We start from the raw sequence: 60,948 nt of genomic DNA, 5'->3' as shown, positions 1-60,948 counted from the left end.
TGTGACAATCTGGAAAATTTTAACATTCTGGCACTGTAGCAGTACTGTTTATGGTACTGTTCATAAATACGTTTTGCCTCAAAATTTTATAACAAATACAATTGAACAATATATGATCGTATTTTCTTAATATAAGTTCAAATGTTTTGTTATTTTGCAAGAGTAAAGGTTTTGAAATGTCAATATAACATCTCTGACTCGTATCCGGGTCGGATATGATTTGAGGTGTTACAGAACCAAGTCCACAACTAGGTAAAGACAGTTTTCAGAGAAGTGAATGGTCCAATGCTCTGTAAAATGTTAGTGTTGAGAGTAGATCCACCAAAAAATATCTTCTCCACATTGGTTGACATGTTTAATCCTAATCAATTCAGAACACCAACAACACACTCATCCCTACTATCCTAAGAAACCACACCCAAATGCTAGTTTGATTTGCTTATTACCAATAAATAAATTATGAAAAATGTTATTCACTCTCTTGTACTGATTAAAGTTGAAACAGCGTGAGCATCATCATCCTTTATCATCAACCTTGATCAAATGAGGTCCCTCAGTTAACATTTGTGTGGCTTCGTTTAGTCAGATAGGGACAGAAGGCTAAAATTGGTGGCTCTGACTAATTTAGTAATTTATGCTTGCATTCACCGGTGTGTGGTGCATGTGTCTCCCTAAAAATTTCCTTTATATCAGAATTAATTCAAGCTCAACTCAAGATAAGGGAAGGAAGAAAGGAGTGCATGGTTTATTAGTAACCAAAGGAGAGTCATGGGCAAACACGTGAAAACTAACTATAATTGATTGTGCGAATATATATAGCGACAAACACGTGAAAGCATACACTGTCGAACCAAAATTTGGTGTTCTGGGCATTCTGAATATCAACACTTTACTGGTCTTTTCCTTCTAGACTTTGCAATTATAATGTTTACAGAAGACAGTCATGGGTCATCCACCACATATCTCTCACCTTGTACCACAAAATCTAATCCAAATGTGTAAAATTTAACCCAATTATTTGTTGGGGACGTTTTATTCGCATAGAAAATTATTACCAAGAAAAATATTCTTTTTACAGAATCATATATTCACTAGCATTTTTTTGTTTTCCCGATAACGCCGTTCCTTTTTATTTGTTTTGAACAAGAATATCCCTAAAATAAGAGAGTTATTTCAAAAAAATTATTCTTTTTGTACATAATTACCGGGGAACGGAACTATTATATTTATGGGAGGGGCTGTGGCCCCCAACCAGACAAAAAAAATACATTAAATTTATATATAAAATTTAAATATTTATGAGATAATTATGAGTTGTCCCTTAGTTTTAAAAAAGTTATAACTTGCCTTTCCCGAGTTGGAATCTTGATTCTATCCCTGATAATTATATTTTTATAAATATATATATTTTAAAATTCCTTAGTACTTATAAATAGCCACATACTTATACCGATATAAATACATACATTTTATATTTTTTTTATACCTATAAGCAAACACATACTCACATCGGTTCACGGAACTGTGAACCATTACTTCATCATCTTTGATCAAATGGGTCACTTTTTTATACTTGTGTTCTTATGGTGCATGTCTTACTTATTTTCATCGTGGTGGGAGTGCATACTGATAATGTAAAGTAATCTAAATCTTATAAAATTCTAAATGAACTAAAATATTATATCAATATAGATATAAGGAGAATATTTAAAATACATGCTAATTTAAAATTTTTGTAGAAGCGTTGATCAGCCTCCGCCGGTTCCATGGCCTGCACCTGCCCCTACTTACAATACACCTACTTGCACCGTTTAATTTGGGGTTTGGAAATCTTGACCATGACATTGAACTTTGAAATTTGATAGACAGCTAGCATACTTGTATGATGTTCAAAGCTGCAGAAAAAAGTGGGTTCCTGGAAAATTATATGGGTCGAAATTTCTTAAGAAAGGACCATTCTATAAATAAAAGGCTTAAATATACAATATGTGCTCAATCTATGTTCGTTTTTCTAGTTTAGTGCCTAACGTTTATTTTGTTTCAATTTGGTGCCTAACGTTTCATTCCGTTACTCAAAATGGGTCAAGCCGTGACGTAATGTTAATTTCCTCTATTAAGTGACATGTGTCACAATATGATAATTTTAAAATTTTTATATAAAATTAAAAAATATAATTATATATTTTTTAAAAATAAAACACATAAATTTCAAAATAACCCAAAACTTTGAAACCCTTCATTTCAACCCCTAAACCCACGCCGAACGCCGCCCTTTGCCGTCGACGAAGCTACACCCTACCTCACCTCCCCCAACGACCAAAACCCCTATGAAATCGTGACTGATCAATGGTCGATCGACGACGAATCGACGTTTTATACCCTGTGAACCCTAGGATGAAAATCGCAATCCCAAGCGATTTCGACGGCCAATTGGCGACAATTACGACGACTTATAACTATGATGATGACAAGGACTACGTTGGCGGTGATGTTTGTGGCCAGAAAGGGCAGCAACAATGGGTTAGTGTTAGGATTTTGGGATTTTAAGGATTTTGAGGTTTTTTTGTAATTTAAAAGAAATAAGGGTTTCTTTTATCAATATAAATATTTTTAATATTTTAAAAAATTAAAATTTACGAGATTATGACATGTGTCACTTAAGGGAGAAAATTAACAGTCCGTCACGGCTTGATCCATTTTGAGTAATGGAATGAAACGTTAGGCACTAAAATATAACAAAATAAACGTTAGGTACTATACTAGAAAAACGAGCATAGCTTGGACACCTTTTATATACTTAAACCTAAATAAAATGGTCAAATTACTCTATTAGTACTTATATTATTACGTAAATTGTGGATATATTCTATATACTCTAGTTTGATTGTTTTTAGTTCCATTATTTTTTAAATTTTGAAAATCTGATACGGACTCAAACAATAGTCGTAAAATACGTTAAGTCGAATTTTATTATAAATCCATTTTTAATGCATAAATTATAGGTTTAATTTTCATTTTTCAAATTAAATCATTTTATATTTTTATAATTCAATTATGTTTTCCTTATATTATTTGAGTTAGGACTAAAACTTCAAAATTTTAAAAAAAGTATAAGAATTATAACGTGTCTCATCTTTGATAATTTTATGTTGAAAGTAAGATAATTATTTGTTTTGTACTTTACTTTCCAATTAAATAAAAAATATTTGAAATATATTATGAAAATGAGTTTCTACCTTACAGTTAACTTATAGAAAATGTTAGGTTTGTAGGGGGAAATAAGGTCTTCTTTTTTACTTGATTTTATACGCAAGATTCATACTTAGCTTTATAATATTTTTCTAGTTGCTGTTGAGATTAGATAATTGTGTGAAACGAGATCTTGTTTCTATATAATTTTTTAACAATGACAAATGTATTTCATCAATAAAATTTATGAAAGTAATCAAAATTACAATGCACTAAACAATAGAAAGGAAATGAGGACGATAATCACAAAAAAAGAAAAGAAAAGCATCGTATATAAAACAAAAATATTAAACTTAAAGATACAAAAACATAAAACATTCTCTTGAAAAAGACATCCAACATCAAAATAACCCAATAAAATTCATAAAACTCTTTGTATTTGTCGAACGAGATGCTTTACGAAGTGATAAAGGAGTAGTGAACGAATTAATCAGTTTGGCAGGTTGCTTCGCTACACAATTCTGATTATATCAGCAAAATATCTTTTACCAAAGAGGAGATCTAACAATCCGTGACCATCAACAAATCAATCGGAAAATAAATATCATAAGGGTCTTCGTTTGAGCACCAACATGATCGCAGAGGTATGCAAAAGATGTGCAAAAAACAATAAGACATGTGCCACAAGAGCAAAAAAAAAAGTGTCACAAGAGCAAATAAAAGTGTGTCACAAGAACAGATAAAAGTGTGTCACAAGAACAAATATTCTTATTTAAATTTGAAAAAAAACTCAAGAAAAAAAAGAAAATAAAGGACATAATATAAAAAACAAAAAAAATAATAATAATAGATGATTAACAATTAATATTAAGATTTACGTAACTGTCAATTAAATAAAAATTAAAAAAAGAAAGGAATGCGACACAAAAATATTAAGAGAAATTTTAGGTTAGAAAAAAGAAAAAAGTTTCTATATAATTTATATGTACTTTTTGTGATCTTTATATTTATGATAAATTATTGTATTTTTTCTTCATGAAGGTGAACAAGGTTGAACCATATTAAATATCAACTTTTGTACATGTCTTTTATCATGTCGATCTTAATCAATTATATTTATTTTTACTTATAAATTCCTAATAACCTTATATAAAATCTTAAAAAAATATATTTATAATTTTTTAATAATTTTTTAATTTTATGTTTTAACGATTTTATGGAATTTACAAATTTTAAAATAAATTTAGAATGATTATTAATTATAATCTTAGGAAAAACATAAATTCTAAATAAAATGTAGACACTAATTTTAGTCTGGCCCAAGATATTTTTCCAAACTTGAGCCTGAGCCAAACCCAGCCCAAAATAGCCTGAATTAGACCCAACGTCTAAAACCCAAAACTCTACATGATATTATATTTAGTTCCCTTTCTCTTATTCGCTGATCGGTGGGAGGAAAATGGCGGTAGCTTTGCAAGAACCAGGTTAGTCTCACGTCCTTTTCTTCTATTGTTTCTTTGTTTTCTTCTTTCTTAGTTTGAAGATTGATTTCCCCCCATAAAAACTCTTGCGTTATTAACTAAAAGAACGAATCTTGTAGTGAATGGATCAGTAGTTCATTGTGAAAGCATCCAGTTTTCACTTATGGGAATTTCATTTTTTTCCCATTATATCCGACACCCATGTTCAATTCACGTTCAAATTTGGGATCCTTTCAAATATATGAAAAAGCTTTTAAACTCATGTCCCTACCGAACATTTGCATCGAAATTTGACTAATATAGGTTGCCTGATAATTGGTTGGGACTATGTACACTGGTTCTTGATTTCAGCTTGTTAGTGCCTTAGAGATGCCTCAATTCAGTTCTTTCGAGCACCGTTTGCAGTCATGCAACCCCAGTCAAATATAGGTGTAATCGAATTGAGGTTGAGTTTAAGCTGTAAGAAGCTCGAGCTTGATTCAAAATTAGAGGCTCTAAGCTTGGCCTGAGCTTGATTGGGTTTCACTTTTAAAGTTTGAGCTAGATTCGAGTTGCTTGAGCTCAGTTGTTTAAGCTCTGTTTACCTAGTAAAAGATGAAATCTATTATCATGCTTGGCTTGGAACTTAGTTATTTACACTCAAGCTTAAGTTCAAATTCCGATCTTTCACAACTAACTAAAAAGAACACTTGGTTAGGCTCGTGAGCTACTTAAGTATTAGGATGTTCTATTCCAGCTCACTTGATGTGCTTGAACTTCTTTATTTTTGAAGAGTCTAATATAAGTATATTCATATTCTAGAATAATTTTCATCTATGTTTGAATATGCTTCGAATGTAAATATTTTAAGAGAATTGAAATATCCGAGCAATATACAGCCTTTCGATTATAACTCAGTACTAAATCATTTATTTATTTATTTTGTTGAACTGTATGGTTCAGGCATCAATTCTTGGAAGCTAAATTTCACTTTCAAGTAGGTTTTAGTGTTCATTTCCTTTACACCAAGCCTTTACATCTCGGGTGAGTTTCAACATAAAACATCAACTGGATTCAGATGCCTTGATAGAAATGAACCATAACGAAAAGTACTAGTTAAGTGTAGGCAAGAAAAACAAAAAATGGCGAGCTATCTTTGGAGAAAATATGCAGATTATGTTTACAGCAAATGGGAAAGAACACTTCTCTGGGACATGTTAGAGCCTTATCGAAGACCCAAATCTTTTACGCCTCTTGTTACCATTTATATTGCAGCTTTTTACACCGGCGTCGTTGGTGCTGCCGTTACTGAGCAACTCTACAAGGTTTTTCCTTTCCACTATTTCCCTGGATTTGCTTGCATTATTATGGTGAAGGGCTTACTTCTCTTTTTCTTTAGTGTCAGGATTATACGTTTTGTTAAATGAGTTTATTATGGCATCTAAAAAGCTCGGGATTTGTATTCATACACGTAAAATGGAAATCACAGTTTGAAACTGTGAACTGCTTATGAATTGTTGATCAGACAAGTAGAACTGAGAACTGACAGGCTGCATAGTCCATAATGATATTTCAACCAGGGAGGCTTTGGACAGGCTTTAAACCAGTTCCATTTCAATTTTCTGAACATGCAACATGATCTATATTATTCATCCAATTCATGAATGAAGTGCGGAACATATGACACAAGCGAATATCAGTTCATTTGTTTTTAAACTTGTTTTACCAGGCATATTGTAGAAGCTCATTGAATCCATGGTGTTTTTGATCAGGAAAAGTACTGGGAAGATCATCCTGGGGAAGCGGTTCCACTCGTGAAGCCTAAGTTCTATGGTGGACCTTGGAAGGTGCTCAAAGGTGATGTCCTCCCACCCAATGAGTGAAAGAGAGAAGATCTAGTCGAGGAAAACGTTGCTCGGACTCTTCATTTTTCTTTAGGTATTCAACTATATGGGTATAGAGATATGATTGTCCATTTCATATCCATCGATCACACTCGATTCGAGTAACTAGGCTTAGGATCCATATGGAAAACAGTTGTTTCTGGCATCAGATTTACATGGGAAAAGCCCTATTGTTTCCATGTGAAGACGATACCAATTCATGTAAAAAAAAATCATCATTTTACTCGTGTTTCATCAGATTTGAAATTCGAGATTCTCGAATTTGGTTCGAGAAAGTTTGGATATTCAAATCTAATATAATTCGAGTGAGCTTTAATCCAATTCAAAATTTGGTTCACATGTCTTAAATGGCTTGATTCAACTTGATATTTATGGAGTCCAGTTTTAATTATTTCTTAATCAAAATTAAATGTAAACACAATTCCCGTTTAATTCTCCTTCTTGAGGTATCACATTTTTAAATAAAATAATTATAATTTATTTTACAATATATTTTAAATTTTCTTTTTATTCCGTCAATAAAATATAGGGTAAATTACGCTGAAATTACTAAGGTATTGTTTTGATTCTATTTTGATTTTGAGCATTAAGTTAAAAAATTTCAATTAAGTCATTAAACTTTTAATTTTGTTCAATGAAGCCACCAATTATTAATCTTTTTTTTTTGCAACCAACTATTAATCTTTAATTGAATGATTGATGTGACAAATAAATTTATATATTAACACATTTGATCTTTTTTATTTATATATCATATCAATTTGGTCATAATTAGAATAATAACATATTTGGTCCTCGTTGTTTACACATTTTATCAATTTATCTTAATATATTAAATTATTTTTAATTAAAATTAAAATCAAATCGATAAAATATGTAAATAATGAAGATGAAAAGTGTTAATATATATATTTTCCTAACTATCAAGTAAATAATTTCATTAATAATTAATGGTCGGTGGTTCGGTTGAAATCAAATTAACGTTTACTTGAGCAGAATAGAAGACTGGAAATAAACCCGGTCCGGTCTTTCCACCAAGAACGCTCAAAAGTAATGAATCCCGGGCCCTCCTCTTTTCCCTTCTTTTTTGCTTCCTTTCAATCCCTACAATGATTCAGAGCATATATTTCCAGTCTTATCTTCTGCTCAAGTAAACCCGCTATAATCATAACCCATGTTTTGTTTTGCATGAAACCTTACTTTCTTTTCACAGCTTTCACGAGTTTGCTTAATCGTCAGTGAGCTAAACCACAAACTCAGAATTTGATAAAAAAACCCGAAGAGAGAAGATGAGCACGGTGGATAAAATGCTGATAAAAGGAATCCGGAGCTTCGACCCGAAAAAAAAACGTCATCACTTTCTTTAAACCCCTAACCCTAATCGTTGGACACAATGGCGCTGGCAAAACTGTAATCATTCCTCACTCCGTTTTTCTTTTTAATCTATTGCTTCTCTGTACACGTATATTTAATGGTTTTTTTTGGGTGGGTGGGGGTTGCAGACAATTATAGAGTGTTTGAAGCTTTCTTGCACTGGAGAGTTGCCTCCAAATGCAAGGTCCGGCCATAGTTTCATTCATGATCCCAAGGTACCTTTCTTCACCTGGATTAAAAGCAAATAATTGTAGGTAGAGAAATGCACGGTTTGGCTTTCAGGTTGAGAAATATGTTCCATTATGTTGAGCATCAGAGATTTGCTCATCTACAGTGAAGTTTGATTTTGCTTTGTTCATCTTTTAGGAAATGAAATGTAAATAGTGAAAGAACATGTAGCAATCAATTTGAGTATGAGGAAACTATGTTCAGCATTTTAAACTTGTAATTTAAATACTTGGATGGGATCATTTATTATAGGGGTGTGTATACTTTGTATGTAGGTTGCAGGGGAGACGGAGACAAAAGGTCAAATTAAGCTCCGGTTTAAGACAGCAGCGGGAAAAGATGTGGTCTGTATAAGGTCATTCCAATTGACGCTAAAGGCTTCTAAGATGGAGTATAAAGCAATCGAGAGTGTTCTTCAGACGCTAAATTCTCACACTGGAGAGGTTATACATATACAAAACATTCTTTTAACTCGTTTCTAATAAATTATACTTTGGTTTTACTTTGTTTCTTTAATTTTTTTTTTGATAGGAATAGGAGGCCTCATTAAAAACCTCCCTCTTAGTTGGCTCTTGTGAAAGAGGCAACTAGCGGAAGGAGGAAAAGAGTACCTCATTTTATTAATAACCCATAATTACATAAGATACAACTTACATAATAAACTTCCCTAGATAAAATACATAACACTACAACAACAGAACACAACACCTCAACCAATCCCCTCTTTTGCTAACTTGTCTGCTTCCCAATTACAACTCCTTGGAATCCAATTAATAATAAAACCCCTAGCAGATACATAGGCCCCAATTTCCTCAACCAAAGAGCTACAAAACGTTGGGGCAGAAATAGGTATTAAGATCCAATCCACTGCTTTCCTGCAATCACTCTCGAGGATAAGTCTTTCCTTCGTTGCCCACTCTGATGAAAGAAATACATCATTTCCCTGCTTAATAGCTTTTAACTCAGCTAACATAGGAGGGCCTGGTCCCACAGCCATAGAGAAAGAGGCTAAAATAAAGCAATTGGAATCTTTCAAAACTCCTCCAATTCCTCCCTGCAGCCCATCCCCTCTCACCGCCCCATCAACATTGAATTTAAAGAAATCATGAGGGGCCGGAGACCAACAAATAACCTTCTTCTTCTTAGATATCTGAGAATGGATTCTGTCCGCAAGCGATGGATCCCCTATTAATAAGTCGGCCTGAATGTTAACAAGAGGAAATTAGCTAAGAACCATTTAGCCAGCCTAAATCTAGTTATAAAGAACAGAGATGAGCTATCAAAATTCCAGTTTTCAAATACCACCGAATTCCTCGCTTTCCATAGTGACCATAAAACTACTCCAGGAATAAACTTCCAGATGGTAGAGTACTCCCAAATATAGGACCAAGAACAAAGTAGTGAAACCGGATCTTGGGGCAAAACTGTAGAAATATCCCAAAAATTAATGAATCTATTCCACAGCTCCATTGCAACCGAACAAGATACAAAAAGATGTTGAATTGACTCCTCAAAGTTATGACATAATGGACACTGGACATTTTCCAGATTAACTCCTCTCTTCTTAAGTTCCACTCTAACATCCACTTTCCTATGAGAAATCTGCCATAGGAAAGTTTCCACTCTAGGAGGTACCAAACCAGACCAAACCCACTTCTTCCACTGAAAAGTATCTCCATTTCTGCTTGAAAGAGCAATTCTGCATGACTTAACCGAGAACAAACCATCACCATTCCCCGACCACCCAAGGAAATCATCTATTGATTCAGTCAGGCGAATATTATCAATCAAAAGCATTAATGACATCCACTGATCCAATTCCCAGTCACATAAGTTTCTCCTTAACTGAATATTCCAAATCCAACCATTATTTTCAAAGCACCCAAAATCTGCCACTTTTCCTTTTTTATTGTTCGATAGAGCGAATATCCTAGGGAACTGACTCTTTAAGGAAGAGCCATTGACCCAATCATCATTCCAAAATTCAATTGATCTACCATTCCCCACGTGAATCTTCGAATTGGACCTCAAGCACTCCCCTATCCGATCCTCTTTCTCATAATTATTCAAAATACCTCTCCAAATCCAAAAGTCTACAGGAGAAACGGCATTGCATATTGGCAAGGATAAATTACTGACATTAAGCTTACAACATAGTAATTTTTTCCACTGAGCCTCCTTCTCGTTTGATACTTCCAAGCCCATTTCCCTAGCAATACTCTATTCACCAATCTCATGTCCAAGATTCCCAAGTCACCCTCGTCATAAGGTTGACACACCTTATTCCAATTTATCCAATGGATCCGTTTCTTGGCTTGTCCTTCACCCCAAAGAAAACTAGCCATTATAGAGTTTAGTTTCTGATTAACCTTCAACGGTAATTTAAAGATAGAAAGGTAGAAAATAGGTAAAGAAGACAACACCGATTTCACCAACACCACCCTCCCAGCCATCGATAAAGAGGAAACTTTCCAACTTGCTAGCCTGCTGTACACTTTCTGCAGAACTGGCTCCCACAATACTTCTGAATTTCTAATTGCACCTATTGGTAAACCAAGATAAGTCATAGGAAAATAACCCATCCCACAACCTGCTTCAGATGCCCAATCTTTGACAATGTCCTCTTCCAAATTAACTCCAAACAGTTTACTCTTAGACAAATTGAGGTGAAGCCCTGAAATTAGACTAAACACCCTCAAAACTCTCCTTCAATTGAGAATTTGAGTTGAAGAATCTCTGCAGAATAAAATAAGATCGTCTGCAAACTGTAAATGAGTCAAATTAAATGTATTATCCTCCTTACACAACATTAAATTCAAGAGTTCCCCAACTATGTTAAACAACAAAGGGGACAAACTACAACCTTGCCTCAACCCCTTGCCCATCTGAAATTCTGCTGTTGGAGAACCATTAACGAGAACTGAAATTGAAGCAGAAGAAATACAGTACCAAATCCAAGAAATCCATTTCCCCCCAAACCCCATGATCTTCAATAATCTCAAAATAATTGGCCATTCGACTGAGTCATAGGCTCTACGAAAATCAATCTTGAAGACGACTCCTTTCCTTCCTTTTTTCCTCCAAAAGTCTATGGATTCATTGGCCATAAAAGCACAATCAAGCAGTTGCCTTCCAGGAATAAATGCAAACTGAGAGGGGCTAATAAGATCTTTAATAACTGAAACCAGCCTTTTCGATAAGATTCTGGAAATAATTTTGTATAAGGTACCAACTAGGCTAATTAGTCTATAATCTTCAATACCTTATGGATTAAGTCTCTTAGGAATCAATGTAATAAAAGCATGATTGACCCCATGCTCCCAACTCCTCCCTCTATGAAAATCATTCACAAACTTCATAAGATGATCCTTCAAGAAAGGCCAGAATTTCTTAAAGAAGCCCATCGTGAAACCATCTGGACCCGGGGATTTGGCACTGTCCGAATGAAAAACTGCTTCCCACACTTCTTGTTCTGAAAATATGACCTCCAGACTATTCTTCTGCTCCTCTGTTAATTTCATGAAATTGAAATTGATTTCTTCCACCTCTAATGTATCTTTAGAATTGTAATTCTTCTTAAAATAATCATAAACAAAGGCCTTCAACTTATTCGGGTCTGAACACTCTTCATCAGCAACTTTCAATGACGAAATAGAATTTATTATGTTTCTATTCAATGCTGTTAAGTGAAAAAACCTCGTGTTCCTATCCCCATCCTTGCTCCATTTCAATCTTGATCTCTGTAGCCAAATACTCTCTTCTCTTCTGTGCAGCTTCAACAATTCGTGTATAGCCATTCTCAGCATGTCCCTTTCTTGCATTGAAATTCCACCGTTTTGTAGCTTCAGTTCCCAACCATTAATCTTACCTTCTAATTCTGAAATCCCTTCAGATATCCCACTTAAATTCCTATTAGGCCACTTCTTGATCTGTTGTTTTGTTCCTCGAAGTAAAGAAAACAACCCCATTCTACCATTACCCATCATAGGGTTAGACAAAGACTTTTCAACCAATCCAGCAAACCCGTCTTCCTCTAACATGTAATTATAAAATCTAAAAGGCTTCGGTCCCCAATTGTTGCATTCTTCTGCTAACACTACCGGATTATGATCCGAGAGGGACTTGGGTAGCATTTTCTGTATCACTTTTGGAAATTTGTTAAGGAAAGAGCTGCTAATTATAAATCTGTCAAGCCTTACCCAAGTGGGATAATCTCTATTGTTGCACCAAGTAAATCTTCCACCAACTAACTGAAGATCCATAAGATTAGTGTGTTGTACAAAGGATCTAAACAAATCCATGCAATGCCAATTTTGAGATACTCCACATTTCTCCTCGGTATCTAAATATGCATTAAAATCTCCCCCTATACAAACTGGCTGATTTAGACCTTGAACAAAGCACAACAATTCCCTGAAAAACTCCTCTTTATCCGCCTCTACTGATGGACCATATACATTTATGATAACACACTCAAAGTTAAGCAACTTGAACTTCCCTGACAACGCCATGAATCTGTTCTGGATATGTTGTGCTGTGACCTCAAAAATGTTTTCATCCCACATAAATAACTGTCCACCAGCCGAGCCCTCGACAGGATTGAAGGTACCACCTTTCAAAATATTACCCCCTAACTTCCTCCATAGACCTGAATGGAAAACATTCAGCTTTGTCTCCTGTAGTAAAAGAATAATCGGCTTCTCTCTATTAACAAGTCTGGCCACTGCTCTGGTTTTTTCTCTTCTTCCTAGACCCCTAACGTTCCATGTTATTATTTTGAACTTTGACATTAGAAATAACTGTCATACAAACCAACACAAACCAAAAACATTCATACTCCCCGAGAAGACCCCTTAATCTCCATCTTAAATATCTCTTCCTCTAATAGATGCTGACCCCCTTTAAAAGTAATTCCCAACAAATCACAGATCTCTCTAGTTGCAGCAGCCTCGTTCCTAGCTTTAACTGAAAGTTGAGAAGACTGAGATGACTCCCTATCTTGATCCACCGAATCCCTGACCATCCTCCTAACAACCCTTCTATAGACTCTGTTATAAAAACTGATAGCCACTTCACTGTCTGAGCACACACTCCCTGAGCGATGTGGTGCTATTCTCAATGTCCTCTGATTCATCTTCTTTTTGACAGGGAGTATCCTCTGATTTTTAAGACTGTTAGATCGAGAACTATACTTCACATGATTGATAACTGGAACTGGGTGATCCTCCTTTGCTAAAAATTGACCCACCCTCATCAGTTTTGAAGAACTTCCCACGTGGTTCTCATTATTCCTGGTCCTTATACTTGGAATTGATACGCTTCCCTCATTTTGACTGCATTGCTTATCCTCCATGACCTTCTTCATCTTCCTTGGTCCATCCACTTGATCATCTGACCTTATATCCCTTTCTGCATACTTATGGGTCTGAAAGCTGCATACATGATCTTCATCCAGACTCCTCTGGCCAGCAGACTGAACTATCTCCACGTTAACACCCTGTTCACTTGGAACCACCATCTCCCCCTGCATATTCTCCTTAATCACCCCAGCCTCACCCTCATCAGCAGCATTCAAGGAGTTTTCATAACAGGGGTTGGGCTGTAGAATAAACCTTTTCCCAACCCATTTAATATTGTAAGCAGGCCCATTAGGAATCAGTTTTTTAATTGGAGAACCAACTACCTCATTTTCCTCTGACTGACCAAAGTTAACTTGATCTTTTGAACCCCTCAATCCCAGGCCTGCATGACTTCCCATCTGGTTAGTCCTATTTTCCAAGAAATCTGACAGCCCACAATTTGAATTTTCTGCTGTTGACTTTCCCGATGAGACTTGTCCCCCACAAACTCCATTCACACCACTGTTCTGCCCATTATTCAGCCAAGATATGACTTTGAATGTACCATCGTCTGAGAACTCATCCCCATCTGCTTCCAAAGAAGGACATCTCCCAACCCCCTCCCTAGACAAGACATAACCACTGTTACATTTTTTTGAAATTTTCTCCACCATCTTCCTCCCCGCTTCTTCTGGTTTTTTCAGAACAGAACCCATCGAAATCTTAACTTTGAAGGATCTGCCATAAGAACCAATCGTAACCATCTCAGGTACATCATAAGGACTTTCCACCCTTAGCAAAACTTTCGCCACCGACAGGTCCGATCTGGTCACTGATTCCTCCTTAAAACAAATAAAATCACCCCACTTCCCAGAAAGTTTCTTCACGAATGACTCATTCCAACATAACAAAGGCAATCCATACAACTCTATTTGACAAGGAGCCATCGGAACTCCATCCTTGTTCAATACTGGTGCCAACCAGTCTAAGCACAAGAGCAACTCTTTCTTCTTATTCATCCATACGTGAGAGAACTCCTCAACTGAATTGAATGTAATGATGCACGCATTCCATACGTACCCCCATCTCGCAATCTGAACTTCCACCCCCTCCATCTCCAAAGCTTCCTTTAACGAAACGAGATCAAAAGAAGGTTTCATTATCCCTGTTAATGTTCTCTTCACCCATTCTGAGTTGTCTGATGGAATATGCATCTCCCAAAGCATTCTTCTTAACACCCTCCAAGTTACTTTCAGAAATTACTACATCCTTATATGATCTGCCGTCTCTCATACCTCTACCCGACTCAAATTTCCTTCCAGTATTTGAAATATCCCTTCCCCCTGACTTGATTACATTAATTTGCATGATTGCTCTGGCTGTCCTTTTAATTTTTCTCGTTTGTTTGTGAACCGCAGAAAGAATGCCTCAGCTACAGATGTGCTGACATGGACCGAGAAATCCCAGCTTTGATGAGTGTCTCAAAAGCTATTCTGGAGAATGTGATTTTTGTTCACCAAGATGAGGCCAATTGGGCTTTACAAGATCCTTCGACTTTGAAAAAGAAGTTTGATGATATATTTTCAGCTACTAGGTATGCTGTTTTTTCCCCCTCTAACAAAACCATTCCCTCACAATATTGAAATTGGTTGTGCACTACTTGTTACCCGTTGTTTGTGAAACTATGGGTGCTGTCATGTTTTTGAATTTTTTTATATATCAGGTCTAGTGTACAGAAACACCCTTCTTTGTATTCACAATTTTTGTCTCCAAGTTATGAGCCAAGAATTGAAGATTTGCTTTCTCTCATCCCTTGAACTCTCTTTATATATTCCTGGCCCTAGAAAGAAATATACGTTCTGTACATGGTCTGTAAATTGCTTATATACTTATTTCAAAAGCCTTCTTGTATTAGTTGGTTGAAAGTTTCAATGTCTATTAATAGCAGTCGCCATACCAGAGAAAGGTTAGGCTTCAATCATATGAATTTTGGCTCATTTTATGATTCATTCAAGTTCAAAAATGATTCTCGGAAAGTTTGCTCAGGAAGACTGTCAGAACCATTCTGAAGCAAGAACTCTTACGAACATAGTACTTTTCTACGTTAATTCTTGGCTGCAAGTTGAGAATTTTCATCTAATAATCTAAGTAAAATGCCCAATCTTTGTAGGACTGAATCGTAATCTCCACATTTATTTTTACTTTTCTTTTGTGTTGTAGGATAGAGTGTTTATATACTTGAAGTGGCAAATCTGGATATTGTTTAATGTCTCTTACACCTACCAGCTTTTAATAAAGCATGGTGGATTTCTTGCATGGTTTTGGTTTAATTTCGTGAAGCATGTGAAAAATTTCTCACTATGATATTTAATTTGCTGATTTATTTCCACAAAAAAGGTTTAATTTTCTCATCTTGATTGTTTTAGGACATTCTTTTTCTAATGGCTGCCTATAAACAGATATACAAAAGCCTTGGAGGTCATAAAAAGCTTCACAAAGATCAGGCTCAAGAGATAAAGGCATACAAGCTGAAACTGGAACACTTACAGACCTTGAAAGATGCTGCATATAAGGTGGATATATTATTCTTTTGGTTATTTTCTTTTTCGTTTTTTTAATCCTGATTCTACTTCCTCAAACTTAATATTTGTTTAGGATTTCTGCTGAATTAGTGTTGTTCCTCTCTTATTGTAAGTAGGATTATAAAGATCTTGTGGTCTACATAGCATAAGCCACATAAAAGACTTGTACTGTTCTATCATCCAACAAGTAATTGTGTTTTACAGGTTTCTAATGATACTGTTCAATTTTGTTAACAAAAACTGTTGGAGTGTCAAGGGTTTGATTTTGTTTGTGAAAACACAAAGGATCTTTGTACTGAAGTGATATAATCCGCTAGAAATTCTGGAAGAGGGACAAATAAAAAAGGAATCTGATTGAAGACGATCTCAGTGCATGTTAGGTTCTGGTTTACTGAAACGGTTCTCTGTTTTTAATGTTTAGATTTGGGCTTTTGGCTGGCATTCTTGATTTTATAACCCTGCATCTTCATGCATGTTTGCCTATTGTTTTAGCATTCTAGTTCTCTCTCTCTCTCTCTCTCTCTTTCTCTCTGTCTTAACTGTGGTGAAGCTAAAGTTGTCCCGGTGGGACTGCAAATAAATACATTGACATTACACTTTCCTCTTGTGTTTCTGAAACCTAGATTGCCCTTCTTGAATGTGTCTCATGAATGTGAAGAAGAGTACTCTATGTAGAAGTGGGTGAACCTTTCTGATGTCGGAAAGGCCAGTAAAGTTGAGGGAAAATGTAGTTATTTCAGATTTTGGAGCTATTCTAATAGCTGTATGTTTATGGGATGCCAATCCATACAATTAACAGTATGGTTTAGGGTTTATTATTACCCTAATATTCAACAACTTATGAACATCAACTTGAAAACAATTTTTTTTGATATGGTTCTTCATAAAGCTTCGAGAAAGCATTTCTCAGAACCAAGAAAAAACAGAATCATTGAAAAGCCAAAATGCAAGTCTTGGAGAAAATCATTGATGACCTGGATGCTAAGATTCATAATGCCGAGTTAACCCTGAAGGATCTACGAAAGCTAGAGGACCAGAAATCAACAAAGACTGCTGAAAGGAGCACTTTGTTCAAGGAACAGCAGAGACAATATGCAGCTCTTGCTGAGGAAAATGAAGGTTTGTCAATTCAATAATTGAAGTGGGATTCTTATTTTTTCCTTTTGTCTCTTTCAAAGGGAGCCATGTAAATCCTGCATTTAAGGAATCACTGATTTGTTATGTATATTTTCTTGTATTTCGTTGTTAGATACTGATGAAGAGTTGATGGAATGGAAAACCAAGTTTGACGAGAGGATTATGTTATTGGATAATAAAATTCAGAAAATGGGGCGTAACCAGCAGGACTTGGATGAAGAGAGCTCTGCTTATCGGCGTAAATTAAATAAGTGTACTGAGGAGATTGGCAAACTTCAAAGGGATGCTGAGGTGTTAGAAAAAGATGGGATCTTTTAAAAAGTAAATCATAACCATCTTATTGTGCGAATTTTGTTATGGTTAACTCTTTTTCTTTTGCAGACCCTTGTGATGTCAAAAAAAGACAGATTCTGCCATTGAACGATTGTTTGCACGATTCAATTTAGGATCTACTCCGAATAGTCCTTTTAGCGATGAAGTTGCTTTGAACCTCATGAGCCAAATAGAAGTGAGGTTAATGGATCTCAATAAAGATTTGGATGAGAAAAAGGTGATTTTTGTGTTTTTATGAACTAATTCATCTTCTTTCTTCCTATATGTGTGCAGTTATTATTTATCTGTTACAGAGATCAAATTTTGTATAGTGCACAACATACAGAGATCAATTTCTGTATAATGCACACCGTATTATTTATTGATGCATTATAGCATTTGAGATTATCCTTTCACAAATGCCAATATGGCTTTGATATCAGTTGTTCTTATTCTGAACATCACTTCCCGTAATTTCAGCAATCAAATGACCAGAAGCTAAAGACTGCTTGGGATTGCTACCTGGGTGCCAGTGAGCGTTGCAACATTGCTGAGGCTCAGAAGAAGGCAAAATCAGAAATCAATGTCTGTCTTTGAGAAATCTTATGCAACTTAATTACCAGCTACCTTTATTCTCATTTGTTTTGAGCATTTACCTGTGATACATTTCAGTGTTCTGTTTTGAAACGTTTGGAAGAGACAAAAAGTAATTGTGATTCTCTTGAAATTCAAATTTCTGACGTCAATATTTCTCTCCTTGATGAAAGAGAAAAGAATATGGTGAGTATAGTCTTGCTCAATGGCCTTGCTTTGGATCCAAAATCCTCTTCCTAATGAATCTTGATTAACAAAGTGGAAAGTAATGGTCCTTTCTTTTGCTGTTGGCATCAAGTTGAGATGGACAGAAAGAAAAACAACTGGATGAACGAAACCACGACGAAATCATACAACAAAAGCAGCAGGAGGTGTTTGCCATAGATCAGAAGATTAAGGTACTTGGTCATGAGAGAAACCTTGCTGCTAATGATGCCAAAGAGAGAATGGAGCTATCTATAAAAAAGAGAGAATTGGAGGATAAGAAGAAACAACAAAATAGATGTAAATCTGCTTTACCTTTCAATTTTCATCAGCCTCCTTATAATTTGTTTCGGAGCCTATTCCTTTTATCTCGTGATGAAGCTGATGGCTTTATTATTGTTTTCAAGAATTGAAGAGTACAAAGACAGGATTAGAGTAGTGCTAAAAGGGAGGGTTCCTCCTGACAAAGATCTGAAAAGGGAAGTTACCCAAGCTTTAAGGTTGGTTGACAAAAAATACTTGACTCATTCTTCAATATGCTATGCTATTATAAAGGATTTTTATTTTTGGAAAAGGGGTGTGGGTAGAGGGTGCTGTTGGTATTCATGATGATCAAGAGTGATAACCAGGGTAACAGAGTTCTCCCCCATGATCAGTTGTTATTACCTTGGTAACACTAGCTGGTGGTGATCTTACTTCAACGAGATCAATAGTATCACACTTCATGACTTCAATGGAATGACCATCTCCACTTCCATTATTTCAATGGGTCATTCGTTTGATTCTGATTTTTAGACAGAACTTCCCTGATACACTAATATATATGTTGTATATTGCTTCTTATAAATTAATGAGTATATAGTTATTCTTTGGGTAAGATTTTGACATGAAAATATATTGAAATAAGGAAAAACATTATTTAGGTAAAAAAAGTTATTACAATTTCATGCAAAGTCAAACATGGGCATAATATTGAACAAATGCGTGCATGATAAGTTCATCATAAAGTCGTTAATATATGTAATATATAATTATTTGCACTTATGCTATATTTGGGTATATTTATATGGTATTACAATTGGATTGTTTTTTCTTTTTAATTAGAAAAAGTGGAGTAAATAAGGAGGGATGACATGATGCGTAGGTATTGGCTCAGGAGGACAACAATCAATGAGTTGAAAGATATGCCTTTATAATATCATCATATAGTTTCTTCTGCTAACTTCTGCTAACTTCTGCTAATATATATAAGTGATATTTGTAATCATCGGTTTTCTTTGGGGAATTTGGCTTCAATATGTTCTGAAATATTCTTATTTTTTTTATAGGAATAGGAGGTCTCATTAAAAACCTCCCTCATAGTTGCCTCTTGAGAAGAGGCGACTAGCGGAAGGAGGAAAAGAGTACCTTAGTAGATTAATAACTGAAAATTACATAAGACTATAGTTTACAGAAAATACCCGAAATAAAAGACCAAACAACCATTATAACACTAAGGACATTCAATCTATCCCCTCCTTAGCTAACTTGTCAGCCTCCCAATTACAAGCCCTAGGAACCAGCCTAACCATAATGTCCTTAGCGGAAATTAAATCCCCAATTTCCCCAACCAAAGAACAAAAAAATGAAGGGGCAGCAAAGGGCCTCAAAATCCAATCCACTACTGTTTTACAGTCACTCTCCACAATAAGTATTCCCTTCAACACCCAATCCAAATTAAGAAACAAATCAATGCCTTCTCTAATAGATTTCAACTCAGCAAACAAAGGAGGACCAGGTCCCACGACCTTAGAAAAAGTGATCAAGATAGAACCATTCGAATCTTTCAGCAAACCTCTAATTCCACCCTTCAAACCATCACGTCTAACTGCCCCGTCCACATTGAATTTATAAAAATCAGTTGGAGGTGGGAACCAACACTGATCCTTCTTCTTAATATAATTGACAGCTATACTGTCTACAAGCTGTGGATCCCCTATTAATAAATCTACTTGGAAATTAGCCTTAGGAAATTTAGCTAAAAACCATTTGGCCAGCCTGAATCTGCAAATGAAGAACATTGTAGAGCTCTCAAAATTCCAATTTTCGAACACCACTAAATTCCTAGCCTTCCAAAGCGACCACAGTACAACTCCCGGTATAAACTTCTAGATAGAAGAAGAAGCCTTTAAAACAGACCAAGAACACAGTAAAGACAGGGGATCTTTGGGCAAAACTGTAGAAACCTCCCATAACATAATGAATCTATTCCACAACTCCCAAGCAACAAGACATAATATAAAAAGGTGTTGAATTGTTTCTTCCTCCTTTTGGCATAAAGGACATAATAAATTGTCCAGGGGAACACCTCTTTTTTCCAACTCCACTTTAACAAGTTTTTGGTGAGATAGTTGCCATAGAAAAGTTTCAACTTTTGGAGGAGCCAACCCAGACCATACCCATTTATTCCACTGGAAATTCCCTCCAGAACTGCGTGTAAGTGTGGATCTACAAGCCTTAACTGAGAACAAACCATTTCCATTCCCTGACCAAGTTAGAAAATCATCAACTGAATCGATCAAAACAATATTCTCAATCAATGTCATTAGAGAAATCCATTGATCCAATTCCCAGTCGCATAAATTCCTCCTTAATCGAATATTCCAAACCCAACCATTGTTTTCATAACAACCAAAGTCTGCAACTGTTCCCAATTTATTAATCGATAAGGTGTAAATCCTAGGAAATTGTTCTTTTAGAGTAATATTATTAACCCAAACGTCATTCCAAAATTCAATTGATCTACCATTCCCCACTTTGATCTTTGAATTTGACCTGAAACAGTTCCCAATATCATCCTTTTCCTCATAATATTTCAAAATTCCTCTCCATATCCATGAATCATTAGGATTAACAGCCTTATCAATTGAAAGAGCTAAATTACTGATATTGTGCTTGCAACAAATCATCTTCTTCCACTGAGAATCTTTCTCATTTGCAAATTTCCAAACCCACTTCCCAAGTAACACTCTATTGGCCATAGACAAATTAAGGACACCCAAGCCACCCTCCTCGTAAGGTTGACACAACGTTTTCCAATTAACCCAATGAATCTGTTTCTTCATCGGACCATCCCCCAAAGGAATTTAGCCATCAAAGAGTTCAGCTTAAGACTTATCTTTGAAGGGATTTTGAAAATAGATAGGAAAAAAATAGGTAAGGACGACAAAACAAACTTCACCAACACTAATCTCCCTGCCATCGATAATGAGGTAGCTTTCCAGCCTGCTAATTTGCTGTTGAACTTCTGCACTACTGGTTCCCACAACATTTCTGAATTTCTACTCGTACCAACATTGCTGTTGAAATATTCTTATTTGGTTTCTTGATTTTTGGTTTCTGTTGAAACTGATTAACTGTTTTCAGTACTTTAAGTTTCTGTAATATGAACTATTCTTTGGCATCGTATGTGTAGGTGCTTGTAACTTTAATATTTCTTTCTCATACTTGTATACAATTTTGTGTCCAATTTGAGCAATTCTCACTGCAGGGCTGTTCAAATGGAGTATGATGACTTGAGCACAAAATCCAGTGAAGCTGAGAAGGAAGTAAACATGTTGCAGATGAAAATAGATGATATTAATAATAATCTAAATTTGATGAATAGAGCACTTCTAGAAAAATGGACTTGGAGGTTTGCAAATGAAATGGGGTCTGTCTGGAGGGATCTTATTTGTTCTAAATATAATTTGGACCCTTCTTTGTTATTGTTTGATAGTAAGACTCCAAACAGAGTATCTTGGATTTGGAGATCAGTGGTTAATAACCACTTTAAAGATGACCCTATCGGCTCAAAGTTAAGAAGTTTGTATTCTTTTTTAGTTGGGGATGGTAAATTTATTCGATTATGGCTGGACATTTGGGCTTTGGATTATCCACTTCTATTAATTTTCCCTAGATTGTTTTCCATTCGATTAACAAAACAGGCAAATTATTTGAGTTTGGGGAGTATAGCTCTTTCGGCTGGATTTGGGATGTGCAGTTTCGCAGGAATTTAAATGACTGGGAGATAGAGCAGTGGGCTAATTTGATGACTATCATCTCGGCTTTTGCTCTAAATTTGGATAATTCGAATGGGATGATTTGGAAAGGGTCTGGGGATGGGGTGTTCACTGTGAAATCTGCTGTCAATCTATGCTCATCAGGTTCTTTATGTTCGGATGAGGCCTACTTCTGGAGTAAGATTGTTTGGAGGGGTCAGCTGCCACCAAAAGTGGAGTCCTTTTTGTGGCAGGTTGTTCTAGGGAGGTTGGCTGTTAAAACAGAACTGGTGAAAAGAGGAATAGAGGAATTCAGAATCTGTTATGCCCTCTTTGCATGATGCAGGAAGAGTCTCCTTCACATTTGTTATTCTCATGTTCGGTGGTGTGGGCTGTTTGGAATAAATTTCTCAACTTCTGGAAGATTCAAACTGTTTTTCATTATAATGCTAAAAGTTTTCTCTTGAATTGGGATGCGTTGAAGACTAATTCTCCGATTTGGTCTCTCATTCCAGGGGTAGTTATTTAGACTACTTGGAAATTGAGGAACTCAATTGTTTTTGAAGGAGGAAAGTTGGATGAGGTTGAATTCTTCTTCTTAGCAAGGTTTAGGCTTGCTTCATGGTTCCTAGCGAAGAATAAAGGGGTGTATATTCTTAAAGACTCTCTCATTTCAGACCCCTCCTTAGGGGACGTTTGTTCAACCCATTCTAATATGATTGTGTCTACTATTCCGTGGCATCCTCCTCCTATGGGTTTTGTGAAAATTAATGTTGATGCAACTACGACTAAGGATTGGAAGAAGAGTGGTTTAGGAGGAGTTTTAAAAGATTTCTCTGGAACTACATTAGGGTCTTTCAAGGAGCCTGCAGGTCCGGGGCCTCCAACATTTATGGAGTTAAAAGCTATTCAAAATGGGCTAATGTTCTATGCTGATTTTCGAGCGAGGATCAAAGACAGGTTGATTATTGAAAGTGACAGCAAAATGGCAGTGGACTGGGTTAAGGGGGATGAATTATGTCCTCATGTTTATGCTTATTTGGTTACAGACATTGTTTACTGGCTTAATATGTTCGATGGTGTGGTTAGATGGGTAAGCAGGACAGCTAACTTAGAGGCTGATGCCTTAGCTAAAGAAGGAATTGGTTGATTAAATGTTGATGTTTATGGGTCACAAGGTTGCCTTGTGTTGACTTGTATGTTTACTTTACTTTTAGGGTTGTATCTTGTATATTATTGTTTTGTTCAATAATATCCTAAGGCACTCTTTTCCTCCTTCGCTGATTAAGGAGCTTATCAACAAGCACCTTCTATCAAGGAGGGTTTTAACGAGGCCTGAAATTCTTATCAAAAAAAAAATAATAATAACCTATCCAAATATAAGAAAGAAATGGACTGTAAGTAGCTCTGATGCCTTTCATATTCATAGTGCTTAATGGTACTTATGTTCTTGTAATTTTTTATATAGTGTTGAAGATTCTAATATGTAGGTTAACTAAGTGGAGATTTAACATTCATGGTAAATCTGGTAGTTAACTTAGGGTTTAAATGAATTGTGATTTTATCTCAAAGCATAGCTGGAATTGAAGGAAAAAAGTAGCTGCAAAATATGATGTGGCAAGTATACGAGTATCACTCTGATAGTATCATCAGTTTAACATACATTGTAGCAGTTGGGAGAGAATGAGGAAATAGTCGATAGTAAATTTTGCAGTTACGAAAAATAGTATAAGATCCTTGGAGTAATATCAAGTGAATTCAAACTTGTTATGCTTGGTTTGGATTCTTAAAATTGTTATGGTTAGAAGCATCACCAATGTTTTATAAGCTATACACTATTCAAGTGGGCAAATTCACTATAGAATGATAAGCCTTAGGGAAGCGACTGAGGTTCATTCCTGGAAAATTGGAAACTGAAAATGTACCAAAACTTAAGTAATTTGATAAATATTCCTATGATGCCATCCTTCCTATACCAGAAGGACCTGATTACTGATAAAAGAGTCCATGTTCATAGCCTGTGGCTTCGAAAGAGCTTAAGATCAATTTACTCATTAGTTTTTCTTGTGTTTTCTTTTGTCATCTAAATTCAGCTAGGAAGAGATTTCTTGAAGCCAGATTAAATTCTTTGGAGAAACAAGCTTCTACCATTGATTCCTACCCAAAAGTACTGGAGACTGCACAGGAGAAAAAAGATATCCATAAAAGGTTCTTGCTCTTGATTTTTAGAGGCAATGTTCTATTATGTGCGGATATATTCATTTTCAGTTTTCCATTTTTTTAGCCATGCTTGTAATATAACTGGATCATTTCCTCCAGCAAATACAACATTGCAGATGGCATGAGGCAAATGTTTGATCCATTTGAAAGAGTTGCCCGTGCTCATCATGTTTGCCCCTGCTGTGAGCGTCCTTTTTCTGCTGAAGAAGAAGATGAGTTTGTTAAGAAGGTTGTGAATTGTGATATATAGGTTCTCTTGAAGCTTATAGTTAGTTAATCTTCTCTTTCTTGTGTATTTATTGGTAAACTTGTGTGCATTGGGGATAAGGAGATCTGCACTTGGGACTTCCAGAGCCTTACCGCTCTCTGACCTCTTATTTTTTTTCTGTAAACTTTCAGGGGCACTACCTGATATCAAAATCTATTGGTTCGGTTAGCATAAAGGTCTAAATTCTGTTTTATTTTCTTTTAAACTACAGCAAAGAGTCAAGGCAGCTAGTTCAGCTGAACATATGAAAGTGTTGGCAGTGGAATCATCAAATGCCGAGTCTTACTTTCAGCAGTTGGACAAGCTTCGAATGGTTTATGAGGAATATAATAAAACTGTAAAGGAGACAATTCCTCTTGCTGAGAAAACTTTGCACGAACTAACTGAAGAGCTGGATCAAAAGTCTCAAGCCCATTATGATGTATGTATCTGTTTCAGTAGATATGATTTTATATGAGTACTGCTACGATTTATTGTTAAAGATAAAAATAAAAGAATGGCTATATATCAGCATTGTCTGTTCAGCCTACATTTTATGGGGAGGGTGAAGTAGTGTTATACATATTATTGTGGATTGTCATACTGGTCATCCACATTTTTATTCCTGGCATGTTGCAAAGAGAAATATGTCCCAAGCAGGAAAAAAGAACACAATAAAATTCCTTGGAGATTAATTTCCCATTTTAGATGCTGTATTGATGTGATTTGTAATTGTTTATTTGTAAGCATATGATATGTAGTCCTACTAGTGCAACCAGGCTTGATTCCAAGTCTTTCTGAGGTCAGTAATATATTGTTGAAAATAGCTTATCGAAAACATTTTCCTCAGTGTACTATATTTCTGCGTCATAAAAAATAACTTAGTGGGAAACGATTCTTTTAGGATTAGATAATCTAGTTTCCCTAGTTAAAATAATTTGCATCTTTATCTGAAGACCATTCTTCATTATTTGTTTGTCCTTATCATTAGAAGTTGCTATATTCACTTTGGGATAGAACAAGAAGGGATGAGATGATGTAAGTCTAAACTATGAAAGTCGTTATAATTGCCTGTGAAGGTCTGATAGTTTTCATACCAGCGAAAATGTAGTTTAGATGAAGCATTTAGAATTGACCTTTCAATCTTAAAGAGTATTCTTCTTTCATCACACCTTGATTTCTTTCTCTTTCCTATGTTCCCTAAGTTTCAGTATGTATATGCCAGCCTCTAAAGAAGCAATTATTGAATTTGCATTTTAAAATAATTACCGATAACTATATTTGTTATGGTATAAATTTAAAACTATCAAAGAAACTTTTATGATGATTATTTAGTTTTAGCAATGCATTATTTTTCAACTATTGTTGTTATTCTTATAGGTGTTAAGTGTTTTAGCCCAAGTAAAGACAGACAAGGATGCTATTGAGACTTTGATGGGACCTGTTGAAACGGCTGACAGGCTTTTTCAAGAAATTCGGGGTTTAAAGCAGAAGTTGAACATTTGGAATGTAAGTTTGACATCGGAGGGCAAGGTGGTGCTAGAACTGTGGAAGAGATCCAATTGGAGCTAAACAATTTGCAAAGCAGAAGGTAACAGCCATTTTTTACCCAACCCAAATATAGGGCGTTGATAAGCTTGTAATCATCTGTTTTAAGCATAAAAATTTTGTAGAGATAATATTTTGATTTGTCATCGGTATTTAGCAACTTTCCTTCTCTTTGCAATCAGGGATGCTTTATATAATGCTGTGGAGGACTTAAGGGCAGAACAGAGGTACATGGAGAAGGATTTGCAAAGCATTCAGGTGCATTGGCACGATGCAAGGGAGAAAAAGGTGGAGGTGGCTAACACATTGCGTGATTTTAAAAAGGCAGAAGAAGAGATAGAGCTCTTGTCTGAGGAGAGACGTCAACTTGATCTTGAGGAGAAGGTTGGTAATCTGATAAGATACTGGTCTAATTGTTTACTTTAACTTGCAATTATATTCTGTGCTAGTATCTGTATGCTTGCTCTCTTAAGATATTAACAGATTTTCTCTTTGATTGGCTGCTATTCTACTATCATGTTGTGTGTACTCGGTATCTTCAATCAAGTTAAAATAATTTATACCTTGACTGATGCCATCCTAATGTATCTCAAATTATTAGTCATGATACTTCTTAATGTGATAATTGGTTCTCTTTTAAGCCCTTTACATATTAGTTGCTAATGTGATTTACATTAAAACTTTCATCTCTTTTTATCTTTTTTCAATGCATTGTTCTTGGACCTTTCAGCATTTAGCAGAGGCTCTCAACTCGGTAGTCAAGGAGAAGGAATCATTATTGAATGACTATGATTGCTTGAAAGTAAAACTCGATGAGGAATATGAGCAACAGCAGGAACTTAGACGCTCACATCGGCATGAAGCTGAAGAACTCTATGAAATTAACAGAAAGATTAAAGCGTAGATTTCTGAACCATGGAATTTAAGCTTGCTCTTAAGTGCCATTGAATTCTAGTTGAAGTTTTTGGCTACAGGTATTATGATTTAAAGAAGGGGGAGAAGCTGAAGGAACTGCAAGAACAGAAGTCTCTGATGGAATCTCAACTTCTCAGCTATGATGCTAGGAAACAGGAAATATTGGCTGAGCTAAACAAAAGCAAAGACTTGATGCGCAATCAAGATCAACTAAGACGTAACATTGAGGATAATATGAATTACAGGAAAATAAAAGCTGATGTAGATGTGCTTACTCGTGAAATTGAGTTACTGCAAGAGAGAATAATGGAGATTGGAGGTATTTCCAAATTTGAAGGCGAACTCCGAAAAGTTTCTGAAGAAAGGGAGCGACTTCTATCAGAGGTATGTATGATTCTTACTGGCATCTCTGTATGTTTAACTTTTCAATTATGTTCATTCACAGATAGCCTCTTGTCTATCACTAGCGTGCCATCATTTTTTCCTTGTTGGGTTGATATGGACCTACAGTTCTTTTACCCATACCCATATTGATTCAATGTGTGGAAGAGGGGTAGTGTTTTTTGTTGTTGTGTGTCTCTTTCCTCATGCGTTATTGCCTTTCAGGTGTTGAGCCTTTTTAATGTTAAGTTTTGTATGTATGTGTTCGCTTCACCATTCTTTACCTATTATTATTAAGCTCTTTTTAAAAGGTGTTCAATGTATACGTCTAAGAGTTGTAAGATGCTTCTCTTTCACTACAGCTCAACAGATGCCGAGGAACAATGTCCGTTTACCAGAATAATATCTCGAAGGACAAGGCTGATCTTAAACAAGCGCAATACAAGGACATTGACAAGCGGTACTTTGATCAGCTAATCCAGCTTAAGGTAGAAACTATTTTAATTTAATGCAGGATTTTACTGTTATTCCTTGTTTTTTTGTGTTATTAACTTGCGTGCTTTGTGGCTGTGGCAGACAACTGAGATGGCAAACAAGGACCTGGACAGATACCACAACGCACTTGACAAGTATGTGATTTGCCCATTTTTCGGGCTGTCTTTTAAATTACATGCTCAATTATCAATTTAGATTATGAATTCTTTCCGAAACTGTTCAAGAATGGTCCTTCAATTGCTAACAGGCTAGAGAACTGTGAATCATCCGATAAGTATAAATACAAAATCTGTTCATGTTTTAAATAAACATATTTTCTTTTCGAAACCTTTGTAGAGCACTCATGCGCTTCCATTCTATGAAAATGGAGGAAATAAACAAAATTATAAGAGAATTGTGGCAGCAGACATACAGAGGGCAAGATATAGATTGTATTAGCATTCATTCAGATTCTCAAGGTGCTGGAACTCGTTCTTACAGCTATAAAGTAAGGCCTTTTATCTATTTTTTGCTTTTTTACTTTTCCCCCCTCTAAATTTCATTTGTCATTACTTATTCCCCCCCTCAAAACAGGTTCTTATGCAAACTGGTGATGCTGAGCTTGAAATGAGAGGACGATGTAGTGCGGGTCAAAAGGTGAGTAATCATCGAATGTGGTATGGGAAAATGAATATTAATGTGTTGATTACTTTATCTAGCACGACGAGGAAATGAATCTGCATGGAACATACTGTTTGTTTCAGGTCCTTGCTTCTCTAATCATACGGTTGGCTTTAGCTGAGACGTTTTGCCTCAACTGTGGAATCTTAGCACTAGACGAACCAACCACAAATTTGGATGGCCCGAATGCTGAGAGTCTGGCAGCAGCTCTCCTTAGGTACGAGCACTTCATTTATCCTTCTCGTATTTATTTGAGGTTGCGGCTTTTAATCAATCATTCCTTCCTCTTTGCCCAGAATCATGGAGGACAGAAAGGGCCAGGAGAATTTTCAGCTCATAGTAATCACTCACAACGAACGTTTTGCTCAACTGATCGGTCAACGGCAACATGCAGAGAGATACTATCGGGTCACCAAAGATGATCTGTAAGGCTTATCATTTATTTACTTTTTTTTAAAGTTTCTTTACTAGTTTTTTTCTGTGGCATCTGATTACGACCATCTTTTCCGTCTCTCATTTTCTCAGTCAGCATAGTATAATTGAAGCCCAGGAAATCTTTGATTGAATTTTTTCAAAGGGTTTTTCCGATACATCACTGAGTGCCGAGATTGAGGCAGCATGCGACGGATGCGACTCCAGAAATCGAAGTGAGAGATTTGTTTGTTATGCAGTAAATTCATTGAAGAATATAGAGAATTGTCGCCAAAATTGTGAATGTGAAATGTCGTGTTTGTTTGTTCTATCCAAAAGCTCTTACCTAAACTTGAATCAACTGGGTCCAAACAGGCCCGTTAACCCGTTTTATAATTCGAAAAATAATAAAAATATTTTTAGGGTTAAACAGATTACTTGAGCATTAAGGCAAACAATGGCTAAGCTTGAAATGCATATTAAAGATAATCACCCATAACTGAGTTCTCATTTGACCTGACTCATTCCATCCCCTCATCCGATTGAGATAAACTTATCATTTAAATTAATGATAAAGTAAAAAAATAGTCTTCTAACTATATGATGTTTTGTTGAGTCCCATTATTATTAAAAGTTACAAAATAATCTTTCGACTATAGGATGTTATTTTGTTGAGTCTCCTGATTATTCATGTGTTTAAAATTTGTATTTTTTTTGTTAAAAAATTGATGATTGTCTGAGTTAGATGTTAAAATATTCACTGAAATATGATAAAATATGATATCATAGAATTGTTTGAACTATATTTTGTGCGTTGACTTCCTATTTATATTATACCGTCGAGTCAATACTTGAAATATTATGTCGTTGAGTCAGTGTTTGAAAGCAACGACGGTGTCAATAGACATCATTAAAATATAATTTTATCATATCTCAATCAGTAAGTTAATGTCCAGTTAAGATAACGATAATTTTTTAACGGAAAAAAGATAAGTTTGAAACATATGAATAATCGAATTATCATTTTATAACTTTTAATAGTCAGATTCAACGAAGCATCTTTTTGTAGTCGAAAGACCATTTGTGTATTTAATCCTTAAATTAATAACAATATCTTATAATGTAAAATTCTAATTCGTAAATTTGCTTTTAAAATTCTTTTCCAACTAGTATATGAATCAAATTAGATATTCAGATTAATTAAGTCATCAGCATAATATTTATATTTAGTGAGAACAAAGAATTTATATTTTATTTTTTTATAAAATAAACAATTGATTAGATTTCTACGTAAAAGTTAATAGATTCAAATAATGAATATTCGAATCTAAATTTATTTATTTTTTAAAAATATCAAATCATGACTATCTAAAAAAATTAAATGTTTAATAATAAAAAAAAAAAAGTTAAATGAAGGAGAGGAGCAAGTAAAAGTAAAAATGAGAAGATGGTGAAAATCTCATTTATTAATGCGAATCACCGTCCAGTCCTTGTCCCAACTACAACAACAACCGCTTCACGTTGCGTGCCTTCCGCTTCACCATAACCTCTAATTTTTCATTACTCTCTTCTCTTTCTCACTCAGATCCACCAACTCCGCACCGATGGGAATATAACATGAATAATTGACTCCGCTTCCCTATTTATTGCATTGCATGCCTTGCTCCTAAGCACATCCCTCGCCATTTCCCATCCTTCCTTTTATTTTCTATCATTTTGCTACGTTGATTGTTTCATTACCACAGGTGGAAGTGCTTTTTTTTTTCACTTTCAACAATGGCTCTTTCAGTCGAGAAAACCTCCAGCGGACGTGAGTATAAGGTGAAGGACATGTCTCAGGCCGATTTCGGTCGACTCGAGATCGAGTTGGCCGAAGTCGAAATGCCTGGTCTCATGGCATGTCGAACTGAGTTCGGCCCTGCCCAACCTTTCAAAGGAGCCAAAATCACAGGTTCCCTTCACATGACAATCCAAACCGCTGTCCTCATCGAGACCCTCACAGCCCTCGGAGCCGAAGTCCGGTGGTGCTCGTGCAACATTTTCTCCACCCAAGACCATGCCGCCGCAGCCATCGCTCGTGACTCCGCTGCCGTGTTCGCCTGGAAAGGTGAGACTCTCCAGGAATACTGGTGGTGCACTGAGAGATCGCTCGATTGGGGTCCCGGTGGCGGACCTGACTTGATCGTCGATGATGGTGGGGATGCTACGTTGTTGATCCATGAAGGTGTTAAAGCCGAGGAAGCTTTCGAGAAAACCGGGAAAGTTCCGGAACCTGCTTCGACTGATAATCCGGAGTTTCAGATTGTTTTTTCGATCATTAGAGATGGTTTGAAGGCTAATCCCAAGAGATTTACGAAGATGAAGGAGAGATTGGTTGGTGTTTCTGAAGAGACGACGACTGGTGTCAAGAGGCTTTATCAAATGGAGGCTAATGGAACCTTGTTGTTCCCTGCTATCAATGTCAATGACTCTGTCACCAAGAGCAAGGTATATAAAACACGTCAGATCTAAATGATCGATTCACGTTTACGTACATATATGTTTACAATTTGATTTTGATATTATTCGATCTAATTTATGAGTTATGATCTAATTGTTGTTATGATTTGATTTTATGGAACAGTTTGATAACTTATATGGATGCCGTCACTCACTTCCTGATGGCTTAATGAGAGCCACCGATGTCATGATTGCCGGCAAGGTCGTCGTTGTCTGCGGTTATGGTGATGTCGGAAAGGGTTGTGCTTCTGCCATGAAGCAAGCCGGAGCTCGTGTCATCGTGACTGAGATCGATCCGATCTGTGCCCTTCAGGCTCTAATGGAAGGGCTCCAGGTTCTAACTCTTGAAGATGTTCTTTCGGAGGCTGATATATTCGTCACCACGACTGGTAACAAGGACATCATAATGGTTGATCACATGAAGAAGATGAAAAACAACGCCATTGTTTGCAACATCGGTCATTTCGATAATGAAATCGACATGTTGGGCCTCGAAAAGTATCCTGGCATCAAGCGAGTCACCATTAAGCCTCAAACTGATAGGTGGATATTCCCTGAAACCAAGACAGGGATCATTCTGTTGGCCGAAGGCCGTCTCATGAACTTGGGATGTGCCACAGGTCACCCTAGCTTCGTGATGTCGTGTTCGTTCACGAACCAAGTGATCGCGCAGCTCGAGCTGTGGAAGGAGAAGGCGACCGGAAAATATGAGAAGAAGGTCTACGTTTTGCCAAAGCACCTCGACGAGAAAGTCGCGGCACTTCACCTAGGGAAGCTTGGAGCTAAACTCACCAAGCTCACCAAGGATCAAGCTGACTACATTAGTGTCCCAATTGAGGGTCCTTACAAGCCTCCTCATTATAGGTACTGAGGAGTGAACACGAGAGAGCGTTTGACTGAGGAACGGCGCATTCGGATGGTTTAATCGTTTCTTTTTACTGCAATTTATCTCATGATTTGTGGTAGGAGTTTTGTTTGGGTGGTGGGAAAGTTCTGGGGGAAAATGTGAATGGTATGGCCTATCATTCAAGAAAAACAAGAGCGGATGGGTTAAGAATAAGGTATCGGGGCTGTGTGGGAGATAAAATCATAATAGTTGCCATTGATGCAGCTCCAGTTTTATTGCATCTTGTTTATCAATTAATTATCCAAAACGAAGCAATTTGCTTTAACTGTTTCTGTTTCTTGGTTTACCCTCGAAGATGATGGAATCATACACATATTTAATCTTTTTAACTTACACGATGATTGATGCATGGCTTACATGAAGCGATTTATTTTTTCTATGATTTTTTAAAATATAATTATAAAATTTATTAATACAGTTCTATGACGTCGATCTAAAATATTATCTTTGCTAATATTAAATTTTATCATACAAAGAAGGGAAATTATATTTATCAAAATTTATTCAACAAATAGGTAGAGTGATTATTAATGATTTGTATTTAAATCTATTTGTCAAGTGTATAATATTTAAGTAGTGAATTTTAATTTATTTTCTTTACGTATTATATAAAAGAATGCAAAGATAAATCCCTTCAACTTTAATCGTTATTATTTTAATTTTTTTTCACTTCATAAAGAGTACAACCCCATTTTTTTTTATCAATCATGCATGGTTGTTTTCTTCCGGCTTCACGTGAGTGCTTAGAAATTGTAAAAATTGTTATATTATAATTTTAGATTTTTTAAAATTACATTATTAAAAAGATATTAAAAATACATTATTGATAATTATAAAATTTTAAAAATATATTTTTAAATGTAATATAAGATTTTTTGTAGGTTCAAATTCGAGTTTGAGTTTGAGCTTGAATCGAGATTCAATCGAGCTCCTGAAATTTTTTCAAGTTAAAGTCTTTTCGAGTTCGAGTTGAGTTTCAATATTATATTTCAAGTTCGAGCTGAGCTTGATAATTTTTAGCTTGCGAGTTTTCGAGTCGAGTCGAGCCTAATTTTAAACTTTCCAAATTCGAGTTAAACTCAACAATACTTGAACTCAACTCGACTCTTTTACAACCCTAATTACAACAAATAAATGTGAACAAATACCATGAGTGCACTACTTTTCTTCCATATAATCTTTTGATATATCATAATGATTAAATTCCAATTAAATAAGTTGATTGAAACTATCTTTTTCAGCTTTTCCTTTGACGTTGCTTTCATACTGTTTTGATTCTCTATTAGACGTTACTTTATTAAGTTTATTGACTATTAAAAATTATAAAATAATTCATTTATTATAGGATGTTGTTTTGTTGAGTCACCTGACTAAAACTCACAAAATGATCACCCGACTATTCATATATTATAAACTCGTCATTTTCATTAAAAAATTGGCGACCATCTAAGCCGGACATTAACTTGTTGACTGTGATATGATAAAATATGATCTCATAATCGTTTGAGAAGTATTGTATGGATCGATACTTCGTTTATATTACACTATTGAGCCAGTCTTGAAAGATTATACGTTGAGCCAGTCTTGAAAGTAATGTTGGTACCAGTAGACATTATTAAAATATAATTTTATTATATCTTAGTCAATAGGTTATTGTCTAGCTCAGATGACTACCATTTTTAACGAAAAAGACGAGTTTAGAACAAATGAATAGTTAAGCGATCATTTTGAAACTTTTAATAGTTAGTGGACTCAACAAAGTAACATCTTATAGTCAAATGACTATTTTATAATTTTTAATAATTAATGATCAACAAAACATTACCTATAATCTGGGGACCATTTATGCACTTTACCCTTAAAATTTATGTTCCTTTCCCTATAGACTCTACTAAATATATATATAAAAAGAAAAAAAGATATTTAAAATACTCCCTCCGTCCTATTAACTGTGTATCTTATTAACAAAACACGTAGTTTTAACAGATAAATTTGATCATGTGTAAAATAAGATAAATGATAAAAGTATTTATCAAAAAGTGATTGATAGATTTGTTTTGATATGTGTAAAAGGAAAAATGTAAAAAAATGTGTTATTTATTGATTTTTCTAATAAGATATTTTGAGTGAGAGAATTTTATAACTTAAAAATGACACATTTAATGAAATAGAAGGAGTACTTAACAGACAAGAAAGGAGATAAATATATCCCCATGAATCCACCTTCATATAGCATCGCTCAGCCATTCACATGGGAAAGTTTATAGTCCATAGTCTCCTATTACGTTGTTCTTTCTTTCCCTTTTCCATTCTTCTATTGGTTTGTCTTTCTTTTCTCTTTATCCAACTCCTTTGTGTCAACCGGCTGACAGCTCGGTCTTAATCCGATTCAAAAACACTTTGTCCATTGATGGGAATGTATCATGTCATGGCGCATCTTATCCCAAACAAAGTCGTGGAATGAAAGCACAGTTTGTTGCACATGGGAGGGTGTGACATGTAATAAGGTAACTGGTCAGGTGATTAGCCTGGACCTTAGTTGCTCTAACCTTGTTGGCTCTCTTTCTCTAAACACCTCCCTTTTCCGTATTCAAGGACTCCAACGACTCAACCTCGCCCACAACAATCTCAATGGCTCTTTGGTTCCGTCTGGGTTGAGTCAGTTAGTGAGTCTAACACATCTTAATCTTTCTGGCAATGAATTCTTCGGTTTAGTTCCATCGGATATTTCTTCGCATTTCACTTGATCTTTCCAGGAATCACTTGAGAATTAATAGCCACAATTTCCGTATGCTTACAGGTAACTTGTCTAAATTAGAGAATCTTGCCCTTGGGAGTTTATACATGTCTGATGTCGTGCCTACATCCATTTTAAACATGTCTTCATCTCTAAAGCAATTGAATCTCCATCATTGTATCTTTCGCCAAACATTTTGGGCTTCTTTTCTGCTGTGCTCTCTGACGCCAATTGCTAAGTGTTGCTTCCTGCTCGGTTCGCATGTTTACAAATAAGAAAGTAAATGTTGGTTTGGACGAGACTAATTTCCTTCTCTGGAAGCAGCAGGTCCTTTTCACGGTTCGTAGTCATTGGCTCGAACGGCTTCTCAATGGTACGATGATAGTACCGCCTGAATTTGTTGTTGATGAGAATGGAGTAGCTGTTGTCAATGAAGCGTTTGAAGACTTCATTGCACAAGATAGTGCTCTTGCCTCGTGGCTCTTGTCCACGATCAGTGCTTCGCTTCTACCTCAGTTTGTAGGAGCTGATTCCGCAGCGGTTGTTTGGCGTACTGTGGTGCAGTTTTTTGCCAACCGCTTGACAACAACGGTCATGAATTTACACTACAAGCTGCAGTCGTTGAGGAAAGGTGATGACTCCATACGTGTATATCTCACACGCATCAAGGAGATTTGTGATGCCCTCGAGTCGTGTGGCAGCCCTGTGTCACAAGTTGAGCATGTTGTGAGCGTCTTGAAAGGCTTGCCAAGAGAGTATCAATCCTTTATGGCGGTAATTACCACGAGTCCAAATTCACTTACTTTGGACCGGATCTATTCCATGCTTATTGATGCCGAGACTCAATTGGCTGGATTTGATTCTCATCCTGAGAATTTTCTGATGAGTGCCAACGTTGCGCAAGACCAAACTCTTGCAACTGCTACTGCTTCGGATAGTACTCACGATTACAAACCACATCAGTTTGCCTCGATGCGTGGAGGACGGTCTGGTGGCAGAAGTCGAGCCCGCCTGTAGTGTCAATTATGTGGCAAGAATGGCCACTCGGTTGACAGATGCTGGTACTGGTTTGATCGTGATTTTGTTGGTGTCCTAGCAAATAATGATCAGTCAAAATCTAAGGGTGAATCCAGCAGTGTCAACTATGTGAGCCTCGACAATGTTGGTTGTGCATGTTGTGCCAGTAAACATGGTGTTGCTTCGGTGCAAGCTGGTGGTGCCTCTCAGGCTAATTTTGCTGCACCTCATCGTGCTCAGTGGGTGGTTGATTCGGGTGCCAAACATCACGTGACCCCGGATGCATCCAACATAGCTCACATCACTGACCTTGATTGTCCAGGTAACCTATTAGTTGGAAATGGAGTTTCCCTTAGTGTAAATACGGTTGGTAAATCCTTGTTACATTCAGCGTCATCCTCACGAGCTTTGTTGCTCACAGAATTATTACATGTGCCCCAGATTACTAAACATCTTCTTTTGGTGTCAAAGCTTACTAGGGATAATCACGTATTCTTCGAGTTTCATGCGGATGGATGTTGCATTCGTGATGAGGCATCTGGCGAGGTTATACTACGATGCAATCAGCAAGGTGGCCTTTATACCTTTGCATTGGATAATAATAGTTCAAGTGCTTGTAATAAACCAAAGGCTTTTTCGGTGAATGTCTCTTGTAATGCTCTTGATCTGTGGCATAGGAGATTAGGACACCCAGTCTTTCCCATTTTAAAGTCTGTTTGTAAGACAATTGTTATTGATATTTCGAATAATGCAAATCACACGTGTGTTACTTGTTGCTTGGGTAAAAGTCACAAGTTACCCTTTACTTAGTCCAATACCTTATATGATGTTCCATTTCAGCTTGTTTTCTTTGATCTTTGGGGGCCTTCACCTGAGCCCTCGGCTGGAAATAGATATTACATTTCGTTTGTGGATGCGTGTATAAGATACACATGGGTGTATTTTTTGAAGGATAAGTCACAGGCAATTGTAGCGTTTCGAATGTTCCAAAGTATGGTTAAGACACAATTCTCTCTACCTATAAAAGCTGTGCAAAGCGACTGGGGAGGAGAATACAGAAACTGGGCGAATGAATTAACCCGAGAAGGTGTTTTACACAGGGTCACGTGTCCTCACACATCTGAACAAAATGGGGTAATGGAACGTAAGCATCGACACTTAATAGAGTTGGCGCTTGTATTGTTAGCTCAAGCCTCTCTTCCAGTTATTTTTTGGTCATATGCAGCAGCTACTGCAGCTCACCTTGTGAACAGATTGCCTACCAACGTGCTCGACAACATTTCACCGTTCGAGAAGCTATTTGATAAGAAACCAGACTATAAAGTGCTACGTGTGTTTGGTTGTAGGTGCTTCCCACACCTACGGGCATTTCAACTACACAAATTGATGCCCCAATCCAGAGTATGCACGTTCTTGGGTTATAGCACTCAACATCGAGGGTTTCAGTGCATTGACTCCAATGGTCGAGTGTTTATTAGAAAGCATGTTAAATTTGATGAGTTTGTTTTCCCTTTTGCAGAAACAAAGACTACTGCATGTTGTCATGCTCAACCTTCGTCGAAATCAGCAGCTCTTGAGGTTGTTGCTAAGCGTCACAAGCCGTGTCTTCAAGAAGTACTGCCACAACATGTATCCACTAGTGACACTTCACTTGTAGGTGCTGTATTGAGTGAAGATAGTCACGATTCCTTGGTGGACGGGGCCGATCTGACCAATAGTGATAATGTTCTCTTGTTGCTTTTGTTTTCCCTTTTGCAGAAACAAAGACTACTGCATGTTGTCATGCTCAACCTTCGTCGAAATCAGCAGCTCTTGAGGTTGTTGCTAAGCGTCACAAGCCGTGTCTTCAAGAAGTACTGCCACAACATGTATCCACTAGTGACACTTCACTTGTAGGTGCTGTATTGAGTGAAGATAGTCACGATTCCTTGGTGGACGGGGCCGATCTGACCAATAGTGATAATGTTCTCTTGTTGCTTGCTGAAGGTTCTTCCTCAAGTGCTGGTTCGAGTAGTAATGGTGAGGACAATGCCAATGTGCAGCCTGTCAATGAAGCCTCAATTGAGTCTGCTGGTGAAGCTTCAGTTGATGTTGTCCCTGTTACCAACAACCACCCCATGCTTACACGCAGTAAGTGTGGTATATTCAAACCGAAAGTGTTTGTTAGTGAGGTTGGTGGGACAATTCCTACTGATGTTCATCAGGCTATGAAATCGAGCAACTGGGCAGCTTCTGTGCAGAATGAACTAGCAGCCTTACAACGGAATGGTACGTGGTCGTTGGTGACATTGTCAGCTGGACGAACAGCTGTTGGGTGCAAATGGTTGTTCAAGTTAAAACAGAATCCGGATGGCATCGTCAATCGTTACAAGGCACGCCTTGTTGCAAAGGGTTTTTCACAAGTGCCAGGGCAAGATTTTAAAGAGACTTTCAGTCCAGTGGTCAAGTTTCCAACGCTAAATGTTGTGCTGTCTCTTGCTGTCATAAACAGATGGTCCCTAAGGCATGTAGATGTGAACAACGCCTTCTTAAATGGTGATTTGAGTGAGGATGTCTTTATGCAACAGCCGCTTGGCTTTGAACAAACTGCTGCAGATGACACTAAACTTGTGTACAAACTTCATAAGGCCCTTTATGGGTTGCGCCAAGCACCAAGAAATTGGTATTCTAAGTTGAAGGACAGCCTGCTGCAAATGGGGTTTTGGCCATCGAAAGCTGATGTTTCATTGTTCATCACTCGTGCCCGTGGTGTATCAACATATGTGCTCGTTTATGTCGATGACATCCTTGTTACTGGTGAGACTGTTGATGAAGTTGAACGAGTGGTACAAATGCTTCATGATAATTTTTCCTTAAAAGACCTTGGAGACCTAAAGTACTTTCTAGGTATTGAAGTTCAAAGATGTGATGATTCCCTAGTGCTCAGTCAAAAAAAGTTTGTTTTAGAGTTACTGGAGAAAACGAATATGTTAAAGGCCACACCAACTGCCACACCTATGACTGTCAACAACAAGCTCTGCAGTGATGGAGGTAAATTATTAGAGAATGCACGAGAATTTCGAAGTATAGTAGGAGCATTATTGTATGTTTGCCATACGAGGCCGGATGTAGCCTACAGTGTGAGCAAGGTGGCTCAATTTATGCATGCACCACGAGAGTGTCATATGCTGGCTGCAAAACACATATTACGTTATCTAGCTGGGACTGTCGAGTTTGGACTTGTGTTTTCACCTTCCAAAGAAGCAATGCATGTAAAGGCTTTTGCAGATGCTGACTGGGGTGGATGTGTTGATGATCAACGATCCATGACAGGTTATTGTGTCTACGTTGGCAGCAACATGGTGTCGTGGACTGCTAAGAAGCAGAAGGTAGTTTCTAGATCAACCATGGAAGCTGAATATCGAAGCTTAGCTGATGCAGCAGCAGAGGTTACTTGGGTGGATGCACTCCTAATTGATCTAGAAGTAAAACGACATGAATGCCCTATTATATGGTGTGACAACACCAGTGCGATTGCGTTGAGCGCCAATCCGATCCATCATGCACAGTCAAAACATGTGGATTTGGATGTTCACTTTGTAAGGGAAAAGATTGCAGCCAACCAGTTATGCGTTAGCTATGTTCCTGCTGCACATCAAACCACTGATGGCCTAACAAAACCATTGACTAAGACAGCGTTCACCACATTTCGAGCGAGAGTTAATGTGATGCTGCTGAAAGGTGAAGAAGAAGGAAAAGTAGGGAGAATGTTGAGAGATCACGTGTAAAGTGTGCACATAATTAGTGTGTCCTCGAGCGTATGCAAGCAAAGCCTCAGACTGTTAGTCAGGTAGGCGTGCTGTTATGCAAACGGTTTCTTACTTTTGTAGCTATAAAAGCAGTCTTGCTCAGCTTTGTAAAATGTGAAATACAAACTACAATTTTTCAACTTGTCTTGAGTTTCTAATAATCTTGGTGATAACTCTTTAACAGGTTATCTCCCCAAGTCCAATTGGAGTAGTCCTCTGGTTCTTGGACCTTTTGATCAATAATTTTCGAGGCTCAATTCCTGCATCCCTTGGAAACCTCACAAAAACCACCTCTTTAAGTTTTGGAGCCAACAATTTCGGAAGCCAAATTCCAGATGTTTTTGGAAACCTCAACAAACTTACTATTCCGGATTTCCATTACTGTAATATTAGCGGTGAACTTCCCTCATCTTTGTTCAACCTCACACACCTTACTTCTTTACATTTATCATCGAATAGGATACAAGGTCCCCTCCCAACTCATGTCAGCGGCCTTCTGAGTCTAGAAGTTTCGGAATTATTTGATAACTTGCTCAGTGCTGCAATTCCATCATAGCTTTTCACTCTGCCATTTGTAGAAACTTTAGACCTCAGTCGTAAAAGGTTCACCGCTCTTCCCAATCAGATTCAAGAGCCTATTTCAGTCCAACATGTTTCTTTGGCTCATAATGACATACATGGTGAAATACCAAGTTTCTTCTTTGGTCTTGTAAATCTTGTGGAGCTTGATCTGTCATCAAATAATTTTAGTGGTGTTATCAAGTTAGATGAGCTATCCAAGCTGAAGAATCTCACAGAGCTTGATCTTTCATCAAATAATTTCAGTGGTGTCATCAAGTTAGATGAGCTACCAAGCTGAAGAATCTCACAGAGCTTGATCTTTTAAATAACAAGTTGCTATCTTGGAGTAGTGACAATGGTGTTAACTCTTCTTTTCCAAAGTTCCAAACTTTATCCATGTCTTCTTGCAACGTTAAGCGGTTCTCGCATGTTTTACAGTCAGCAAAAAGCTTGAAACAACTTGATCTTTCCAATAACAAAATTCAAGGTTCAATTTTAAAGTGGGAAACAGAGGGTTGGGAACAATTGTTGACTTTAAATGTTTCTCACAACTTGTTGATTGGTTTAGAGCAATTTCCAGGGAAGAATCTTATAATCCTTGATCTTCATTCCAACCTACTCCAAGGCCATCTTCCAGTTGATCTGCCATTATTGTTGCAAGAATTCTATATTTCAGAAAACAAACTGACAGGAGAAATCCCTCCTTCAATTTGTAATTTGACTTTACTTAAAATTATTGACTTGTCTAGATATTACTTGACTGGAAACATTCCGCCTTGTGTTGGAAATTCAAGCTCTTTCATCTCAACCATAAACCTACAAGTTCATTGACGCCAGACAGAATAGTGATTATCTTGTAGGCTAGCTCCGACAGACGATTCACAAGAGAAAATTCGCCCAAAAACCAGAGAAAAAAAGTCTCTAGGGTTTAATAAAATATTATAAAATCAATAACTATCAAAAGCAGTCCACAAGCCGGACTGTTATAGCAAAAAAAAATCGTCTTTATTCGAATTTTGCCAAAAATAGCAAAAATCATATTTATTCGAATTTTGCCAAAAATAGCAAAATCCCGAAAATCACTCTAAATTGAAATTCGAAATAAAATAAGCAATCTCCCAAAAATCCGGTCTAAATCGGATTTAAATTGACTTCCTAATTAACAATCGAAATATTACCATAAATAGTAAAAAATAACTAAATCTAGTGATTCGGAGAGGAAAACGGCAGAATTTGAGGTTGAAAAAAAGGCCACATGGAGCGTAGCTCGATGTGGAGAGCGTGCGCGTCGAAAAGAGCTTTCCGGATTGGGGTCTTATGCGCGATTCTGACACCTGTAGCCAAAGTTATGGCCAAAAGACTGAAACATACTCAAATCGACCCCAATAAGGAACATGTCACAATCAATTCCCGCCTTTGCGCTGATCTGCCAACTCATGGTATCTCAGCGCCATCAACGTGCAATCTGACAGCTCAGCATCATCTGTCTCGGATCCCCCTGCATCAGTCACCCCGGGTTGGAAAGAACTCGTCCTCGAGTTCAGAGTAGTGTCATCAGGATCCACAAAACAATGACTCAGGTGCTTCACATTAAAGACATCAGAAGTCTTCAAGTGACTGGGAAGTCGCAACCTGTAAGAATTATCATTGATCTTTTGCACGACCTCACAAGGTCCAATCTTCCGATCCTTAAGCTTATTATACTCACCAACAGGAAAACGATCACGAGTTAATACAGCCCAAACAAAATCACCAACATCAAAAAGTACCTGACGACGATGATTGTCGACCCGAGTCTTGTACTTGGTATTGCTCTCATGAATGATCTGTTTCACCTGCTCATGGATACCCCGAAGATACTTTGCCATCTCATCTGCTTTAGGACTGAAACGTCCTATACGTGGAATAGGGGCTAAGTCCAACACCCCGGATGGGTTCTGACCATAGACAATCTCAAATGGGCTTAAACCTGTGGTTCTGTTTTTTGATCTGTTGTAGGCAAATTCTGCCTGAGGCAATGCCAAATCCCACTGCTTCGGCTTCGTTCCTGCCAAACACCTTAAAAGGTTTCCCAAACTTCAGTTCACCACCTCAGTCTGGCCATCCGTCTGGGGGTGGTAGGCGCTACTGAAATTCAACTGTGTTCCCAGTTTCCCCCACAGGCTCTTCCAGAAATGACTGATGAACTTAGTATCACGATCTGAAGTGATGGATCGAGGAACACCATGTAAACGCACAATCTTCTTGAAATAGAGATGGGCAATCCGGTCAGCATCCATAGTCTTTCTGCAAGCTACAAAATAAGCCATCTTGGAAAACCTGTCAACCACAACAAAGATAGAATCAGAGGCCCTTTGGGTGCGGGGTAAGCCTAGTACAAAATCCATGCTGACATCGAACCAAGGAGCTTCAGGAACAGGTAAGGGAGTGTACAATCCCGCATTGGTGAGAACTCCCTTAGACCGCTGGCACACATAACAACGGTCCACATAATGGGTCACATCACTAGTCAACTTGGGCCAATAAAATTCAGAAGAGATAAGGGCCAATGTCTTATCTCGGCCAAAGTGTCCCTCATTATGGAGTTCACTTATAATTTGCTGCCTCAATGAATAATCTGGAATGCACAATTGTAATCCACGAAACAGATACCCATTATGCAAAACAAAATCATGACGGTGACCCTCAGTTACCTCCTGAAATATCCTTCCAAAGGAAGGATCAGCTGCATACATATCTGTGAACGTCTCAAATCCTGCAACTTTAGTACTCATGGTGGTGAGAAGTAAGGTACGATGGCTCAGGGCATCTGCGCCGCGGTTCAAACTCCCTGCTTGGTGCCTCAGCGTAAAAGTGAATTCTTGCAAGTATGCTACCCACTTGGCATGACGTCTACTCAGCTTGTGTTGGCCATTGATGTACTTCAAGGCCTCATGATCGGTAAACAGAATAAACTCCTTCTGTACTAGGTAGTGACGCCAATGCTTCAGGGACTGAACTATGGCATAGAACTCCAGATCATAAGTGGAATAATTTTTCTTTGATCCCGATAGCTTCTCACTGAAAAAAGCAACCAGACGACCTGCTTGACTCAGAACACCACCAATGCCAACGCCAGATGCATCACAATTTACCTCGAACACTTTGTCAAAATCTGGAAGTGCCAAAACTGGAGCCTCGGTCATCTTCTGCTTGACCAGTTGAAAACTGGCCTCTGCCTCCTCAGACCACTGGAAATCACGCCCCTTGAGGCACTCTGTGATAGGGGTGATCAGAGTACTGAAATTTCTAATGAATCGACGGTAAAAAGACGCCAAGCCATGGAAACTTCGGATGTCATGTAAGGTTCTTGGTCTGGGCCACTCCAAGACTGCATCTATTTTTGACTGATCTGCATGAACACCATCAGTAGACACAACAAAACCAAGAAAAGTCACAGAAGTAGTGAAGAAAGAACACTTCTTTTGATTGACAAACAAGCACTCCGTTTTCAGCATCTCAAAAACAGCACAGAGGTGATCGAAGTGTGAAGTCCATGTCGGACTATAAACGAGGATATCATCGAAGTAAACTACAACAAATTTCCCCATAAAAGGCCGCAAGACCTGATGAATAAATCTCATGAATGTACTGGGCGCATTGGATAACCCAAAAGGCATGACCATCCACTCATACAACCCTTGTGGCGTTTTAAACGCCGTCTTCCACTCATCTCCAGGCCTTATTCTGATTTGGTGGTAACCGCTCTTAAGGTCAATTTTTGAGAAGATCTTAGAACCAGATAGCTGATCCAACATATCATCTAGACGGGGAATTGGAAACCGGTACTTCACTGTAATTCTGTTGATCGCTCGGCTGTCAACACACATACGCCAAGAACTATCTTTCTTTGGCACTAACAGAGCAGGGACTGCACATGGGCTCATACTCTCTCGGATATAGCCCCTCTCCAACAACTCTTCCACCTGTCGCTGCAACTCTTCGGCCTCCTTGGGACTGAGGCGATATGCTGGTCGATTTGGCAAACTTGACCCAGGAACATGGTCAATTTGATGCTGAATATCCCTCATAGGTGGTAGTCCAGGAGGAAGATCCTCTGGCATCAAGTTAGAGAATTCTGCTAGCAACCGCTGCACCTCTACTGGTAAATCTGTATCCACGTCTACTGCATTGTTCTCGCAAGGTAGCAAGGCATAGACCACGTCGCCATGCTCAATCTCATCTAAAAAACTGGACATAGAAAGCAGATTAGTATTATGGGTTACTGGGGTAGGAGTAAGTCCTTCCCGCCGGGGTGCCAACACAATCTTTTTTCCCTTGATGCTAAGGGAATATGTATTCTTCCGTCCATCATGAATGACACTGCGATCATACTGCCAAGGTCGACCCAACAATATATGACACGCATCCATAGACACAACATCACACCAGGCATTATCAAAATATTTTCTACCAATTGAAAAAGACACCAGGCATCGCCTATCAACTGTTACCTCACTGTCTTTATTTAGCCATGACAACTTGTATGGCTTAGGATGACGGTCCGTCTTCAACTGCAATTTCTGGACAACCTCCTCGGACACTACATTCTCACAACTGCCGCTGTCAATGATCATTTTGCAGACTTTATCTGCAACTGTGCAAGTCGTGTGGAAAATATTGGTTCTCAACCAATCGTCCCCTGAATCGCCCTTGGGGGTAAGTAGACTCTTGCGAACGACCAGAGTCTCATGACCATCTCCATACAGCACATCATCAGTCTCATCATCGTCATACACGGGTTCGCCAATCTCCTCAGTCTCGTCTTCCACGTTTTCCTCAATCAACAAATTTTTTCCCTTTTGACTATCAGGCTTCCTGCAATCAGTCGCCCTATGCTCTTGTTCACCACAACGAAAACATCTAATAGTAGGGTTAGAATTACCCTGCGGTGGCTGCTGAGCAGGACGTGACTCTTGAGGGCGAACTGGTCGACTGTTGTGATCCTGATCACTGGTCTCCTGTTTTGCTGTTTTTCAACAGCAAGTGCACGCTGGTATGCTTCCGAAACACTCCACAATGAATGAAGGCTGAGGACATCTTGCAAGGGCTGGCGTAAACCCCCCAAATATCGCGCCACCATCTGCTCCTCCGTCTCAGATAAATTGTTCCGGGCGACCAATTGGTAAAACTCCTCCGTGTAATCATCGACTGATCGCGCGCCCTGCCTCAACGCATGAAGTCGTTGAAATAAGGTTTGCGTGTAGCCGAAGGGAAGGAAGTGGCCCTTCATCTTCTTTTTCATCTTCTCCCAATCAGTGATCTTGGCTTTACCCTGTCTTTCTCGTGAACGTCGTAACTGTTCCCACCACGCAGATGCTCTGCCCTTGAGTTTGATGGCGATCAGTTTCACTTTCACACGATCGGGGACTTCCTTATATTCAAAAATACGCTCCACTTCATTAATCCAATCCACGAATCCCTCGGCCTGTAATGTACCAGAAAACTCAGGGAGATCGACCCGAAAACCGAGGTCTCCATGACGCTCCTCCCGACCACGGTGCTCCCGGAATCCTGCGCCCCGGAATCCTGCGCGATTGTGATATGGTTTTCGAAAGTGGAATTGGTATCGTGATCAGAGGCCTCACGATCCTCTAAATCCTGCGCCGCCAGGCGCTGGGTTAATTCTGCGACTTGCCTCTGCAAATCCGCAATCATCACATCCTGAACGCTGCGATCACGACGTTGGGCTTCCTCATTCGGAACCTGCTCACGACGACCACGACCACGACCTCCAGCCATTAAAACTGGTGAAATTTCCCAAGAAGATGTTGAAGCTCTGACACCAACTGACGCCAGACAGAATAGTGATTATCCTGTAGGCTAGCTCCGACAGACGATTCACAAGAGAAAATTCACCCAAAAACCAGAGAAAAAAAGTCTCTAGGGTTTAATAAAATATTATAAAATCAATAACTATCAAAAGCAGTCCACAAGCCGGACTGTTATAGCAAAAAAAATCGTCTTTATTCGAATTTTGCCAAAAATAGCAAAAATCGTATTTATTCAAATTTTGCCAAAAATAGCAAAATCCCGAAAATCACTCTAAATTGAAATTCGAAATAAAATAAGCAATCTCCCAAAAATCCGGTCTAAATCGGATTTAAATTGACTTCCTAATTAACAATCGAAATATTACCATAAATAGTAAAAAATAACTAAATCTAGTGATTCGGAGGGGAAAACGGCAGAATTTGAGGTTGAAAAAAAGGCCACATGGAGCGTAGCTCGATGCGTAGCTCGATGTGGAGAGCGTGCGCGTCGAAAAGAGCTTTCCGGATTGGGGTCTTATGCGCGATTCTGACACCTGTAGCCAAAGTTATGGCCAAAAGACTGAAACATACTCAAAACGACCCCAATAAGGAACATGTCACAATCAATTCCCGCCTTTGCGCTGATCTGCCAACTCATGGTATCTCAGCGCCATCAACGTGCAATCTGACAGCTCAACATCATCTGTCTCGGATCCCCCTGCATCATTCATGGCTACAGTTTGCTAGTTCTTTCCCTTAACGATAACCAATTGGAAGGGCCATCCAGACCTGCAAGTTTTGATCATGCGATCCAATGGGTTTCATGGTCCCTTGAACATTTCCTAACATGTTAATTCTGCGCCGCCAGGCGCTGGGTTAATTCTGCGACTTGCCTCTGCAAATCCGCAATCATCACATCCTGAACGCTGCGATCACGGCGTTGGGCTTCCTCATTCGGAACCTGCTCACGACGACCACGACCACGACCTCCAGCCATTGAAACTGGTGAAATTTCCCAAGAAGATGTTGAAGCTCTGACACCAACTGACGCCAGACAGAATAGTGATTATCCTGTAGGCTAGCTCCGACAGACGATTCACAAGAGAAAATTCACCCAAAAACCAGATAAAAAAAGTCTCTAGGGTTTAATAAAATATTATAAAATCAATAACTATCAAAAGCAGTCCACAAGCCGGACTGTTATAGCAAAAAAAATCGTCTTTATTCGAATTTTGCCAAAAATAGCAAAAATCGTATTTATTCGAATTTTGCCAAAAATAGCAAAATCCCGAAAATCACTCTAAATTGAAATTCGAAATAAAATAAGCAATCTCCCAAAAATCCGGTCTAAATCGGATTTAAATTGACTTCCTAATTAACAATCGAAATATTACCATAAATAGTAAAAAATAACTAAATCTAGTGATTCGGAGGGGAAAACGGCAGAATTTGAGGTTGAAAAAAAGGCCACATGGAGCGTAGCTCGATGCGTAGCTCGATGTGGAGAGCGTGCGCGTCGAAAAGAGCTTTCCGGATTGGGGTCTTATGCGCGATTCTGACACCTGTAGCCAAAGTTATGGCCAAAAGACTGAAACATACTCAAAACGACCCCAATAAGGAACATGTCACAATCAATTCCCGCCTTTGCGCTGATCTGCCAACTCATGGTATCTCAGCGCCATCAACGTGCAATCTGACAGCTCAACATCATCTGTCTCGGATCCCCCTGCATCATTCATGGCTACAGTTTGCTAGTTCTTTCCCTTAACGATAACCAATTGGAAGGGCCATCCAGACCTGCAAGTTTTGATCATGCGATCCAATGGGTTTCATGGTCCCTTGAACATTTCCTAACATGTTAAACCATCCTTTCAGTCATTGAAGATTGTTGATCTATCTAGCAATGAATTTACGGATCCCTTGCCTTCAACTTTCTTCCAAAATCTGCATGCTCTCAAGGTTGCAACAAACATAGGTTATCCAATGGAACATTACCTACTGCTCTTGGCTGGACTCACTAGAGATGTTCTGCTTAGTGTAACGTCAAAAAGATCAGAGATGGAGCTAAATCAAACAAGAGCGTCAACGTCATTGATTTTTCAAACAATCGATTCGTTGGAGAAATGCCCAACTCAATTGGAGAGCTTTGCATAATTCAAGTGCTCAACCTGTCTCACAACGGCTTCATCGGTCATATCCCACTGTCGTTGGGGAACTTAGTAGCACTTCAATCGTTGGATCTTTCATCAAACAAGCTCAGTGGTGAGATTCCATCCCAGTTGACAAACCTGACGTTTCTTGAAGTGTTAAACTTCTCGCAGAACAATCTCGTGGGATACATTCCCAATGGAAAACAATTCAGCACATTTGAGAATGATTCCTACATTGGAAACTTGGGGTTATGTGGCTTCCCCCTGGCAAAGCAATGCGACAATGGCCCCAGACAGGGACCGAAACCGCCTGCACTGAAGTTGATGGAAGATGGTGGTTCTGCAGTAAGTTTCTTTTGGAAACTTGTAATGATGGGACGCGGAAGTGGAGTTGTGGTAGGAATAAGCACAACCTACATTGTGTTCACCACTGGAAGGCCATGGTGATTAGTGAGAATCGTGGAAAGAGATTTGCAAAGGAATTTTACAAGGTGGGTTCGCAGAATCCAAGGAAAAAGAAACATCCACTGAATGACAAATTCCAAGGTGCGTTTTTTTAACTATCTATTAGTTTCTCGTTGATTTTGTAGTCTTGAAATTAGACTTATTCTTTTCCCTACCAATTGTCATATATAGTAGTTGGAACTGAAACTGGGGGAAGAAGCACCGTTGCTTGCTGCTGGAAATATTTGGCTAGAAAGAGCTTGTTTTCTGGGTTCATTTTCAGTGTCAGTGATTTGAAGATAGGGTTCAAGGTGTTGTTGGAAGATAACTTGCATTGTTTATTGTCCAATTTGATTATATCAGTGTCTGCACTTGTAAACGATTGTATTTATGTGCTCTAGCTACGTTTGTGAGACAGATGTTTGTTGTTTTAGTTTCAGGGCATCCTTTTCATTTTCTTGTTTGCAAAAGCTGTCTTTTGGCGCGTTTTCTTCATACTTCTTTGAGTTTAAACTACCTTTAATGCAAAATAAAACCATTGTCTATACCTACCTTTCATTGAATTTATTTAATATTTTATATTTCTAAATAGAATATAAAATTTATCTGTTATATTGAAGAACAAGGAGAGAATTAAAACATGAGAGGAAACGAGGACGCATTGTTTATTGATAAAAGGAAAACATGTCAAAAAAAATATAGGAGACGGCCCAATGTTTAGTAAACTCAAACCGAGAGAAGCAAACATGTCATTTAGGCTCCTTGGCAGCAGTTGTCTGGGCTTGACTCTTGCTCGTCTGCTTCTCTCGGTTTGAGTTTGCTTAACATTGTCCCACAAACATAGCTAAAGTACATAAACACAATAGTTTGTAAGTGCAGACTCTGATATAATCAAATTGAAATATAAACAATGCAAATTATCTTCCAACAACACCTTGAACCCTATCTTCAAATCATTAACACTGAAATTGAAACCAGAAAACAAGCTCTTTCTAGCCAAATCTTTCCAGCTGCAAGCGACGGTGCATCTTCCCCCAGCTTCAGTTCCAACCACTATATATGACAATTGGTAGGAAAAAGAATGTCTAATTTCTAGACTACAAAATCAATGACAAACTCAAATTTTTTTTAGAAAATGCAGTGAAAAGAAAGAAAGACTCAAATGAGGTAACGTGATATTTATTTTCTCAACTAGGGTATTTGCTATAATGTAAATAGGAAGACGTCAAGATCACATGGCAACCTCTAAAATATGTTCGGACAATCCGATTGCACAACTCATCGAACTGTATATAGCATGGAGAAGATGTCTTGTCTTCCATGCATCTTCCCCAAAGACCGTCCGTTTTTACAAAGAGGCCAAATACTCCATTCGTCTTCTTTCCACTTATATTGTAACAAATACCCTAGTTTTCCCCATCATCCTATTTGAGTCCTTCCTTTTTCTAAGTTCTAACTGTATTATCTAAGAAATTTTGCCAGATAAATTGCTAAAAACGCACCTTGGAATTTGTCATTCAGTGGATGTTTCTTTTTCCTTGAATTCTATGAACCCAACTTGTAACATTCCTTTGCAATTCTCTTTCCACTATCCTCACTAACCACCGTGGCCTTCCAGCGGTGAACACAATGTATGCAGTGCTTATTCCTACCACAACTCCACTTGCGTATCCCATCAGTACAAGTTTCCAAAAGAAACTTACTGCTGAACCACCACCATCTTTCTTCGACTTCGGTGAAGGCGGTTCTGGCCCCGGCCATTGCCGCATTTCTTTGTCAGGGGAAGCCACATAACCCCAGGTTTCCCATGTAGGAATCTTCTCAAAGGTGTTGAATTGTTTTCCATTGGGGATGAGTCCCATGAGATTATTGTGCGAGAAATTTAACACTTCAAGAAATGCCAGGTTTGTCATCTGGGATGAATCTCACCATTGAGCTTGTTTGATGAAAGATCCAACGATTGAAGTGCTACTACGTTCCCCAAAGACGTGGGATGTGACCGCTGAAGCCGTTGCAAGACAGGTTGAGCACTTGAATTGCCCAAAGCTCTCCAATTGAGTTGGGGATTATTCCACTGAATCGATTGTTTGAAAAATCAATGGTAGTGTAAAAGGCCAAAGCTCTTATTGACTGTAGCTCCATCTCTAATCATTTTGACGTTAGATTCACAGAAACCACACCATCACCCCTCGATGTACGAACGGAAAACCATGTTCTTCAGGTTCTTACATCCTTGAGAGCATGCAGATTTTGGAAGAAAGTTAAATGCAAGGGACCTGTAAATTCATTGTTAGATAGATCAACAATCTTCAATGATGGAAAGGATGGTTAATGGTTTAACATCTTCTGAAGTGTTCAAGGGACCATGAATGAAACCCATTGGATTCGCATGACTAACACTTGCAGCAATGGAAGAGTACCCAACCAGAGGGGAAAGGTATCACTTGTTATTTGCAACATTTAAAATTCTCAAGTACATTTGATCAAGGATCGTGGAAAATACCCTTCCAATTGGTTGTCGTTAAGGGAAAGAACATTCAAACGGTAGCCGTGAACGTAAAAGTCAGGGATTTTGCCGCTCACGTTATTCTTTTTTAGGTTTATGGTTGAGATGAAAAAGCTTGAGTTTCCAACACAAGCCGGAACGTTTCCTCTGAAGTTGTTTCTAGACAAGTCAAGAACATAAAGTGAAGTCAAATTACAAATTGAAGGAGGGATTTCTCCTGTCAATTTGTTTTCTGAAATCAAAAATTTTCGCAATGATGATGGCAGATCAATCGGAACAAGACCTTGGAGTAGGTTGTGAGAAAGATCAAGTTCTGCCAAGCTTTTTGCTGATCGTAAAACATTCGGGAACCACTTAACGTTGCAAGAAGACATGGATAAAGTTTGGAGCTTTTGAAATAGAGTTAACGTCTAACATGATGACACCACTGAAATTATTTGATGAAAGATCAAGCTCGACAAGATTTACAAGACCAAAGAAGAAATTTGGTATTTCACCATCTATGTCATTATGAGCCAAATGAACTCATTGGACTAGATTAGGCTTTTGAATCTGATTGGGAAGAGCGGTGAACCTATTATGGCTGTGGTCTAAAAATGGCAGAGTGAAAAGCCAAGATGTAAAGAAGTAAGGTGTGTGAGGTTGAACAATTGTTGGCTCCAAGACTTGAAGTGGTGATTCTGTGAGGTTTCCAAGAGATGCAGGAATTGAGCCTCGAAAATCATTAAACAAAAGGTCCAACAATCAGAGTGGACTACTCCAATTGGACTTGGAGAGAGAACCTGTCAAGAGTTATCACCAAGGTCAAGATACTCTAGGTACCCAAGCTGGAATATTTCACTAGGGAATTCCCCTTGTAACTTACAAGCAAAGACACCCAATTGCTTTAGAGATGAAGACATGTTTAAAAAGGATGTAGGCACAACATCAGACATGTCTACAGCCCCAAGGGCAAGATTCTCTAATTTAGAACAGTGGCTGCGACGACCTAATTATAAGACAGAAGAAGAAGCGGCAGAAGCAGAGGTGAACAATTAGCTGAGAGATGACGCAATTATTATGGTTAAGTGAGGATTTAGAGAGGTGACAGACACCATATTAGGTTTGCAAGTGCAGACAATGATATGATCGAATTGAACAATAAACAATGCAAGTTATCTTCCAACAACACCTTGAACAAACCCAGAGATTTTATATATGTATTTTATATTGAAAACCTGTTTTTCTCCTCTTGAAATTTTATAAGTTCGTCATTTCTTAAAAAAATTTACTAGCATTAAATCTTGCGTCACTTCCTAAACAAACCTTTATGTTCAACATCATTGTCATTCAGTAGATGTTTCTTTTTCCTTCGCAACATTTTCTTGGTTCATGAGAATCGTTGAGAGAGATTCGCAAAGGAATGTTACAAGGTGGATTCGTAGAATTCAAGGAAAAACAAGCATCCATTGAATGACAAATTCAATGGTGATCAGTTACATGTTAACATTGAGAACATGTTACAACTTTGTTTATGAAGACTTGGTTTTGCTCGAATCCGATATGTACTGTTTTGTTTTCATTGTCGTTTGCTGATAAGATTCCTGCATGATCTGTCTAAATATACAGGGTACGTTGGGTGCGCCATAGCAAGTAAAATGGTTCTGTTTTTCAAAACCAAAGACGGGTCATGGAGTCATGTCTTCGTCTCTCTTGACGATAATTTTCTGTAATTCGCCAACTGGTTTCACAGAGATGTCCGACAATATAACATCGAGGACCCTAAAAATCCGGTCTTGGCTGGCCAAGTATGGGTTGGAGGATTAATTCAAAAGGGAAGCCATATAGTGGTGACAAAAGGTGGTAAAACAATGGCAATCTGATGTTCCACAAATCCAGGTCTGTTCTAAGTTCTAACATTCATATCAATGGTGATAGATTAACATTGTTACATTCTTTACAGGGGAATAGTCAGAGAAGGGGATCACAGATGATCCAGTTGAGCTTAGATGGGAAGCGACGCTTGCCTGGCTCATGAGATGAGATATCCAGGTGGTGACTGCACTTCAGATATTTGGATTTAAGCATCTCAAAACCATTTTGGCTATGAAGAAATCAGCCTTTACAATGTAGGACAAAAACAATAATAACAATCAGTGCAACCATATGATCTACAAACAATTATTGCCATGTTTATATGGTGGGGAAGAATCAATTCAATGACTTTAAATTCAATAAAAATGAAAGAGAACTCCCAAAGGGAAAACAAGATCAACTTCAGTCAAATGAATGAAAAGTGAGAAAGAAATGAAATCACAAACCATCCTATACGAGCCCTTAATGTAACTACCTGCATTTGATGATCAAAGCTAATAAAACCCAGCATTTGACCTATGTTAATCGAATTCGGGTGAGTGGTGCATATGGTATATTTAGTTTGTTCTTTTTTTCAAAAGGACCACATATCGATATTCAAGTTCGAATATGTGTTGGACACGGATGTCAAATGCAAGTAAATTCAAGAAAATAAGAAGTCATGGCAACATAGGTTGGTTGGGGCATAGGGTTTAACAGGCAAGCCTTATAACACATAAATAAGAAACAAATAATGTTAGACTAAACCATGTGAGACCATTAACACAGAATATAGCATATGATAGGCTTGAGAGACGCCATGGATTTACCTTCAAGTTGAAGGACAATGCAGACTTAATTGTAAATTAACCTTTTCCTTATGTTCTTCACTAAAAAATACTTCAATAACTAAACAAATAGTAGAGAAAACTTACATTTTATACAATTATTGGGGGGAGAGGGGGGTTGACTTTTAACCATGAAAATCAGAACAGTTGATTCAAACATAAAACATCTTGGAAACCCAGATTTTGGCAGTAAATACTCAGTTCATCCCCCCCTAATCTAACAAGCAAGCCTCAAATGTACTGAAAACCAAAGTTAAACATGCATTTTATATATAGAAATTTCAAGGTAAGTATCTCTAAAATATACAACAACAACCCAAAAAAGATGAATAAAAAACAGCTCAAGTTTAGGTTCTAAGTTCTAACACCTTTGATCCCTCTAGCACATCTTGTAATAATCTCACATCCCCCTACTATAATGATTAGCTTCACCAGCATGACAATCATAGTAAGAAGCACCAGGCTTGTCACAAGGGACCATGTCCCTCCTCAGTGTCTCATAACTGATGTATCTTCTCTGCATCAAAAGCAGCCTCCTTTGGCTCTCAGACTTCATTTCTTCATCTCATAAACAATCTTCAACCTTCTTGGCGCAAACCCTTTTCACCATGGCATCAACCTCACTGGTTTCCAGTGCATTTTGGAGCTCCAAAACTGACACAGCAACACAAGTATGGAGGCAAAGAAGGGATAGAGAGAGAGTGGTTAAGATGAGTTTGGGAATGGCCATTTTGGGGGTGGGGTGGGGGGGTTTGATGGAGTTAGCTTGGAGTTTTGTTGTCCTGTTTTAGGGGTCTTTCATGGGGGGAGACTGGAAGTAAAGACATTTTAGGGTAGTTGGAGAGGAGATGTATAAGGACAATAAGTTGAAATTTGAAACAGAACAAGCTTCCTTGTATTTATGCCAAATTATCCCACTTTGTTTGGAAATTTAGTCATTTCTATAAATTATAAAATTAATGGAAAAAAGATATTTTTTAATCTCACGAGGTGTATTCTATTTTGTGATTTATTAGAAGGATAAAGATTATTATTTTATCTCAAGACTGGTGTAGCACAAAAACAACAACATCAAAATGTATGAGATCGATTGTTAGCTGAACATTTTAAGATAGAAACAACAGTTCTGTTTGCCAAAAATGAAAGTTCTAGGCAGAAAAAACAGTCAAGAGGAGACTTCAGTTTCGATAAAGGAAGAAAGGCAGATTGTGTCAATTTCACAAGATAAACATAGTTGCTTAGTTACTGAAACCTTGAAAACTAGACAGTACAGTAACATAACTTTACATTTTACAATTGAAGGTTTCTATCTCTCGAATTTGAGCACTTATAGTAACATGCCACTAACCAAATGGAATTCAAAAGGATTTTATTCAAACTAATTTTTCGCAGTTATATATAAAACCGAATCCTATAAATGAAGTTACTATAACTATTGCAAAGAAACAAAAGGAATGAAAAACACCTTTGTAGACTTCTCATTGGATTTCTGGAAAGACAACTTTGCTTCTCAAAGACTAAGCTGCTCAATGTTCTTAGAATTCCTTGCTAGTCCATGGGCCGACCTTCTGTCTTCCTGCTCTTCATACGGATTTGCTCGATAATTGGAACTGGCCTCTTCATTGTCAGAGGAACCTGGTCTTTCAGTAAGGAACTGTTCCCAAAATACATCATTCACTCTGGCTGGAGGAGCCACAGGCTCTTGATTTCTATTAGAACCTTCTTTTGATGAAGATAATGTAGTTTCCCCATCAATCATGTTTCTGCTGTTCTCGAAAGCTCTGGGATCAGAGTCTTTACTGTTGGAATTGGACCTTGGCTCGGAGACTTTTCCAATTTCCCAATTTAGTTGTGACATCCTAGTTAAGCTAGGACTTTTATCAACTTGCAGTGAAGAAGATGCCAGAGTTAGATTTAATTGACAGGAAATATTACTATCAGGTTCCTCGTTGGAACTTAATCTCTGTTGCAATGAATGCAAGGTTGGGCTTTCATTCATTGATACTCTTTGAGTGAATGATGAATCCATGTTGAATGTAAAAGATGTGCCCGTATCTGAAAGTTCTAATGTTTCGGGAGTGAATAAAATGCCCTCGGGTCTGATATTATCATCCTTTGGTTCACCTTGAGATATCCTTCTCTGAAGACTTTCCCCATCTTCCTTAGAACTTTGTGTGCTCTGAGAAACCAAATTAATATCCGAAACGGCTGATGTCAATTCTAGTCTTAGCTTGTTCGAGAAATCGAGGTGAACAACATTTCCAAACTCAGACGTAGAACTGCTTTTGTTGTCCAAAAGACTATGTTGTCCAACTGGCTTGGTTCGATCATTTTCAGGCAGTCTTCTTCTCTTATTATATGCAGCAACATCATCCATAGATTCAATCTTACGAACAATATGTTCGACGAAAGAAGGGTCTTGCAAAGCATTTTCTAAGAAGTTAAACAAAGTCTCCTGCCTCTGCTCCATTTGATCAGCCTGCAGTGTCAGCTCTTCCACCTGCTGCTTCAAAGCTGATCGCTCCTTTCTAGACCTCGAAATATTAGCCTCAAGTGCAGCGTTCTCACGAGAAAGCTTTTCGATTTCTTCTTCATATCCAGCTCTCTCTGGATCTATCAAAGAACCTGGAGGATTACTATGGCTGTGAATAGGTTTTCTACGGTGGATGTTCTTAAGAAGATTCCTTTGATCTTTCACAAAATCTTCATTGGCAAATTCCCACTTTTCGGGATCAATCTTCTGGAAACGCTGTCAACCAAATTAGATACATATGCTCTCAGATCATACTCAGGCACTCAATTCTCATACACCAAACCTAAGCAAACTATAAGTAATAGAAATCTGATTCTTCTTACAACCGCCCTGTGCATCCAAGATAAACTATTCATTAGAAAACATGAAAAAAAGAAAGATACGGATATTTTGGTTGAGGAATGCACAAGAATGAAAAATGAAAATGTCAAACAACTATGCGGAAGATTCTTTAATTCCAAAGTCAAAAGACTTATTTACATTTCTCATGTTTTCTTAACAAGGTTGATAATTGATTCACCTCCATAGTTCTTTGACTAACAGAACGCCTCAATTCTAATAGAATTCACCCTATGAATCACATATCACAGCACAAAGACATTAACAGGAAAAGGTTGATACCCATAAGCAATTTGAAATTAACTTGTTTAGTCAATTATCAGAAAAAGAAAAAAATAAATGGATAAATTTCCCCAATCTGAAGGATAAAAAGTATGAAACTAGAAATACTCCATGCATGTTCTATCACAGAATGAACTCAAAAGCTAATAATTTCCGCCCAATTATCAGAGAATTCAATAAAAATACATTAATTAGGCAAAAAAAAACCCAGAAAGGAAAAGAAACTTACATAGGTATTAAGCTGCCTGATGAAGCTGGAGAAATTACTGTGCTTGAAATAGGTGGGAAGCAAAAGGCGAGCGAACTCAGGAGGGTTCCAAACAACAAAGCTCTTTCTGTGGGAGCTCCATGAAACGATGTCGTCTGTGGATGAGTCGTCCACCATGTCGTATGTCTTTACAAGGAAAGGTGCAGGCTCTCCTCCGCCACCAGCGCCGGCGGCGGCCGACGCGCAGGGTGCGGTTGGGTCCATTTTTCGATTTTTTGGTAAAGGAAGGAGTTTAAGGAAAGGGTCGTCGAGTTCCTAACGGAGAAATTTGACAATTTTGACAGTCTTTATTGTGTTGCAAATTTAAACATTATATTATATAATTCGGAAAATATTAAAATTAATATAATATAAAATGTAATAAATAAATATTTTAAAGTTTTATATAATATAAATTGTTAACATGTTAATTTATATAGATATAATTTAAAAATCACAAAATATACAATAATTATTAAATTTAAAGTTGAACTGAATAGAAAGTAAGATAGAATCTCCAGATATTAAAAACAGTGGTAATGATGAAATTAATTATTTTAGTAATGAGATTAGATATCATTATAGAAAAATTAAGATTATTAATATCATATGTGTTTCGATTTTAATACAAAGATAAAAATGAATTGAAGAATAAAGAAAATAAATTTAAAATTTTAATACTTTTTAGAGAGGAGATTATAACCTTGATCGATTTTTCTTACATTCCATTATTATATATTTAAGTATAAAAAATTAAAAAATAATTTTTTTTAAAAGTAATAAATATATATAATACCACACAAGTCAACTTTCATAAATAATTTTAGGGTAAAGTACACAAAATGGTCCCTCGCCTATTGGATATTATTTTATTGAGTCCCTTAACTATTAAAAGTTATAAAATAGTCACTCGATTATTCATATGTTCCAAACTCGTCTCTTTTTGTTAAAAAATTGATGACAATATGAGCTGACCGTTAACATATTGAATGAAATATGATAGTCGTTTGAGATCAGATTTTATTATATCACAATTAGCATGTTATGTCCAGCTTAGATTGTAGTCAATTTGTTAATAGATAAAGACGAATTTGAAATATATGAATAGTCATGTGACTATTTTGTAACTTTTAATAGTACATGAACTCAACAAAACAATATCTTATAATCAAAGGATCATTCGCAACTTTTAATAGTCGGGAGACTCAATAAAACAACACCCTATAATTGAAGATCATTTATATACTTTACTCATAATTACAATGCTATTTTATAAATAGAAAGATTACAATTTTGCTTGTAAAACTGAAAGATGATTTTGTCCAAACGATTTTTCTTGAAAGGTGAGATTTTGAAAACCACATTAATTCTAAACTATCTCATTTTAATTTAAAAAACAAATGCGATTTAAAAGACCTCTCGTTTCAAAAAATTTTGAATTTCCTTTACGATAAAAAAAATATAGTTCAAAGAGTCGCCACCAATCTTTGGTTAGGGTGTGATTGGGCACCCAAAAATGTTTGTTATTTTAAATAAAAATTAATTTTAATTAAAACAATAAATTAATGTCTGCGTTACCAAAAAATTGAGTTCGGGAGTCGGTTACGTGTGGGGAAGGATTAGCACCCCCACAACGCCCTAAATCGGTACCTAGTCGATTAATTAACGCCTTTGCATTGAACTTGAAAAATTCGAACTTGATTTGATTTATGATCCCGAAAAAATGCTAATTTTACAATGAAATGTAGTAATATTCAATTATTTCATATCGAGAAAGAATAATTTATCAGTACTTGAGAAAATTAATTCCTACTCAAATTAAAATAATATAATATTAAAATTTCATTATAATATTCAAAAGCACCCAAATAAATTAAATTAAAATTACCAAGTCGTTTTAGAAAGATAAAGAATATTCGATTATTTACGAATATCGAGACTAGATCTTAAAAGCTATAACAACTTTTTCTCGATAAATTTAAATAAACGAACATTTCATTTTCTTTCGTTCCCAAATTTTAGGTGACGAATCAATTTTTTTGTTTCACTTCAGGATACACTTTTAATATAAAATCGTCAAAACAACCCTATAATCAGTTAAGACAGGCCACTTAGGACAATTTTAAATTAAAAGGGTATTACCCTTTAGTCCGATTATGTAATATATTGAGTTATGCAAATGATGTTACCATGCGAATCGTGCAAAAAGGATGTCATGCCAAAATTAATTAAACAAGATTAAAAATATCATACGACGTGACATGCAAAAAATTATATACATATATTTTAATTAAAAATTATAAACCATGCATATTAACATATAATGTACACATGTGACCTAAATATAAAAATAAAAAACATAACATGCCAAACTATAAATTTTAAAAAGTGTATATATATACATCATATTAACAAAATTAGTAACTACAAATTTAAACATACGTAAAATTAAACATGCTGACTAAAAATTAAAACGGAGACTTAAATAAAAACGAACAAGGAACTTAAACCTAAATAACTCAAAATAATAACTAAAACAAAAACTGGAAAATAATTAAGTCGAGACAAATAAAAAAAATTAAAAATCAAGCCCTGCAGGTGACTAAATTAAAAAAACGTTAAACATGGGAGGATCTAGAGATAATTTACACCTAAAGCGTTAGTGACCAAATAAATAATTAACCCAAAACTTTAATATGAAACTTAAATGAATTACTAAACTAGCCTAATTTCAAACATAATATACCCAGCCGCGTTCATCTCCTTACACCCCTCTTTTCTTTTCGTTTTTGACCGAGAGCTTCAAAGCTCTTTACGCCGGCCATTACTCGCCGGTCCGGTGACCTAAACTGACAACCACGAACTACTTACAGCCCTCATTCCGCCTTGCTAGCCTCCAACTTTGGTTGTAAATCACTTCGGCGTCTCCCCTCCCCGGTGTTACGACCCCAACTACTAAGGTAAACCGAGACCCCTCTTTCTTCTAACTTATTAATGAACTCATTTCTAATTCACACAGCCCCTTTGTTTTGATAGTGTAAATTCGAACAATTCTGAAGCAAAACGAGATGAATCATAACTAAGGTAAACATTTAAACTACCTCCTTTACATTTTTGTTAGTTTCAAATAAGGAACAAAAAATTAAAGCTTCAAAAGAAGAATTGGAGAAAACCTTGGAAATTTGCTTGCTTATATTTGAATGCCAAAAAATTGACTTGTTTCTATTGCTTGCTTCCAACGAACAA

General features: G+C 37.3%; 4 protein-coding genes, 1 long non-coding RNA gene and 1 pseudogene across 7 annotated transcripts; 4 read left to right on the top strand and 2 right to left on the bottom strand.

The window, feature by feature from the left end:
- Positions 1-536: 536 nt before the first annotated feature.
- Positions 537-6,534, top strand: LOC120128240 (uncharacterized protein At4g29660-like). Of its 3 annotated transcripts, none has more exons than XM_039145963.1 (3): positions 537-548; positions 5,699-5,974; positions 6,422-6,534. In XM_039145963.1, the coding sequence occupies exons 2-3, from the start codon at positions 5,792-5,794 to the stop codon at positions 6,530-6,532; spliced, it is 294 nt and encodes a 97-aa protein (XP_039001894.1). In that variant the 5' UTR covers positions 537-548; positions 5,699-5,791; the 3' UTR covers positions 6,533-6,534. The 3 variants fall into 3 exon arrangements, with proteins under 3 accessions (XP_039001894.1, XP_039001893.1, XP_039001892.1); XM_039145962.1 differs by lacking the exon at positions 537-548 and adding an exon at positions 4,618-4,673 and having other exon boundaries at positions 5,613-5,974; XM_039145961.1 differs by lacking the exon at positions 537-548 and adding an exon at positions 4,648-4,673 and having other exon boundaries at positions 5,781-5,974.
- A 1,082-nt stretch (positions 6,535-7,616) lies between these two features.
- Positions 7,617-29,550, top strand: LOC120128356 (DNA repair protein RAD50-like). Its single transcript, XM_039146043.1, is given in 34 exon segments — positions 7,617-7,895; positions 7,897-7,963; positions 8,056-8,142; positions 8,431-8,598; positions 14,913-15,088; positions 15,954-15,973; positions 15,976-16,067; positions 16,966-17,019; positions 17,021-17,195; positions 17,326-17,506; positions 17,595-17,763; positions 18,006-18,110; positions 18,198-18,324; positions 18,429-18,625; positions 18,732-18,823; positions 21,853-22,343; positions 22,454-22,596; positions 22,689-22,797; positions 22,909-23,435; positions 24,360-24,550; positions 24,662-24,791; positions 25,042-25,251; positions 26,190-26,283; positions 26,286-26,400; positions 26,540-26,741; positions 27,088-27,257; positions 27,332-27,656; positions 28,016-28,141; positions 28,230-28,282; positions 28,485-28,635; positions 28,722-28,784; positions 28,892-29,025; positions 29,105-29,233; positions 29,334-29,550. Coding segments are annotated over 34 exon segments (5,166 nt in total). The 5' UTR covers positions 7,617-7,842; the 3' UTR covers positions 29,374-29,550.
- Positions 29,551-30,923: 1,373 nt separating this feature from the next.
- On the top strand, positions 30,924-32,736 carry LOC120128191 (adenosylhomocysteinase 1-like). Its single transcript, XM_039145933.1, has 2 exons — positions 30,924-31,706; positions 31,843-32,736. Exons 1-2 carry the CDS (start codon positions 30,996-30,998, stop codon positions 32,587-32,589), a joined length of 1,458 nt encoding a protein of 485 aa, XP_039001864.1. The 5' UTR covers positions 30,924-30,995; the 3' UTR covers positions 32,590-32,736.
- A 1,816-nt stretch (positions 32,737-34,552) lies between these two features.
- Positions 34,553-51,873, top strand: LOC120128193. Its single transcript, XR_005516610.1, has 3 exons — positions 34,553-34,564; positions 44,157-44,160; positions 51,774-51,873. It is a non-coding gene; the product is annotated as an uncharacterized LOC120128193 (long non-coding RNA).
- A 2,774-nt stretch (positions 51,874-54,647) lies between these two features.
- LOC120128215 lies at positions 54,648-55,231 on the bottom strand (annotated as a pseudogene).
- A 237-nt stretch (positions 55,232-55,468) lies between these two features.
- LOC120128387 (heat stress transcription factor A-5-like) lies at positions 55,469-57,980 on the bottom strand. Its single transcript, XM_039146070.1, has 2 exons — positions 57,685-57,980; positions 55,469-57,050 (listed from the first exon to the last, which is right to left on the bottom strand). Exons 1-2 carry the CDS (start codon positions 57,925-57,927, stop codon positions 55,812-55,814), a joined length of 1,482 nt encoding a protein of 493 aa, XP_039002001.1. The 5' UTR covers positions 57,928-57,980; the 3' UTR covers positions 55,469-55,811.
- Positions 57,981-60,948: the final 2,968 nt, after the last annotated feature.

This window comes from Hibiscus syriacus, unplaced genomic scaffold, assembly GCF_006381635.1.
Source record: "Hibiscus syriacus cultivar Baekdansim isolate YM2019G1 unplaced genomic scaffold, ASM638163v2 tig00110478_pilon, whole genome shotgun sequence".
Taxonomy (NCBI): Eukaryota; Viridiplantae; Streptophyta; class Magnoliopsida; order Malvales; family Malvaceae; genus Hibiscus; species Hibiscus syriacus.
Note: the sequence above shows the minus strand (reverse complement) of the source record. Positions and strands in the feature narration are given on the sequence as shown.

Bases quoted from the DNA above. Each gene is read 5' to 3' on its own strand.
- LOC120128240 (XM_039145961.1), top strand. From the start codon at position 4,649: ATGGCGGTAGCTTTGCAAGAACCAG. The intron at 4,674-5,780 runs GTTAGTCTCACG...AGTGTAGGCAAG, and splicing joins GGTAGCTTTGCAAGAACCAG to AAAAACAAAAAATGGCGAGC. The intron at 5,975-6,421 runs GTTTTTCCTTTC...GTTTTTGATCAG, and splicing joins TTACTGAGCAACTCTACAAG to GAAAAGTACTGGGAAGATCA.
- LOC120128191 (XM_039145933.1), top strand. From the start codon at position 30,996: ATGGCTCTTTCAGTCGAGAAAACCTCCAGCGGACGTGAGTATAAGGTG. The intron at 31,707-31,842 runs GTATATAAAACA...TTTATGGAACAG, and splicing joins ACTCTGTCACCAAGAGCAAG to TTTGATAACTTATATGGATG.
- LOC120128387 (XM_039146070.1), bottom strand. From the start codon at position 57,927: ATGGACCCAACCGCACCCTGCGCGTCGGCCGCCGCCGGCGCTGGTGGC. The intron at 57,051-57,684 runs GTAAGTTTCTTT...TTTGGTTGACAG, and splicing joins TCAGGCAGCTTAATACCTAT to CGTTTCCAGAAGATTGATCC.